The 72089-nt window shown below is 41.6% G+C and overlaps 2 protein-coding genes across 2 annotated transcripts; one reads left to right on the top strand and one right to left on the bottom strand.

Annotated features, from left to right (window-relative positions):
• Positions 1-62466: 62466 nt before the first annotated feature.
• On the bottom strand, positions 62467-66318 carry cmpk2 (cytidine monophosphate (UMP-CMP) kinase 2, mitochondrial). The gene is made up of 5 exons (XM_022197331.2): positions 65704-66318; positions 65344-65458; positions 64730-64931; positions 64304-64537; positions 62467-63129 (listed from the first exon to the last, which is right to left on the bottom strand). The coding sequence occupies exons 1-5, from the start codon at positions 66292-66294 to the stop codon at positions 63009-63011; spliced, it is 1263 nt and encodes a 420-aa protein (XP_022053023.1). The 5' UTR covers positions 66295-66318; the 3' UTR covers positions 62467-63008.
• A 418-nt stretch (positions 66319-66736) lies between these two features.
• On the top strand, positions 66737-70897 carry rsad2 (radical S-adenosyl methionine domain containing 2). The gene is made up of 6 exons (XM_022197344.2): positions 66737-67279; positions 67368-67529; positions 67665-67894; positions 67981-68130; positions 69104-69136; positions 69840-70897. Exons 1-6 carry the CDS (start codon positions 66808-66810, stop codon positions 70002-70004), a joined length of 1212 nt encoding a protein of 403 aa, XP_022053036.1. The 5' UTR covers positions 66737-66807; the 3' UTR covers positions 70005-70897.
• Positions 70898-72089: the final 1192 nt, after the last annotated feature.

Raw genomic sequence — 72089 nt, 5'->3', positions numbered from 1 at the left:
GGAACCTTAAAATCAATAGCAACATTAGTAAAACAACAGCGAACACTCAGCACCAGTGCCTCAATGCATGCTTGTGGAAAAACAGGTCTGTAATACAAAGTTGTGTACTTGTTCATTTCATTTTTATCAATCCAGTGTTGCTGTACACACTGCAATTATTGTAGAGCCACAGCTGTTCTGTGTGAGGAGATTTTCTCCAGACTGAGAGGCAAACTTGGTCCCCAAGCTGCAATTGTGGTTTCAGAGGTAATACTGCGCAGACTCCCAACCCAATAAAATTTGGTTTCAGAAATGTTTGGAGTGCAGAGTTCATATGTACTCACTGTTTATCACATGATTTATGCGGCTTGGTAGACTTCCCTATTCCTAACTTTTCTAGCTTGCCAGCATCGACTTCCTTATGCTAATGTTACAAATAGCTTTGGTTAAATGGTCATGCGAGGGATGTGAAAGAGTAACCAAGGAGACATGTAAAGGCTGATAAATACACTATGTGATCTTGAGGTCTTTTGCTCTGTTTTCAATTTTCCTTTCCCCATTCTCCCACATGAAACGGAATAACCTTCACTGCTTTATATAACCTTCTGGCATTTGATTACCATATTAACGTCCTTAACAGCATGAAGCTAATTTGTGAGCTATGGATGTCTTTGGAGAAGGTCACAGTAATGAAGTGTACACCCAAGAACATGATTTCAGCTCACTTATTAAACATTTGCTAATTGTTTGTATTTGCGTGATTAGAAATTTTAATAAGAAAAGAATGCTGTGGATGTAATGTGCCATACCTGTGGCTGTTGTTTCTTCTCTTCCACAGACCATCCCGCCCCTCTTTCCACCACCGGTGTTTCTAATTATCTCACACAAGATACTCTGGCAATTTCACCTTGTTACATTTAAGAGATGGTTGGATGGAGGGGCCATGTTTTCTCGGATGGGTCTCTGCTAATCGTCTGGCTAACAGGCTGCAGAGGAGACGTCTACGATGAGGTAATCTAGGACAGCAGAGGACAAAATGTTTTTATATTTGTGTTCATTTCAAGTGTTTGCAGTATATTCAGTGATTTTTAAGAAATATTTGCTAACTTGGAATGAGACCTGTTGCGCTACATGACCCTTTGAATATTCACTAGGAATCTACAGCCATCCCAGTATGATCAATGCTGATCAATGCCGACATGCTAAGCAAATATGATGCTTCACTATCTCAGCTGACCATTCTGGAAGTAGTTAGCTCAACAGACTACAAACAGAAGGAATGTCACCATTTTTGCTGGTATTTGGTCATAAACCAATGCATTGGGAAACTTTAAATTTTGATGACGGCTCTAGAGGAGAGAATATTACTAGACTTGTCAAGTGTTTACACATGTCTGCACAAAATTTACTGGTAATCCTTCCAGATATTGTTGAGATAAGTACATATGCGCCTAAGTAGCTGTGCAACTAACCAACCATCAAAACATGGCAAATCTCAAATACTAAACTCTGGTTAAATCTATTATTTTCTCTGTGTTATAGCAATCTGAAGAGTACAGTCTAATACAACTGACATGAAAAAATCCTATATTCTAATCATATAATTACATAAAAACATTTTTAAGTGATATCGATTTAACATTCTTAACATTTTATAAGCTGTAATTTGCAGGGCTGTTGTGCTGTTGTATTTTGTCACTGAGTAGTGTTTGGTGTCAAAAAAGAGCCACATAATCTTTGTACTGGATATGTGATATACACCAATCAGCCACAACATTAAAACCACTGACAGGTGAAGAGAATAACACTGATTATCTTGTTCCAATGGCACCTGTCAAATGGTGGGACATAGTCGGCAGCATGTGAACCGAAGCAGATACAAATGTACAAGGGTAAAGATCTGAGCCACTGTGACAAGAGCTAAATTATGACAGCTACATGACTGGGTCAGAGCCGTCTGACATACCAGATGAAGACTCCAGGTATAAAAGTGCTAAGGGCTGCTCATTTCACTGAGCTTTCTCCTCTACTTCTGTTCTTTGCGAGTTACAGTTTTCAAAATCCACTTTCCTACAGGAAACAACAACACAATCCCCAATCTCCAAGCAGCAACCCACCACACTGAAAACCTCCACTGTTTTGAGGCAACACCGAAACTGCATCCTTACTTCGTTTCTACCACAGCGATTGGGATTGGTTTAAAGAAATGCAATCCACCAAGATCATTTTTCCCCCTATAGCAGAATGGTAATGAGGTGCATACAGACCATTATGTTCTACAGAATTGCCTGGCTAAGCGAGACTTCTGTCAGGGCTTCTCCAAAACAACAGGTCTTGTGGGGTTTTCTGACTATTCAGTTGTTAACACCAGCAAGTGAAATGACGACAGGGTTCTAGCCAACCAATGCTCTATAATGCATTTGGAGACTGAAGGTTTCCCTGTGTAGTCTGACCATACAAAAGAGCTACAGAAAGGAAAAGTGCTGTATGCCTTGATACTGTATACAAAAGAGAGGTTTCAGAGCAGACAATGCATCACAGCTTGTTACATATGGTGATGTGTAGCCAGTCAGAGTGCCCATGCTGAACTCTGTTCACTGCCAAAAGAAGCAAAAATTAGCACGCAAGCATCAGAACTGGACCATTGAGCAATGGAAAAAGGTGGCCTGGTCTGACTATTCACATTTTATTTTACACCATGTGGATGGCTGCTTGTATGTGGTTTACCTGGGGAAGAGATGGCGCTACAATGAGCTATGGAAATAACGGTAGCTGATGAAGACAGTATTCACCAGGGGACATTCACGTGGATGTTACTTTAACACACATCACCTACCTGGACATTGTTGGAGACCACATATAAACCTTCATGGCTTCATTGCAAAGATTTTTTACCGATGTCAATGGCCAAGCCTGACTCACCATTGGGAGGTTTGATGTCATATCTAGCACTTGCTGTGAAATCATGTGTAGAAAGCAAAATAAATAAATTTAAAAAAATCCAGCAGGCAGTGCAGAGAAGGTGTGTCAAACAAAGATAAAAGCTTTGCTGGCTGATACTGCAAAGCGTGCTACGATATAGTGGATTTTGTTCAAGGAATCTGCAGGTGATGATGAGGATAGTGGTGGAGCGGAATAAACAAGAAACGGGTGAGCAGGGTGCAGGTGTATTGTCGTGCTTGTGTTGTATGTGTGGTGAAGTAGCAAAATGCACTAAAGAATGAGAGCAAAAATACTTTTATTGGTCTCTGGGTTTCAATGCTAGTTTCCCACTGCAGGTTTGACTATTTCCAGCATTTTGCTAATCACACTCAGTGCATCCAGAGAAGGCTACGCCAAGTTTTTGCTAAGTGTTTTGAAAAGTCAGCATTGATTTTAACTGTAAATGGGTATAATAAACATGCAAATGTAATAGTTTTGCTCTAGACTACTCATGAATCCTTTTCACATTATACTCTACAAGACATATATTATTTAATGGGCCAGCAATAAAAATGATCTGTTAAATACTTATGCCACAATCCAAACAAACAGGTGAACATGGCTCTGAACAAGAAAAGGGAGAGGATGGAGGAGGAGGGAGCAGAAACGAGCGCAGATCCAATTAGAAGGGAACTATTGAATTTATTGTGTGACTGTGAAGTAAAGCACAATACATCATTTACATGATCAGCCGGAATCACTTCATTCTTTTCATTTATTGCTGCATTATATATGATATTTTAAGTAATTACAATAGTAAAAGCAGGCTATTAAGTTTAAATTACTAGGTACCAGTGAAACATTGCATAAATTGCACTTTAAATTTTGCTTGCTATACGCACAACGCTTAATCATTTTACATTGTACCCTAATGCAAACAAAACGAATTAAGAGATTGTGCTTTTTTTCTTTAAATTGATCATTTGTTGAAACATGTTGTGATGTCAGTGTATGAGATTTGTGCCGCTTGAAAGCAAAGTCCAGGGCTGCTTTTTGCTGCCAGTTCACACCTGACAGTGGCCTCTTTCAGCAGGGTAATCCATCCTACCACACTACAAAAATTGTTCAGGAACATAAGGAGCAAGAGTTCAAGGTGCTGACTTGGCCTCCAAATTCCCCCAGATCTCTGCTGGATCGAGCATCTGTGGGATGTGGTGGAAATCTGATCCAGGCCTCACCTCGCAACTTTACAGGATTTAAAAGATCTGCTGGTTACTGACTTGGTGCCTGATGCCACCGGCCACTTCCAGAGGTCTTGTGGAGTCCATGCCTCAGTTGAATATCAGGGAAAAAATCAAATAAATTCTCTGTAAAATTTACAGAAGACTTAATAGGGCAAAATGGCATAACGAGGAAACAGCTCCTACATTAAAACAGTAGGACAAGCTAATTTAACAAGCCTAATAATAAACAGAGATGACGCAATCAAACATCAGTGAATTTTAACAGGAGGTTTGGAATACAGACTAATTATTAATGCAGACTAATTACTGAGTCTCCATTTAATGTTTTGGCAACAGTCAAAATGAAAAAAATCATGTCATAGGAGTTTGTGCGCGCTTATCAGGAAAGATAAATAACAGAGAGTGTCACAAAGTGAGACACGAGCCGCGTGTGAGCTGAGGAGTCAGATGGCACAAGAAAGAGGACGTCCGAAAAGAGAGCATTCTCTTTTTCAACTAAATACATCTTCAAAAGGAAAAACCCCAAATGTCTTGCTGAAGCCACCTGCACACAGAGGGCAGGCTGCCACTGTTTCAATGGGCGCTGCATGCACACCCCAGCGGGCTTCCAGATAGCGGCTAAAGAGCTTATTTCCCAAATCTCTTTATCCTTTCTAGAACTGTGAGACGTTGACAGAAAGTCAGTTAACTCTAGCCAGTGGCAGCTGCATGGGTTTTGCATAATTAATTATTTATACGGAGCCAGACATAGTAATTACCATCCAGATGAATATGATATTCTAATCAGGCAGGCTTTAATTTTAATTGCCCTCCAGCATCTAACTGTCAGTGCTGGCCTGGCTTGATAAAGTGGAGAGTCTCTAAACACCATTAGACATCTGCTCTGAGAGCATTGCCTCCACTACCCACCAGCCCCACCATCCACCATAAAAATCAATACAGGACCTGGGTGTGTGTGCGTGTGATCTCGCTCATTTTTCTATGGAAAGCCATTTTTCGTCAATGACAAAACCAGAGCAGGGCTTCAAGCTATGGAGTCCCCCCGCCTCCAATGATTGATGAGGCCTCTAGGATTTTGTGTTTCCTTTTCTTTCTTTTCTTTCTTTTTTTTAACAATTTGGAGTCTCATCTCAATATATTGTATGGAGGATCTTATCACGTTTCTTTTTTTTTTGGTCTCTTCTAAATCGACTGTTTTCTGACAGGTGCACTGGAAAGATGGAAGAAGGGATTTACTATATTTCAGATGGATCATCTCTGGTGTACATCAGCAGTAAAGACTAGAACATTCTGATTTAAAGTAATAATCACTTGAATTTTTCTTTTCATTTTTTCTGTGATTAAACATAACCTCCTAATGTATTTATGGTGAATTCAATTTTGAGATTTTCCAAAATGTGTGACACTTAAAAGTATGATTTACATAATTCTCAGATTTGGGAATTTCACATCTACTGCTGCCCACCACTCAGAGACCCCTTGACAGATCTCAGTGCAGCAGGATCCATAATCCCAACAGCTGTTACCATGGCAAGATTTTTGCTGTACAGTTTCCAACCACAATTTCAATAGAAAAATATTATCACACATTTCACACAGGTCTTGTACTAGAGCCAGGGCCAGCTGTAAAATTGGATTGCCTGCACTAATTTGATGCTACAGGATACAATAAAGTCTTAATTTAATATGAATACCTTCTATGACTGCACATGCTTCTCCCAATACCGAGACATAAATACTATATTTGTCACCCTTAAAAATAACAGTATTAACCTGCTTGCTTGCTTTTTTAATTCATCTGTGCTTACAGTAAAATCACTGGCTGACAGAGACGTTTACAGCTCATGTATGAGCCAGCTGACTGGAAAAACTGCACTAGTTAGTAATGTGATTTTTCTTACGTACTGGACACTGTGCTGCTCTCTGAACATACCTCGTATTGAGTTAAGGTTACATTGCTGCACGGAAGAGAACTGTGTGGAAATGAAAACACTTAAACTTCCCTGACACAACCTGAAAGGCGAGGAAGCGTATGGAATCCACAGTTATTATGGTTCTGTACCTCAAGTGAGAAGATGGATGGCTTGACAGATGTGCCTGACAGACTGATAAGACCAGTGGCCTCAGCCAGTTTGGTCCATTCCCAATAGTACTAAATGAAAATGAGAGATATTAACATATACCATGCACCGTGACCTATCATATTCCCTTTGGATCTTTTCTTTTTTTAACTTTTTCAGGATAACTTCATTGCTTACTGGTTGCCACAAGCAAAAGAGAGAGTGGAGCAATAACTGACAGCACTAGCCAGAATATTGTAGTCCTTCAAAAACCCTTGGTTCTCGCTTAAACCTCCCATTGTTTCTCATCATCATTGTGCCATTCACAGAGTGGAGCAACATTCCTCTATGCTGCATGGCTCAAGGTTTTTTGATCTCCACACATTGCGACTGAGTGAGGGGAAGTAAGGTCCTCAGATGTCTATGGCTCCTCATGCGCAAAGTTGAATTTCATTAAAGACCCTCTCTGCTTCCTCGGCTACCAGGAACAAAGCGTGAGCCGGACTCAATGGTAATCCTGCCTGCGAGGCGCTAGTGTCAAAGGTCACTCGTCGCCAGCAGATGAATCCTGTGTCGTGGTGGCAGAGGCTATGATGGAGAGGAGAGGAAGACAGAGGAGCTCTTTTTCTCAGGTTATCCAGGCAGAATCTAATGAGGAGGATTTGGAGGAAAGAGGAGCCACGCTGCTGCGAGGGTGGAGGCAAGAGGCGAGCTGCGGGAAAACTTCACTCCGGAAAGCAACAGAGAGGAGGATGGAGAAAGGAGAAAACTCTAATATGTAACATGAAAAGGAAAGGGAGAGTGAGACATAAGGCACAATCAGAGGTTGCATTCTGTGGTGTTGCGTGAGAGCCACTTAGTGCCTGAGGACAAGCCCAAGGCTAATAAAGCTGAAAGTTGGTAGACGCTCTGACCTTGCTTTGGAAAGCAAAGCCCTAATAAGGACACAGTCTAAAGAGAGAGAGAAGAGAAAAAACTTTGCTGTTTCTCTCCAGAGCAAACACTCTCTCCATCCCTATTTCATACGCTCTCCTTTCATTATAGCACAGAGAGCGAGAGGAACCTATAGGCACCCTAATGAAGGGGACTGTTGGATCGGATACATTAAAGGAGGGATTAGACAGTGTCTGACATGGAAACTGACTTTGAACATATTCGCAGTGCATGATTAGTAATAGACTGTGAAATTTCTAACTCAATTATAAGAGGCTTTCATAGTAATAGGATTTTAGAATGTGGGAGCATCAGTAATTTTAGTTTCATCTGTCAAACATTGCTTTGGAGCATGTTATACTTTAAACATGTAATGTTTAAGTAGCTTCATGACTTCTACTCTGACTTTAACACTGATAACTCCTTTTAAACAGTGACAGCACTACATAGAGGTTTTCCAGTTGGTTGTGTATGACTGATTTTACAAAACAGATCAGATGTAGCTCCTCTGCTTTTGGATTAACAACAATTGCCCTCCTCTTTTATTTTATATAAAGTGCTTATTGACTGCAGGGGTCTGTATGCTGATTCACATACATAGGTCGAGTAGAGTCCATCTGAAGTTACAGTTTCTTTCAATAGTCATTAAATGAGCAATCACCTCTCTATATGTTCATTTATTGAAACCTAAAATCCAGTTTTTACAGAAAATAAGAAACTTCATGTGAAAGAAACATTTCCACAAAATCTGGGAAAAGCTTTCCTTCCTCAACAATTTGGCTTAATAAAAAGTCGGGATTGTTTGATTTTATTTTGTGATGTGACTTCTCATCTTGTTTGAGCCTCTTCAGTCATCCGTGGAGAGGAAAGGGTTTTCTCCATGCCGTATTGGCTCTTCACAGCAGACACTTGATGATAAGGTAGAGGTGCTTGTATTTGAGCCCGGCCTCGAGCTGGCTGCACTAAGAAACTTTGACAAGAAGTCAATGTGAGTCCTCCCGGGGTGTGTGTTTTTCTACTCAGGCTCAGTCAGTCAGAGCACTTTTTGGACCCCTGGAGATAAAAAAGAACTTCCCCCATGCCTTAATACTGTAGATAATTTGTGCCATGATGTTTTATAACGAGGCGAGGGATTAAGGTTTCGTTCGGGCTTTCCTTCATGAATTCAAGATTAACAACAGACCCCGTCTGCACAACCAATTTGAAGGAGAAGAGATTTTGAACCTGCCAGATACATCTTAGGATGTGTAGGAGTTCAATATTGAAGTGTTATCAGAAGGACAGAGAGAGAGAGAGAGGGAGAGAGAAAGTATCAGTCAAGCTAGTGACCACTAGGCTGTTCGTGCAAGTGAATCCAGTTGTATAACCATTACATGCGTGTCAGAGTTTGTTTCTCCAAGACCTTTAACACAGCCTACTGAACATACCAGAGCAAATCCCTGTGAATTGGCCCAGCGCGCCAACATTAATCTGAAGCAGGGGTGACCATCCACAGTCTAAATTGAGCCCTCAGAGACCATTCACCCAGAGAGAAAGCGTTGTTAGAGAGCTGGAGGGACCAGGAAGGTACAGTGTGCCCCCCAGCCCAGCAGCTCGTGCTGCTGGAGATGAGATAAGGGCTATCAGCTGCCTGGCTCCACTGAGAGGAAGTGCTGCATTTTGATGCTAAGAGCAGCAGCAGCCACCGACAGGCACTGGGACCTAAATATGAGCTCAGGCAGGCATCAAAGGCTATACTGGAGCCAACATAAGTGGAATGCCAATAGAAAATGGTCCAGAGATGCATGGCACTGATGCAGTCATCTGTGCCAAAAAATACCCATTGTCTCAGTCCCCATTGTAGAGATAGTTTATCACTGTGTGGTTATTTCTGCTGGATTCACAGTAATTGAGTTTTTAAATTGTATTCAGCTTTATTCTGTTTTGTTCCGATTCACCTATCAAGTTATAACCCCGCCGAACTACTAACATGAGCATTTGATTGACTTTACTTCATAGTTAAAAAAACATTGCTAATTTCTTTGCAGTAGTTAACGTTATTGTTTCAACCTGAGTAACTTTTTTATTTGCCGCTGTTGCTTTCAGGGGAACCAGTGATTGCTAATCATTTTCATTTGCATATGAAGATAAGTCTAATATGGTTGCTGGCTAATCCCCTCCCTCTAAGTGCTGGATAACAGACCATTTTTAGCTTTTAATCCATTAATGAAATTTGTTTGCTCATTGACTTGAATCATCACCATAATTATAGGGACGAATTTATCATTTCAAGCTATTTGAAATTATGGGTATTGTATGTGGCATTTGCATATATGAATTAATGACAGTGATGTGTCATTAATTGATACGATTTTCATAGTCATTACAGTGTAAACCTCACACTCATTGGTGCCTTAATGAGATCTGAAGAGTTAAGGTGACAGTTTCCACAATAGAAAAGTCAACTAATGCAAGCAAGTTTTTATAATTTTAACACTCATTCAATGGAGAATTTTTTTTAGATGGCAAACACTTTAAAAAATACATGCGTGTGTACTGTACTTTCAGTGATTTGCATGTAATGTAAAAGGGAGAGCCACCTCATAATTATGCATACGGTGACCCATTACTCTGACATGAACGCATCTCATGCTCACGGAGGAGAGGCAAAGGTGCACGAGTGTAACTATTCAAAATTACAGTGCTGAGACCTTCATCTGACATCCTTAAATGCATGCAATTTTACTGGTCAGCACTTTGAAATCATTAACTATTGTGCAGCGTCTAATGCACATATTAATTATGCATGCCGGTTAAGATGTCCAAACCGTGATATAGCCCTTCAAATCTCTGAGAACATTTTCTTTTTTCCCCGCTATTATTGATAGCTCGCAGCTTTTCCACCACATCCACCGCTGACAATTTGCAGATGCAACATTTTGGAAGCTCGCATGTTTGTTTCTTGCAGTGCACGGTCCCCTGTGTGTTGATTTAGGCAAAGAAAGCACTCGCTCTGAGAAAGATCTTTTGGCTCAAGTTGTCAGTTGGTGGATGCTGGAGGGTTGTGAAGAAGGCTGCCCAGTAGCTGTGGATCACAAACACAGAAGTAGTCATTGCACACATACCACTGTCAGTTCTCATCACTCCCAGAGACCCTGAGGGTTGGAGTGTGCATGCGAGTGAGGTGCTTACTTTGTGTTCCTCAGTCCTGATAGCCACCCTAGAGGCACCTTTCATCCAGAGATGTGCTCTCTGCTATTTTCAGCCCCTCTATATGTGAGCACTGGAACTATCAAGAAACACTAGATTGGAAAACCTGAGAGTGGCATCGAATAAATCTAAGGTTCCACAAGCATTTCCCCCCGCCTATTACAAAGCTCCAACTGACCGGCCAACACAGCATCTAGTTAATAAATAGTTTCTGCTGTGATGACTCCTGGGAAGGAGGTAAGAAAAACAAAATATCTCATCATGTTTCACAGTCTGCATGTAGATTTTTGCATCGAAACCACAGAGGGAAAGGAAAATACTGTTTGTTGCATACTTGATGAAAATGCATTGTGTGATTTTTTTTTCTTGGTTTATAGTGGTGGTGGCTAAAAAAAAGGTTATTATTGTATTTTCTCACTATAATCAGTGCAGTAGCACAGGACATGTTTACTAAAAGCACTATCTCTTTATGCAGTGACTGCTGTTATGATTTTGTTTCTTCCCTTCTTTCTTCCATCATTCACCCACTGGGATGGTAATCCTGCTGGATGATTAACATTCTGAGCCCCTCCGTACGAGTGGGACGAGTTCAGAATCCTTGAACCTGAAATTCAAAGCTATCAGGTGTGCTAATGTGTTTCCAATTTCCTCCCATCCTCTTAATGTAACCCACTGAAAAACGGCATCAATATTACAGCGAGCAGCACTTTTCACCACAATGCTGCCTGTAAGCGTACAAGACAGCTTTCACATCTGATTATGACCCTTTATAAGCAGCGACTGGCGCATCTCTCTAACTCCTGCCCCTAAACATCGCTTAGGGCTACAGAGGCGTTCATACGGCCCCAATCTCTCCATGTCAGAGTGGCAGGAGGGTAATCACTGGTGACAGAACTGCCCATCTGAGGAGTTTTCTCAGCTGTGTGCGTGTGTATGAATTTTGTGTGTGTTGCACACAGCCTGTCTGAGTGGCCACTGTGGCAGATGTGGATATTTTTCCATCTTCACAACAGGCCTGGGATCTATTGCCTCTCCTCCAGCCCGTCGTCCTCATCACTGCATGGTCCTCTGCCATTTACCTGGGATTGCAAAGAGTGATGATGCTCCTTGTCCTAGGGCTGCCCGTGGGGATCCTGGGATGTGGTGGCGGTGTCACGCAACTCATGCGGGCATCTGGGAGATTCCTGCCGCTGACACGCAGACAAAGCAGTAGCCGGTCTCCTTGTTACATGGGGTGTGTGCCCGGACACTTGTGTGTCCCCGCGTGTGTTTGTAATCATGTCAAATATGAAACATGACTGACCGAGATGGCCAGGGTCACCGGGGAGCCTTTTCATTCTTCCAGCTTTGAAATCACACACAAACACAATGTCACACACGCACACTCCACCATATTGGCATTTATAAGCATGGTGGAGATAAGAATGCTTATCCATTCCCTCTTTTTTTCTATTTCATCCAATCTTACCACTGCACATGCTTTTCTGGATTCATTCTGGACGTCCCTTTATTTAGGACAAAATCTGTCTGTGTAGCTCTTTTGAATTCTGCTTTAGGATTTTTCAGTGATACTGCTTAATAACTGAACCCTGAACAAAGAGCCTGTCTACCAGTCAAAGTTTCATTTACACTTTCTTGACTCTCACAATAACAATAAATACTACAATTAGAGCTGGAATGCAAAACAATAAAATGCAGCCTGTTTTATGCTAGTTTAAAAACAAACGTCTTTGGTTATTTTTTCCTAGAACCAAGATTTCTTCCTTTAAAGTCATATTTGCAATGGAATCAAACAATTTCAATCTCTTTGCAGCGATGAAAATATCAGCAGCGTGTGTGTTAGCATTGGTGGTACTGTAACTAAAAGGATACAGTTGCTGCCTTCAGAATTCCTCCTGATCTACATAACAATAGCGCGACACAATGAGCAAATTTAAGACCATGTCTGGCAGTTTTTAGCCGTGAATTCAATACTACATGCAGAAGAGAAAAGGGGAAAGAGAAGGGGGTTGTCAAAACAGAGAGCGAGAGAAAAAACAGATGGACAGAAAGAGAGAGGGATGGAGAGTGTGTCAGAAGAAGGGGGTGGGGGAGGATGGGACGGTAGGATGTGCTTCATTATTTTGCTGCTCAGTTTATTCTCAGCTTGTACAACAACTGCCAGGTTTACGTAAAATCCAAATTTCAAACACTAAGCTACCACATAGCCTTGGGCAAACACGCTAAAATCCTCTCCTCATACTGTCTACCTCATAAATAGTTAACGTTCAAAACACTGAGACAGCCCTGCAAACTTTCTCCCAATATTCATATGCTGCCTGTCATGCTGTTGTCACACTCGTTAGACAGATGAATGTAATATTAATCCTCTCACCACCCCTCCTCCGGCTTGCCCATAACCTCCCCCTCGCACCGCTGCCATGACTCCTATATTTTCCTGCTTGGCCCTGGTCCAACCGAACTGTCAGACCGAGGCCTCGTCTTAGCCTCGTCCGTTGACGTCAAGCCGGTGTGAAGCATTTGTGTATGGCATCTGCCAAACAGCTATGGCCTGTCAGGCTCCTCTCTCTGTCTGTCAGTGAGTAATTGGCACGCATACAGTATGAGCAGACACATGCAGGTGGCTGTATCTGTGCTGCGGTGCCTTCCCTCCCCACCTCAGGACCCCCAAGGGGCCAGTTTAAGCAGCAATCCTGTGGTGGCAGCATGCTCGTGTATATATTATGGGCAATATCCTGCACTCCTTCACAAACTTTAAGTGCCAAAATAAAACATAATTGGCCGTCTGGAGTTGAGGCGTAATGGCGTGCATTCATTTCAGGGATTGAAAAGTTTTTTCCTCCTGCACGGAAAATGATGGTTGGATGTTTGTGTTTGTTTATTTAACAGATGGCATTTGTTCTCTGCTCTTACTAGCCCTGTACCTCCTGCAGTATGCCAGACTTAAAATTCAGCAGCATATGTGGTACAGCAGGGTGTTAGTCACGGTGCAATAGCCAAATCCCAAACAGGTTGTAAATGCAGGTCTGCTTTTCTAGTCCCTCTGTCTACATCCCCATTGCCCCGCTAAAACCTGAGTTCCCAGTGTTCAGAGATTTGCTGGGGGCTGCACTAAGGGCCGCTTACCTGTCAAACATGAGGCAGAGTTAGTCACTGTAACACAGGAATTGTCAAATAAAGTGTTCAAGAGTATTAGACAGCACTGGACTTAGAGCTCTCCCTTGGTTCTGGAGACATTGCTGTTGTCACTAAAACGGCTTTTTATTTTAAAAATATGTGTGACCTCAACAGCCACAGCATGGAACTGGTAACTGGGTTGTTATAGATTTTGTTTTCATACGTCACTCCCTTCACCACTGTACTTTCAACAAATCATGCACAATTAAGTGAAGTAAACACATATTTTAAGTGACGTGAGTTTCTTTCCCTCTACCCTGTGTATAAAGGCTGGTTGTCTGACTTCTGCTTAAGTTCAAGTACCATCCATGGAACTCGATCCCCCCATTCTAAGCCGCATGAGTCAGACCTTATCCAGTTGTACAAAACACAGACGTCTCTCAAGAATTTCTGGGAATGACTGACATATTAAAATGTCAGAGAATGACAGAAAGCTATATTGGCTTTGTTTTATTTCCCCGTTTCCACTGCAGATTGCTGCCACAGGTCAGTTTGTCAAACACTGTTGAGAAACGCATTCCTGACAGCAGAACAGCTTTCATTACGTTGCGGATAGTTTCACATTTTACAGTGTCTTGTCAAACCAAACACCAGACAAGGATGTTGATGTTGTCCAGTTCTGCAAAACAACAGATTTTTTTTACAATTGCATCATTTTCGAACCACGATACAGACATGTTTAGGAAAAGGTTGTGGTTATGGCAAGAAGACTGGTAAAGGGATTGTGGAGTTTAGGCAAATAAAACATTTGCTTCTGTTTATGGAAAAAAACATCATTACAAAAATAAAACCGCATATCTGATCTGACTGGATGCAAACTCTGCTTTTCTGCAAGGAAAGTCAGTGGTGAATGTACATCCACCACTTTAACCACTAAAGCCTTATCTTTCACCTTGTTGCACAAAGGGCCGTCAAGTAATGCTGAATATACATTTTAGGGATATTCTAGGGATATACTGTGTCAGAGTCAGAGAATCTGAATGAACTACAGGCCACTTTTACAGGAAAATTAGGATTTTTATCTTAATAACATGCCCATATATAGTGTCATTACGCTGGATTCAACCGTGTCTACACAAAATACACCTAACCTGCATCATCATTTATGTTTTGAAAGAAAATTTGCTCCGAAATAAAATTATTTTTGCACCTGATCTAGTTAAAAAATAGCTTCCATTTTAAAAAGAGACATGTTTTTTGTTTTTGAAGTTTAATTTTCATTCTTTTTCTTTTGGTTTTCACTTGATGTTTGGTGAGGTTTCTACCCAAAAAGTGCATGGTTAGCTGTAAGAAAATATCATGCTTTAGTTGACAGTTTTACAATGAGAACTACTTGTCAGAAGCCTGCTGAGTTCAGTCACCAAAAACCACATTGTTAGGTTTAGTTAAATAATCTTTTCACAACGTCTTTTAAGATTCTTCTCCATTTTTTGGGTTACCAGAGTGACAAGTACCATCCCATCTAACATAAGATTGGTTGGCTCAAAAGAGGCAATGAATATGTCAATTTCAAACTTATTTGGGATGTATCACAAAGAAATGCAATCTGGGAAGAACATTTTCAGAGACTGGATTGGCCAGAAGACATATCAGTCAACACCATGGCTGAGCATTGAAATTGCAATGTACTAATAAGGGTCTCCAAATCATGGATTCGACTTATCTGAATCAAACCTAAGGAACAAATCTTTTTGGGTTGCGAGAAGGAGCTTTCATTGTCATTTTTTTCTTTTTCAGAATAGGTTTACAATATTACTCCAGTGTTACAACTTGCCATTTAGTAGTTTTATAGTGTTTGAGCAGAGTAGTATAGGACAGCTAGTGAGCTTGAGTTGCTGCAAGTACTGAGGGATAAGTGAGGACAGAACAGGGACATCCGAGAGGAAGCAACAGTGTTGAGTCACTTCTACGCCAATTTAAGGTAAAAAGGGATTACTGTTAAATAAATATGCAACTTTGATACACAAACTATAGTCATCAGGGGTTAAATCCACAACTAGAGAGACAATTTAAGGAAATACGACAAGGAAAGGCACAGGTGCCGTACAGGTTTGTATTCCAGGTGTCAAACTGTGTGGAATTAAAGTTGCCATGGCAGTATACTGTATATATTTATCTTTCACCACGGCTAACCTCTGGGTGCTTTTGTGATCTGCTCTGTTTGAACATTTCCAACCTAATTAGCATCATTATAGAGTCTAATCATATTGTGAAGGCTTTTCCATTCAAAAGTCAAGGTGATCAAAAAACACATTAAAAAAAAGCACACTTGTTCACAAATAGGCAAGCCTCATACCTCAGGCAAGCATCTGACATTTCAATCACCCGGCCAAGAGCCAGCACCCCGCTAAATGATGCAAAAGTGTATTTAAGTTTTTATAGTGGTTTAAAATATCCATTAAAATTCCTAAGTTCTCAGATGTTGAATGAGCTGGCTGCATTGATTTTGGACATACTGTATAACAGTTCCTTCTAGCTCACCAGCTAAACTCCTAACAAGCAGCTAAAGCCTATTGATTTGCTTCAACTTTACCCTGTTGCATCCATAAACATGTTCCAGTGTTGATAATTTCAGATTCACGATATGCAGTCTATGTTCAAATTGCTCTGTTTTTATGGATTACTGTAAGTGCAGAGCCACTCCTGGGGAAGTGAACAGAAACGCTAATACTATTCAGTTCTTGTGCCATGTGAAGAGTCTCTCATTAGTATGTAAACAGGACTGTAGTGGGTCAAAACAACGAGACCCGATGGACTTCCACTCAGAATAATGTGGCCTCGAGTCTTTCCACTGACAGACATTCAGAGCCCAGAAGCGGTGAGAGCCAGACCACCAGCCTCCCTGCTGACTCCAGTCAGCAATCAACAGCATTGTGAGGCCACTGAGAGGTCAGTACATGATCCAGACACTTATCAACCGCCTCCCAGTAGCCTCCAGACCGTTAACATCTCCTTAAGTAAATTGTGCTCAAGTCACTAAGTGTTCTTCCACCCTGACACTTCAGTGACCTCAGTAGGCATTGCTGATTTTCCCTCATCCCCCTTCTTCAAATACATCACTCTCTTCCTCTTTCTGCCTCCCTCCTCGCCATCAGATGTTGGCTGATTGTACTTGCTGCTGATTTCATCTTGGTTTCTGTGTTACATCCATCTTATTGTGAAGGAGGGAAAAAAACATCCAAAAATTCCAGCCCCATCCACAATCCAGGATTTCTCTTTCTGTCTCCCTGTTTCTTCACTTACTCTCCAGCATTGTTGCTATTACAAATGACTGTTTCTCATCTTGTTTTTTTTTTTGTTGTTGGGGATATTTTTTAGTTTGAACAGGGAAGGTGAGATTGGCTGTGGTTATCTTTGGTTGCTATATTTTACATACACTTACAAATGTGCCCAGAAAGCAGAAAAATATCAGTGCTACTTGATGTGGAACACATTGGTGGACCGTTGGTAGTGGCGACAACGGCATCCCCCCCCCCCCCCCCCTCACCCAAGAAAGCTTATTTCCATCTCCTTCAACTAGGGAGATGGCTTTTGTACTGCTGTATGGCATCGTGCACCATAGTGGAACCAAAAGACTGAATCAAGTGGCCTGATCCAACTCTCCCTGGGGGTTCAGTGCTACAGAGACAAGAGATTATAGACACACAATTCCTGTCCTTCAGAGGACCCCACTGTGACATTCCACCATGCACAAACCATTCTCAAACACATTCCCACAATGCAAAACGGGACCAGAGCCATGAGATTTTTCTTTGCCATGGTGGGGAAAAGATACAGAACTCTATAAGGCGCGCTCCATACTAAAGCACGCCACATTGACTATTTATTGAAAAGGTTGTATACATGAGAAGAATGGGAAAAGGCAGATAACATTCTAGGGGGAAATATCCTATCATCCACAGGAGTGATTTTCACTATGTGACTGTCTGGCATTCAAAATTGATGCCAGTCCGTTTTTATTCAGCCTTCTGTGTGTGTGCAGGTGCTGATGCCACGGCGCCTTTAAATATTTCATGCCGCTCTGACTTTTATGCACCAGCCAATGATTTTGAGATATCGATTCATTTCACCAATCAAAACACCATGTCGTTGCCCCCACATGTCGAGGCCCCGGCTCCTGATATGCTCCCCTCGTTTTTCTGCTTGATTAATCAATAAATGCCCCTGCAATTTTGCCCAATTAGTTTCACACTCTTCCCATCGATTCAAATGGGGAGGAAAAACATATTCCATTTTGATGCACATCAGAGAGAACTCAGACACCTCATCAGGTGGTATTGATCACAGCCAGTCGCCCTTACCGAGCAGCGTGCCAATGACCTCCATCATTAGGCCCCACGGCTGCTGGCTTATGCACTCCAGACAAGTGCCGCTGTCATCAAACCCCCTCCCATCACCGCCATCTCCTACCACCCCCTCTCATCATCTTGCCGGCATTCTTTCCCCTTTCCTGTCCTCCCTTTCTCCTTTGCTTCATCACCTATGTCCACCCCCTAACCCCCCACCGCCACCTCACCCCACCGCCCACTCTCTTCCTCCTCTTTCCTTCACCTCCCCTCTTGTTTTCCCCCCTACATTTCCTTTCCTTATTCATCCCCTCCTGTAATCAGATCATGGTGACCCCCTGCTGGTGTTAATGGAGGTGAGAATCAGCCCGGGGTGTCACGATGCATCTCATCTCTCAGGTGCTCGCCTGCCAGTAATGAGGACGGGCACTGTCAAAACGCAGCCTCCCGCTGCGCCAGACACAGATGAGGGCATAATGAGCAGTGTGTAAAAGGAAAAACAAAAGAAAAATAGTTAAACTCTTGCCATGTTCCACCACCTGTTATGATACGAGCGGAGCTTTTTCTGCACGCGCCTGTGTTGTCTGATGCCTCACAGCACCATCCTATACACCTCAGAGCGTGACATGATTACCTTTGCATGCCAAAGTTTGGGCGAATTCCATTTTGTAATTTGTCGATTTCTCAAGTGAAAAGCAGTAAGCACAATCCCCTGCAGAAAATACGCATTGAACATGAGCCTTTCATCAAATGTTAATCCAATCTTATTCTTTATTTAAAGAACCTTAAAAAATAGCAGTCTGCTATGCGGAAAAAAACAGGATTCAATACAATCACTACTAAGTAACCTCCATTTGTAGGAATCATGGCTTGCAAATATTGTTTGGAGCCAGCTAAGAGTCTGTCTAATCTGGATTTAGGAGTTTTGCCCTGAGTGGCTAAAGTTTTATATACAACTTTAAGCGTAGAGTACATTTTCAGTGCAAAATATATTATCTCAAAGGACCAGTTGCACTTATTAATGGATGTTGAGAACAGTTAACATCAAAAGTTGTCACTTGAAATAACACTTATATAGAAACACAGCAGCCACACATGCAGGTAATGTGGTATTCTCTATTTATTTGGAGCCACTGCAGATTAATTGACATGTAAATGTACCACAGTTTGCCAAATGGGCACTTTTCATTTGCATTTAATTTGCATCAAACCTTACAAACTACAATCCACAGGCACAATGCACATAAAACACACACACAATTGATATATATCATTTAAAATTTACAAATGGAAAGATCCAGGTCAAAGTCCTGTTGTCTCTCTTGAAGGGAATTTTAATATTAGTATTTTTTGTATTATTAAAACTAATAGTCCATGACAAATTTTTCCACTCTTGGCAATTGCACTTGCTAAAATATCACCATGATGGTAACAGGTGGGTCTATGTTTAGGGTGTATGTTTGACTATTAATTTATGCATTAATGGTAGCTTTTGCAAATTTTTCAGTCGGCTAAATATTATGATAAAATCAATGAATTACGTGCTCTGTGGTCTATTAGCTTTCTGTGTTTATTTGTGAAAGGGAAGTTGGAAATCACAGAAAAACCCTAATGTCTATATCATCAGTTTATACAGCAAACAGCAGCCTTATTGCACAATTATTGACACAAAGCCCAAACAAAAGCGGATCCAAAATTGACTTCTCCAGTGCTGCGTCTCAGACTTGTTATTGTCCTTATTCCCCAATTCATGGATAGCAGTGAACAGTAAATTCTGTGGGAAAACTCCGTGGGTAGTGGACAGATTAATAGCCCTGGTTTAGACACAGATTAGTATTTTTTATGGGTCTTAGGAAATAGTGTCTTTTCTGCATTTGTCTTTGGAACCTTAGTCCTTAACAGAGCTGATAGTTATGTCAATGCGGGTAAATCAGTATTAACTGGTTCTGTTACAAAAACTATCAGTGAGCTCAGGGGTGAGTTTTATTGTAGCAACAAAATAATTATCAAAAGCTTCTGCTACTCTTCAGTGCACTCTCTTTTTAAATCTAATTAGCATTTTTCTCACAGATTTGTTTTCCTTCCTAAATCAGTTTTTATTATGTTCTTCTTTGCCCAAAATGCTAATGATGAAGTTTATTTCAGTCGTTGCGAATCACTTATCACTTAGCACGTTAAAAGTTTTGTCTGTAACGTTCCTCTCTAGATTTAAAGTATCATTTAAAAGCATGTTTATTTCAAAGAAGCCAAACATTGACATTCATTTTTGACTTAAGCGGTTCATAAAGCAAGCCAGAGTTGTAAGATTTACTGAAATATAGACACTGACATTAATTCTGCACAGTTCTGAAAGAGTCTGTTTGTCCAGTTTAGTCCATTTAAAGTACACACTCTTTTCTGCTGGATGAATTATTAAACATGTTTTTGTGATTATTGGATTTTTAATCAGTAAATGCTGTAACCATCTGAACAGATTTCAAGTTTTTGGAGCTGTGGAACTTTTGGTAACCTCTGTGGGACCTTAAATTAGCTGTGACAAATGGAACCTTATCATTTCCAGTTTTTCTCTCTTAATTGAAAGACTCGATCAATGTTAGAATCGCTTCAAATGGCCTCTTGCTTGAGGAAATTATGCAGTTCATCATAAAATTCATTCAATTCTGAATGTTTAAATGATAATTCGTAGCTTTTCTCATTTGTTGGAAACAGTTTACATATCGCCGAGGTATGCTGAGATGGCTTTTGAGGAGCAGATTGCAAAGAAGCAGCACCTACTACATAACCGACAGCCACTTACTTTTGCAACAAAAGACATCACTGACAATCCTGACGGATTTTATGATTCTAATATTCCTATAAGCGGCGCTCATTTTTCAGCGGTGTTCCATAATTACAAGTAAATGTGCCTCTCTGTCTAAATAAATGTCCCTACCATGTGGAAAAGCATAGCTAGGGGCAGCATTGGTCAATACAGACAGACAGATCAATATCTGAATGGTCCTTTCATTATTCAACTAGTGCATGTTGGTTTTACATGCAAGACGGAAAGCGGCGGAACACAAAAATAGTATAAAATGAAACACCAGTTGTGTGTTTGCGTGACTTGCACCGCCTTCATTATACATGTATGAGAAATTAAGCGCAAAAAGCAATAGGCCATGCATTTAAAATGTCCCATTAATAAGTTGGTAAGAATCTGCAGGTGGTGTTATTCCTCAGCATAAGTCGTATATAAAAGATAAATCATGGTGTGTGTTTCACGGCTACATCAAAAGCCTCTGCCAATACTGCCAAGTGCTGCTCCACTCAGTTGGTAAATTTTTATGGATTCTGACCTATTGCTGTAAAATCATACTGGGCTTTAAGCTTGTTGATGTGTGAAAACTTTCAACAAAAAGCTTCTTGAGACCTCTTTAGTTTGCATTGCTACTACCTTTTGATGGGAACTACATAAATTATGCATGGGCTGAGCATTAGGGCTGAATTTAAACCCCAGTGTTATACACCAGCGCCTCAAGATATCTGAACACACAATCAATAATTCTCCATCAGCCGGGGAGGCTTCCGAGAGGCCCACACAGTCTTCTTTGAAGCTGCCTTACAAGTTAAACCCGGTCCAGTTTCTTTTCTACTAATGGCCAGCCTCTTAGGAGAATGTGACATGTGCTGCTCTTATTTTTATGTGGCCCAGTTGTGTGATATGGGTGGTATTACCGGGGATCAGTTTTAGACTCAGTTTTAGTGGTAGAAAATGTGCTTGGTTCTGAAAAAAAAAAAAAGGAAAGCTAGGGAATCCTCTTTGAAAATAACACTAACTCTAAAATGAAGAATACCAAATCCATTTCAGTCCTGCGCTTAAACTGATTACAGTATGGGCTGGTGCACTTTACATCCTTTACATCCTTTAATGTTTCGATCTTTTCCCCTTCCTCTTATGTCTTTGTTGTTACTGGTTTGTTTTCACACACACACACCCCCCCCCCCCCCCTTTTTTTGTTTTAATTTTGCCCTTTGACAATATTCTCCCAAAATAGCTGGAGTTAGAGATTTAGAGGATGCGTGTTAATGAAGCAAGCCTCCTCTTTAATTCCTTGAACAAGTCATTGATCATTCAGCAGCACAGCTCTGCTCCCGTCCCTCTGTGTCTCATTTAGACCTCGCTTTGATTGATACACAGATTTCACCTACAACAAAAAGCCGTTCCAGTGAGAAGTGAGTCAAAGACTTGCAACACTAGCCGAGAAACATAAAAAGGGTTTTCCTTGATTTTTAACGCTCTCTCAGTGTCGGTCTATCAGGCTGTCTTGGTTGCTTTTCTTTCTAGACTTAAGGTAGTTGCCACGTCTGGATGGGGAGGGCTGTTCGCATGGTGCAACTTGTAGGCAATCTACTGAGAGACACAGAGTTAGGAACATGAAGATTTGTTTTTCTTTTTACCAAGTCCAACTTTTAAATGTGTGTGCGTGTCATAAATACTCTGTGCATTTACCATACAAAGTGTCTGCTCATATATTCCTTTTAGTTTTCCCATTCTGCGACACTGTTCTGAGTGTTTTGTGGGTTCTTTTCTCGGATCGTTTCTGAATGTGGCCGTGCCAATAAAACAGCTTTAATTGCGCTGAATTGAGGGAGACAGAGAGAGGGAGTGAGCGTACACAAACTGCTGTGAGGGAACTAAAGATAAGCATTGCTGTGTGATTGAAACCACAAAGGTGTGCTTTACAGAAAAACATGTTCCACACACACCACACCAAGGTCCAGACATGTTGGCACAAAAATCAATAAATTAATCCAAAGAAGCAGAGGGTCCAATGACAAACCTACAGGTAATACAAAGAAGACAATTTAGAGGAATTCTGGGATTGAAACACCAAGGTCTTGTCAAAAAGAAGCTTAGCTTCCCATCCATCAAATTGGCTTTTGACTCCAACATCTTCTAAAATGGCAAAAGAAAAGTTTCTTTTGTGTTGTAAGAAAAGCGGGCGCTTGTTTCTGTAAGCACACACTTTAAATTTTTTATTTATAGGTATACAAACTGAACAGTTCTCCGTCGGATTTGTTTATCGTCTCTTTGCAATCAGACATAGCTCCACCAAGGACAACATCCACGAGGGTGCCCAGACAATGTCATACCTGTATGATGCAAGAATTGGACAGAATTGTCCAGCCACATGACAAAAGTCCCCTTCAGATACCTTTCAGCACCTCTGCCACAACAGCTAAGGCATCAGGGAAAGCTTGCCTGAAAAAGCAATTGGTGCTCCCTGGATTGGAACCTCCTCTATGTCAGTTGCCGGGCAGAATGCTTTTTTCACTCTTCAAACAGTGACCATGTATGTGTGTAGTTTGTGTTTCAGTGATTAGCAGATCATTTCAGGTCTCAAAGTTTGCCCCTCTTGTCACTGTGAAAAAATATCCGTTCTGTCGGCTCATGCTCAAGTAGTTTATGTTTCACCGTATTTTGTTTTCTTCCCAAGAAACTGAGAAGATTGTTTGGATGATTTCTGGGAGTTAGGTTGAAATTCATGCCTTGTCTTGTCCTGTTGTGTCCTCACCTCTGGATTCACATTTCAGCAGTGCATCTAAACAGTATTGACCACAAGGGCACCCGCTGACAAACATACAATGAATTGCGGTCAAAAGGAATAGGTTGCGAGTCTGGATTTTCCCTCTTAACAACCATCGCCACGGAGACCATGAAGTGAAACAGTCAAGTAACTGTCAGCCGAGACAGCGGAGCGAGAAGAGAAGCAGAGGAGAGAGAGAGAGAGAGGGAGAAAAAGAGGGGAAATAGGAGTATATAAACAGACTCCCTCTAACAAGTTTGTTTTTTCAAGGTGTCAGGTTCCATGGCCAAGTTTACGGTTATCTGTGAGGTCTATCCTGTTTGGTTTGGCATGCGCCCGGGCTGTGGCAATAAATTTCACTGAATGCTATGAACCGTTAATTAGGCTGGCAAATGGAGCTTGTAATTTGGCAGAGGCAAAACCCACAGCACTTTGAATTGCAGATACACTGCTACAGAGGCTGAAAGAAACTGCAACTGCTTTGACGAGGCTCTGATTGAAGTTTCTGAGTGTGTGCGTACGCGAGCGTGATTATCTGATTGTGCGACTGAGCTTACACATGTATGTGTATGTCTGTGTAGGAATATGTGTGTGGATTTCATCTTGTATGTGGCGTGTTCATGAATGTGTGTGTTTTGTTTTGTTTTTTTCTTTCTTTTTGGGAGGGTCTGAAAGCTTCCTGGCAGCTGCTAATCTTTCACCAAAAGCACGGCTGAGGCTTTCACTTGGCACACCCCTCTTTTCTGTTTCTGTCTCAAACTGGATGGAAGTGAAATGGGCTCTTTTATGGTGAGTGAGTCGCTCAAAATGGCTACACAATCGAGCGTGGCGGAGCATTGAAACAACTTGGAGGAGCTGTGATTTACTTTCATCTACATAAAATCACAGGGCTATTTGATCACCAGGCGAGCTCGCACCACAGACCGAATGAAACCTGACGGACAGAAGAGAGGTTTCATCAGGCATCGCGTAAGTGCTGTGGACTGCATAGAAAGAATAAATGAGAGCAAAGTGAGGTGCAAAAAAAAAAAAAGAGAGAGAGGAGGAGGAGTGAAAATAGATGCATGTAAGTACAGGCTCAGTGTGCTGCCCATCACTATGGCCTTTGGATACATTCTGAATGCAATCGAGAGGTTAGCAAGGTGGGGCATGCTGCTAGGAGCCCTGTCAAAGGAAGCAGAAGACACACACACACTCACACATACATGTAGAGTCTGAGCGCCATGGGAATCCGCAACAGTACTACGGGATCAATTACTGGCTGGTTGCTGGAGGGGTCATGCTGCATCGAGTGTCCAGGGAGGGAGGTCGATCAATGCTGTGTGCAGAAGGGTCCAACATACCAAACACACACTATATACATGGTGGAAGCAGGACTTACCACCCATGTACCTACATACCACAAATATGTTATCTTTTATTTTGTAACAAGCCCCTGCATAGTGCAGATAACAAGAGTGGCCATCCATACGTGTAACAACACATAGCCTCGTGGTGATCTGTGTAAGCGGCACTTGTGTGAAAATGTAGGTCAAAAATTGGCCACACGGCCCACCCAGTGCAGTACTATATCTCCAGATGTTCATCCAACACAATAATGAATGTCTATAGGACCACAAAACACACCAACAAAGACAAATGGGAATTATATTCTATGTTCCACTGAAAAAATTCCACTGAGTAGGATAAGCCAGATTAGAAAGGAATGTTTTACTAAGATAGTTGCACCTCACCAACTGCAAAACATGACCGAAGCATAATGTTAAGATTTTGTGTTGGTTACTTTGCTAGTCTGTTTGGTCAAAATACAGTGCCTATCGTAAGTATTCACCCCCTTTGATGTTTTACCCTTTTATTGCTTTCATAAATCAATCATGGTCAATAAAATTTAGCTTTTTTAACAAAAAAATTTGTTGGAAAAAACTCTTTAATGTCAAAGTGAAAACAGATTTCTATAAAGTAATATTAATGAAAGAAAATTATATAAATGAAAATAATTGTTTGCATAATTATTCACCCCCTTTTTAATTTAATGGTCTAATTCAATAGAGGTCCATCAAATTGTTGCCAATAGTCACAATTAGTGAAATGAAGATCACCTGAGTGGTGTGGGTGTGTTTCAAGTGGTTGAGTTGTAAAATACCTGTGTCTGAAGGGTCCAGAGAGTGGTTGATCAGTATTCCTGGCTACCATTACACCATGGAGACAGAAGAACACTCTAAGCAACTCAGGGAAAGGGTTATTGAGAAGTACAATTCAGGGGATGCTTACAAAAAAATTTCCAAGGCACTGAACATCCCCCGGAGTTCAGTGAAATCAATTATCAAGAAATGGAAGGAATATGGCACTTGCGTGAATCTGCCTAGATCAGGCCGCCCTCGTAAACTGAGAGACCGTGCAAGTAGGAGACTAGTGAGAGAAGCTACCAAGACCCCTACAACTACTCTGAAGGAGTTACAAGCTTCAGCTACTGAGATGGGAGAGACTGTGCATGTAGCAACTGCTGCCCGGGTTCTTCACCGGTCAAAGCTTTATGGGAGAGTGGCAATGAGAAAGCCACTGTTGAAGAAAAGTCATATTAGATCTCGACTAGAGTTTGCCAAAAGCACGTGGAAGACTCCATGGTCAAGTGGAAGAAGATTCTTTGGTCTGATGAGACCAAAATTGAGCTTTTTGGCCATCAGACAAGATGTCATGTTTGGTGGAAACCAAACACTGCACATCACCAAAACACACCATCCCCACTGTGAAGCATGGTGGTGGCAGCATCATGCTGTGGGGATGTTTCTCAGCAACTGGACCTGGAAGGCTTGTAAAGATAGAGGGCAGAATGAATGCTGCAAAATACACTGAAATCCTGGGGGACAATCTTTTTCAGTTTGCAAGAGAACTACGTCTTGGGAGAAGATTTATTTTCCAGCAAGACAATGTTCCAAACATACTGCAAAAGCTACACAGGAATGGTTAAAAAAGAAGCAGGTAAATGTTCTGGAGTGGCCGAGTCAAAGCCCAGACCTCAATCCTATAGTATAGAGAATTTGTGGCTGGACTTGAAAAGGGCTGTTCATGCCCGATACCCGCGCAACCCGACAGAGCTTGAGCAGTTTTGCAAAGAATGGAGCAAAATTGCAGTGGGCAGATGTCCAAGACTGATTGAGACCTATCCACACAGACTCACTGCTGTGATTGCAGCCAAAGGTGCATCTACTAAATACTGACTTGAAGGGGTGTGAATAATTATGCAAACAATTATTTTCATTTATATAATTTTCTTTCATTAACATTACTTTATAGAAATCTGTTTTCACTTTGACATTAAAGAGTTTTTTCCAACAAATTTTTTTGTTAAAAAAGCTAATTTTATTGACCATGATTGATTTATGAAAGCAATAAAAGGGTAAAACACTAAAGGGGGTGAATACTTATGATAGGCACTGTATATATATTAGTGCACACTTTCGTGGTCTTACTGAACTTTGGCTATCACTTAACTTTTTTATCTAGCACATCAACAGGTCTAAATGTCGATATTTCTGATACTTTTCCCACACTTTGATCGCAGTGCGGCTGTGGTCTTGTTTTACTATAAAACAGCTGCAGGAAGTGTTTAGCGTTCACCGGCTTAACAAATCAAGAGCGGAATAAACTTCAGCGTTGTTTGACACTGCATAGTGACATAAAGCAGATGAAAATAGCGTGGTGTTGAGCTCAGAGGCTGATTTTGGAAACAGAAGTGCAGAGTGTAGCTAAATTTCAAACAACAGTGACAGACTCCTACGTTCCACAGAAGAAGCAGGAGTCTTTTAAATGTCACTCTTTCTTTCTTGATATTTTCCCGAACCGTAACATCATCACAGTTTGGTTGAAGGCAGCTAGACCGTTACGCTTTTGGATCTGCAGCACTTTTTTAAAAAAAATTTTAACGGTGGTTGTTTGTTGCAGAATTGTACGTGGAGCCCAGAAGACAAAAGCTGACAAATTGGAAAATGTGAACAGGAAAGTTACTGAGAAGGCTAAGAAAGTCAGTCCTTCAGCAGTAATTTGACAAAGAGCACACCTGCCGACTGATAGGAATGATTCTGGAAAGGGAGAATGGTGTTATCACACATTGGACCCAGCAGCTCCTCAAGGCCCATACACCTCTAATGACATGAAGCACAGAAAGGTTAGAGTCTGGCAGAACAGCAGCAGGTAAATACATCTGACAATAGCTGAAAGTTCAGCATCCTAGAGGTGCAGAGTATATGCATTTTTATAACCAGCAAGCCAGTTTAACAACAAGTTGAAGTCTAATAATTTCTGGATGGCGAAAACTTCCTATACTTTTAGCTCTGTTATTTATTATTTGAGGTTTCATCTTTGAATGTATGTGGACTGTACCAGCTGGCTCCTCCAACTCTTCAGCTCCTCCTCTTCCTCACATCACTCCCTACCATCACCTTCCCTTCAGGATATGCTTGTCATTTCTCATCCTTCCCAGTCCCTCTGTTTTAAATGGCCTCTATTCACTCGCTTTAATTGGAGAGTGTGAGTTTTGTCACCATCTCATTAATGTCTAAGTCTCGGCACGCTCAGCAGTTCTGCTCCAGTGGCACATCTGCCCATGCTCATCCATGCAGCCACAGAGGTGTCAGACGCAGAAAGACACACACACACACATTTACCCATATGCACATGCAAGGTATTGTCACTTGGGCTATTAAAAGTAAAGCTGGACCGATTATGATCCCATTCAGAGAGAGAATAGCTCTCTCGGCGTGAATGATGGCTCATCATATGGTGCGGAGTGGAGTGGGAGCTTCAGTGGAGATGGAGGGGAAAGAGAATTGACAAGAAGAGATGGAAAAGGGTATAGAAAGTACAGGTAATGAATGATGACAGCGCCTGTATGTCTGGGCTCACCAATCAGAAAAGTAAGCTTTCTAATAGAGGTGGTGTGGAAAATTCGGGAAAGATGCCTGAAAGCCAACAAATGCACACACACACACACACACACACAAAGTCCAGATTAGAATAACAATAAAAAATGTAGCATGAATAATTTAGTCCACTTCTTTTATGTTGTCGCTTTTAGACCTGAAGTTAATAAGCTGAGAATTAATATAGCGTGGTTATAATTGGAAATGGACTTCTGTGTGTCCATTTCTCACCTCTGCAGTATTTCAGGAAAAGAGCTCTTATTTCTTAGATTCTTAGCCATGTTCCATTTAGTAGTATGAACATTTATTTTAAATAGGCCAGAAAACATCAGTGGACCCAGTCGTCGGGGTGCAGTAAACACTCGACGCTTTTCAGTGATGATTCTAACATTGAAACCCAAAACTCTATACCGGCATATTTTTCTAAGAAAATTTTGGAAATGAGGAACTCTACATGTGTCCCAGCTTTTGTCAAAATGAATCAACACTGGCATCACAGAAACATGAAAAGCAGCACAAAAAAACAAAAAAACCCAAAGGAAATCTGTTGACTCCTTGTACCGTTTCCTGATTCTGACTCGCACGCGGAACACTTCGAGATCTGCATAAGCATTTCCTTAAATGTCTGAAGCTGCAAACGCGATTATACAAACACTATACACTGATGGAAAGCCGGTATAACCACTTTCAGATGTAATTACCACAGCGGGTAATATAAAACACATTTGTATGACAAACAACGAATATCCATCCATCCGTTCTCTGTACACGACTTCAACGTACACAGCGCGACTCACATTTCCGGGTTCATTATTACACACAGATGAAAATGTTCCACAAAAACGGCCATAATCCAACCTTAGACATCCAGACGAAACAGCCAGTAAAATATTTTGTCCAAAACATGTCTTGAAGTCGGTACACACGTGGACAAAATTGTTGGTACCCCTCAGTTAAAGAAGGAAAAACCCACAATTCTCACTGAAATCACTTGAAACTCACAAAAGTAACAATAAATAAAAATTTATTGAAAATTAAATAATCAAAAACAGCCATTACTTTTGAATTGTTGATTAACATAATTATTTAAAAAAAACAAACTAATGAAATAGGGCTGGACAAAAATGATGGTACCCATAACTTAATATTTTGTTGCACAACCTTTTGAGGCAATCACTGCAATTAAACGATTTCTGTATTTGTCAATGAGCGTCTGCAGCTGTCAACAGGTATTTTGGCCCACTCCTCATGAGCAAACAGCTCCAGTTGTCTCAGGTTTGATGGGTGTCTTCTCCAAATGGCATGTTTCAGCTCCTTCCACATATGTTCAATGGGATTCAGATCTGGGCTCATAGAAGGCCACTTTAGAATAGTCCAACGCTTTTCTCTCAGCCATTCTTGGGTGTTTTTGGCTGTGTGTTTTGGATCGTTGTCCTGTTGGAAGACCCATGACCTGCGACTGAGACCAAGCTTTCTGACACTAGGCAGCACATTTCTCTCCAGAATGCCTTGATAGTCTTCAGATTTCATCGTACCTTGCACACTTTCAAGACACCCTGTGCCAGATGCAGCAAAGCAGCCCCAAAACATTACTGAGCCTCCTCCATGTTTCACCGTAGGGACAGTGTTCTTTTCTTCGTATGCTTGGTTTTTGAGTCTATGAACATAGAGTTGATGTGCCTTACCAAAAAGCTCCAGTTTGGTCTCATCTGTCCAAAGGACATTCTCCCAGAAGCTTTGTGGCTTGTCAACATGCATTTTTGCAAATTCCAGTCTCGCTTTTTTATGAGTTTTTTTCAGCAGTGGTGTCCTCCTTGGTCGTCTCCCATGAAGTCCACTTTGGCTCAAACAACGACGAATGGTGCGATCTGACACTGATGTACCTTGGCCTTGGAGTTCACCTTTAATTTCTTTGGAGGTTGCTCTGGGCTCTTTGGATACAATTCCAACGATCCGTCTCTTCAATTTGTCATCAATTTTCCTCTTGCGGCCACGTCCAGGGAGGTTGGCTACTGTCCCGTGGGTCTTGAACTTCTGAATAATATGAGCCACTGTTGTCACAGGAACTTCAAGCTGTTTAGAGATGGTCTTATAGCCTTTACCTTTAAGATGTTTGTCTATCATTTTTTCTCGGATGTCCTGGGACAATTCTCTCCTTCGCTTTCTGTTGTCCATGTTCAGTGTGGTACACACCTTTTCACCAAACAGCAGGGTGACTACTTGTCTCCCTTTAAATAGGCAGACTGACTGATTATGAGTTTGGAAACACCTGTGATGTCAATTAAATGACACACCTGAGTTAATCATGTCACTCTGGTCAAATAGTTTTCAATCTTTTATAGAGGTACCATCATTTTTGTCCAGGCCTGTTTCATTAGTTTGTTTTTTAAATAATTATGTTAATCAACAATTCAAAAGTAATGGCTGTTTTTGATTATTTAATTTTCAATAAATTTTTATTTATTGTTACTTTTGTGAGTTTCAAGTGATTTCAGTGAGAATTGTGGGTTTTTCCTTCTTTAACTGAGGGGTACCAACAATTTTGTCCACGTGTGTATATAATCCACGAATAGGTCGTTTTCGAGGAAATGCACCTCGCGATGCGCGTCCAATATTCCCTGTATTTCTCATCATATTTTTATTTACAGATAAAATATTAACGAGTTTTTGTACTGAAAATGGCTGGAATTGACTGCACCTTATAGGGCTATAACCTAAAACTATTGTGCTGTTGTGACACAGGCGTTGTTATAAATTCCTGTAATGACCACTACATTCTAGACATGCACTGTCAGTCTTTTCTGCCTCATCAATAAATGTTAATATTGTGAAATCACAACACCCAGATGTATTTTTATTTCCATGATTCAATATGTCAAAACTGAATTGACTTTTGCACAGATTTAATTAATATATATGCCCACCAAGACTTCCAGAAACAGAAAATGTGACATCACTGAGGTAGGTGGTAGATATAATGTGGTGTGAACATATGCACCAATTAGCCATGACATCAAAACCTGTGACAGGTGATGTGAGTAACACTGATTATCTTGTTAAAATTACCTGTCAAGCGGTGAGATATATTAGGCAGCAAGCGAACATTCAGTTGTTGAAGCTGATGTAATGGAAGCTGGAAAAATGGGAAAGTGTAAGGATCTGCGCCACTTTGACATGGTTGAATTATGGTGTTTAGAAAAAAAGGTCAGAGTATTTCCCAAACAGCAGGGCTTCTGGGGTTCTCCCAGTATGCAGTGGTTAGTGCCTAACAAAAGTTGTCAAAGGAAGGTTAACCAGTAACCTAGAGACAAGGTCATGGGTGCCCAAGGCTTATTGATACACATGGAGAATGAAGGCTGGCTTATAATGAGCTACTGTGGCACAAACTGCTGAAGTTTATGGAGCTACAGACTGGTCAGAGTGCCCATGTTGACCCTGTTGCACCATCAAAAACATCAAAAACTAATGAATATGAGTGTCAGAAATGGACTGTAGAGCAATGAAAGAAGGTAGCCTGGTCTATAGAATCACATTTCCTTTTACATCATGTGAATGGATGTAGTTCATGTGTGTTGTTTACCCGGGAAAGAGATGGCAGCAGGATGCACTGAGGGAAGAAAACAAGCCGCTGGAAGCAATGTGATGCTCTGGACGATATTCTGCTGGGAAACCTTGGCTCCTGGCATTTATGTGGATGTTAGTTTGACACGTACCGCCAAGCTAAACACTGATGCAGACCACGTATATCCCTTCAAGGCAACACTATTCCCTGATGGCAGTGATCTCTTTCAGCAGGATAGTGCACCCTGCCACACTGCAAAAATTGTTCAGGAGCAGTTGGAGTTACATGACAAAGAGTTCAAAGTGTCGACTTGGTCTCTAAATGGTCTCTAAATTCCCCAGATTTCAAGCCGATCGATCATCTGCGGGATGTGCTGGAAAAACAAGTCCAATCCATGGAGGTCTCACCTTGCAACTTACTGGACTTCAAGGATCTGCTGCTTACATTTTGGTGCCTGATGTCACTGGACGCCTTCAGAGGAGCCGTGGAGTCCAGGCCTCAGAGCTGTTTTGGGGCAAGAGGTATGAGAAGGCAATATTAGCTAGATGGTTTTAATTTTGCATTGAAAAGTGTATGTGACAACTAATTGAATCAGTGGTTATTATTCAACTAATTCAGTTTTGTAATGTTCATTATAGGCGCCTTAGAAATAATGCAGTCTAGTACGTTTTTATATGATTCCCCATAAATTTCAACATTGCAGTAGGACCACAATTCAAGTGAAGCTATTTCATAGTCCAAAAGAAAATCACATCACAAGCCATGCAAGCATAAAATTGTAAAATATTCCTTCCTCACCACTATAACAGTAGCTTACCTCACCTATACTGATGCCATCCTGTATTGATCACTTAGCAACAAGTGGCCCAGTGAAATGCATATGTGCTCATAAATGTCAACATTTTTCAGTATGCCTCATACTTGTTTCACACTCTACAGAGCAGAGAATTCACATATTAAAACCGCCCTTCAAGACGTTGGGACAGCACATGTAATAAAGGATCCAAATAAAGCATTCCTGGTGGAAATCACAAGCATCCGGAGAGGGAGAGAAGGGCAGAGTGGAACTTTGAACATGTCAGCTGTTTTTTCGAAGCTGTCTCCGAGGAGAGGTTTATGTAAGTGGTTTATTGCGTGCCTGCATCATGAGGGGGGGGACAAAGGAGGGGAGACATAGGGGCATTTATGAGATTAGCACAAAGTAAACTTCTTCTTAGAGTGATTTCCCCTGCAGAGGACATCAGCAGTCAGCCGGACGGAGAGAATAGAAAGAACAGGGTGGGGCGCCGGGTTCACAATCAGTTCAGGAATTGGAAAAGATGGCAACGTCCAAAGCACCGTCTAAGAATATGGTCAGGAGGCATTAAATGTTCTCTGGGAAAATGAGGAGAAAGAGCAAGAGAGGGATGAATTGTCTCGTGCCTCCATTACCTTAAGTGCATGGTGACATTGGAGGCAGAGCAAGTGACAGCCATGTCACATGTATGACTGTATTCCATGATGTTGGCACCCGCTAATTTATTTTACAGTACAAGAGAAGGGTTATCCTGGAAATGTTTCTCAAGGTTATAGATGTGAATTGAAGTAAAAGACATAAGTCACTGACCATCCACTGTCTCTGTCTGGCTGATTTAATCCAGGCTCACTATCATTTGATACAACTAAAGAATATAAACTACTGAGCAAATGTTTTTGGCACCAAAAGTAAAGTCATGATGCTTTAAATAGTAGTAGTTTCCATTTTCAATTAATTTAAGACAAAATGCAATTACCAGAGAAATTCCTGAATGAAATCATCATTTGGTGTGACCATCCTTTGACTTTGAAATGGGTGTGCTTCAGGACAGGTTTTCCAGGTCGCCTTTCTGTAGATTTTAGCTGTCTCTCTTGTTTCTTTCTCTTTTTGTAATCCCAGACTAAATTCATAATATTGAGATCTGGGCTCTGAGTGGACCAAAACATTGTTTGAAATACCTTGTTTTTGATGTTGCTAAAGATAACTTTTTCTTTCTCTGTTCGGTTATATATTTAGGGGTATTGCCAGGCTATGGAATGAACTTGGCACCGATCAGAAGCCATCCTGAACTGTGCTAGTGTGTACAGTGTGTAGTAAAACCTGTTGCTTCCGGTTCTTTATCTTGCCAGCTCATTGTGGTTGTGATTCGCCGCACAATTTCTTGCAGTACTGAAATACCTACTGACAGGAAGTGCTGATATTTAGGGATGTCTGAATGTAATTGCAAAGATTAGGATCAGAGTCAATCAAGGCATTTTTTAACTGATCAGTATAGAAACAAACCTAAACCAATCTTTTTTTTTTTACTATCTGCTGTTACATAAGTCTTTAACGGAGAGCACAATTTGTAGCAGAAGGCTAGGGATGCTAATTTGAAATAGATTCCTTAAATGTAAGTAACTGATTAAATATTGCAACAAATTAAGCACCATTTGTCCTGTGTTTTCCTGCTCTCTTAGTCAGCAGTTATAGAATATGGACCACAACAGCCACACAACATTTCCTATTAGGATATAAGATTGTTGTTCTATTATGTTGTTCTAATCAGTTTTGAAACGTCTCAAACATGACATCTGGTCAGATGTCATTACACGTCACAGAAGACTTTGTCACGGTGGCCCGTTCGCTAGCTAAAACTACAACAATGCTCTTTGCTTCAAGTGACCACCTCCTCATGTTGCTACGGTATTAAACAGTAAGCGGTTCCACCTGGTATCACAACCAGGTACTGCAACTATCCTACAAAAATGGTATTGGTTGTCAACAGATAAAAGTATAGCTCAGATCAAACCGAGGGGGGCAAACAAACGTGAATCCCTGCTGAAAATGTTTGATGGAGTGACGTATTAAACCTGTTCTTTTCCAGGGTGCCATATACTGATGATTTATCAAAGCTACTCGGTTGCCCATGGTGTGGGCTCAGTTTGCATCAATATTTAACACTGATAGCTTAACTTCTGTTTAACGGAGTCTCATAAGGAGGTTGAAGGGGAGCAGACAATGTAAGTCTCAAGACATTTACCCAGGAGAAAAAGGTTTGTGCTCTGTGTTGGGCCATTATTATTTCAATAGTTTTGTTTGAATTTGTGACTTAAGTCTGGTTTTCACCTGCTGTTGAGTGAAGCGTATGGACAAAAAATACTTTTTATTTTAAATACATTGTTTTACAATATTAGCTACGTGTTGAAGCAACCTTTTGGTTACCTGAAAAGAACCACAGCGACACCAGTAGATCCAAGGGCGTCAGTTTGTTTTTAAAAGTGGGGGGGATGGAGACCACAGCACTTTGAGAAAATGTCGAAGAACGGCGGCAAAATGCCACAAGCTGGGCTCAAACTCACAACCAAAGCACCAGATGCAGAGGCTCAACCTGCTGAGGTATCAGTACATACAGGTAGAGGGGTCTGTGGGCCGCTATAGTACTAATTCTCCCGGGCTGAAATTTTGCCCCTGCACGCCTCTGGTCGGAGCTTCCACTTGGCACGGGCGCAAATTTAGCATCTGCACGTTTTTTTTTAAACCTCACGAAGGTGTGCTGCATGTCTGTGCAACTCTCAGCCGAGTGCGGATGGTGCGTTCAGGAGCGTCGGAATTTTCTATACTGCTGAAAATAACTGGGTTTACAACGGCTTACATGTGAAGAATTTGAATGTGTTGGAGACAAAATGACCCCTGACAAAAAGTGGGGGGGACACGTCCCCACCGTCCCCCCCTAAACTGACGCCTATGAGTAGATCTACAAAGTTATGTCCTGATAAAGTGGCAGTAAGAGAAGAGCTGGGAGTAGGATTTTGTTGTATAGTTCTGTTTTTAAATCCCAAACTGTAACCACTCTAACAGCTGTGTAATAGTTTTTACCTTCCCTGATGTGACACTTTTGGAGGATTCAGTCGAAGGCCATCCCCAGTTATAGAACAGGTTATTGATTCTTGTAATAACTACTAAATAATGATGGGCATGGACATATTTTAAGCTTGTATCGACATTGATCGGAGAGAAGTTGATTTACATTATAGAATTTTAAATAGGACATTTACTGTGCTTTGATTATTTTGATAATAATCAAAGTGTGGCACAAAATAATGTAGTCTAAATAACAGGCTCAATAGTGTGTACAGAAAATTCAATATTCTTACAGTGTGTGGCATGTAAGATTCTTCAAACCGTGTGTGTACTTTGGTTGCCGGAAGAAAAATGAGTCCCACCAATGGTCACAGAAGTCAGAATCCATTCTCTGAATTGTTTTGGGAGAAAGGGGAGAAGCGTATCGGTGTAACAAACATCTGACCTGGTGAAAAAGTATCAGGTGGGAAGTGGCACTACATCACTCAGAGGGAGACAAACCCAATCTGCCACTTCAGGTCTACTGCTCTGAGAGAAAGGGAGTGCAGACATTACACCCAGGGAAGGAGTCTCAGCCTCTCCCCGCTCTGCCGCCAGTTAGCCATGCACAGCAACAGCTGGGCACTTTGATTAATTTGTCCGAAGGCAGTGATTTATTCATTTGTAAGGGACCCGCATGAACTCCACTATGGCTTTACATGGTGTGAATACAAAGGCAACATGCATTCCCATTCGGTCTCACTTAATATTTATACAAGTTTTTTTCTCTCTCTTTCTTACCCTCTCGCTCCTCTTTCCTTGGCATTAATCAATTTTGACAGCTACCAAGAGGAGTATGTTTAATGTGAAGTTTTATCATGATTAATTTTGTTTGAAGGAGGTATTTCTGATACATTTTAATGTGGTATCTGCTTTGATTTCTCTGCTTTCATAGACTCCATAGCCAGTTAGTCTACCCCCAGCCTAAAAGAGAAACTGAATACTTTTCCCCCCCCAAACCCAGCCTAATATATTGAAGTAAGACCTGATAAATTCTGTATTTATTTTGTGATCCATTGCAAGGAAACCAATGCTCTTTTTTATTTGCACTTGCACAGATGTTGTATGTCTGTAATGCGATAATATCTTTGGTCCTGCTGGAAGATCGCGTGCTCTTTTAAGACGGAGAGAAGTTCCGACAGATTACTGTTCTGAATCTTACTCTCGGGTGATGCTGGAGTTGCCGAACATGTCGAGGAAAGAAGTCGGTTTACTTTACTCCAACTGTCGGAGGCAGCGTACAAAAGCATGTGAATGGCGTCCATTAACCCGAAAACTAATCCTGTTATGAATAAACCATCTCTGAAAGGATAAGCATCAAATCACAGAGTGCATGAACTGCAGTGAAGCTGACAGTGTTCTCTGCTGCAGCACCATCTATAGACAAAAACCCACCAGCAGATCTTAACTGTGCCATTTCTTCTTCCTGCAGTCTCTTTCTCTCACGCTCTTTTTCCTCGTCTCCATACACTCAGGAAACACACACTTTCTCTCTCTCACACACACACACACACACACACACTCACACAAAGTGCTGACACTAGGATTTCGTGCTCTGTGTTTTCACTCTCAGCTCTTATAATCTGTTTTATCTCAGGTGCTGCCAATAGCAGGCTTAATTAATGAGAGGATATTCTTAATGTAATTTAGCCCGCAAAGGATTATAAAATGACACATCACTCCGCAGCCTGCAAGGCAATGAGAGAAAGATTGAGGGAAGGAGGGATGGAGAAAGGAAGACAGCCGGACGTCCGTGTGACTTTTAGGTGTTATCAGCAGCGCATCGGAGCTCAAAGGGCATTGTAAACTGAAAATTGCCATAATTAAGGCGTGCACCTAGACTAAATCTGTGCCTGTGTGTGTGTTTCTCACTCTGTTTGTGCGTATCATGTCTTCATATTTGTGTTTGTACGTGTGTCAGCAGCTTTAATTTCATGGGGTTAGGATTTATCTTTCCGTACAGGGGGAGTCCCATACTAATTAAGTCCAGGCCTATTAGAAAAGCCCCTCAGCCTAAAGCATTACAACCTGTCACTCTCCCATTCGTCCTGAGACCCAGAGTAGAGGCAGGCAGGCCAGGGAGAGACACAGTGTTACAATTAAAATCCAGATTGCTGATGCCCTATATACAACTCAGTGGATGGATGTGTTTATGAATGGACTGATGTAGCTGGCTGGCTACTGGACCATCTGACTTACCAACATGGTCGCATTATCCTTTAGCTTTACAGTAATGCTCCTCCAAGGCCATCTTTTATGGAGTCACTTAAGATGGTACATTGCTATTAACTGTAAATAAAGACTTTAATCTACAGGTCAATCGTACTGGAGGGTGCATGATTGCTAATTCCATGTAATTTATGCATCAGATCCAATTTCAAACTTATATTTTATAGAGGTATTTGCATCATAAATTCACATAGGTGTGAAATTCAGATCTTTATTGGGTCCAGTTGTTGGAAATTTGCGTGTTTCACAGATTTATAAGCTTAAAGGAGAATAATGAAATCTATGTAATCGGAAAATAAGAGCTCTTTTTCTTTGTTTAAAATGTTTCAAATAGCAAATCTCATACTCACCCATTAAATCCCATTCTCGGAGCTTATATGAGGGCATGTCAAACATCCTTGCAATAAAATGCACAACTTCAGGTCTCTGCCTCGAACCCTCCAACCTAATGCAATGAAATTTCTATCAGCCTGGACACATTATTACTATAGAGCAGCATGTATTCCATTTATCACAATCTGTGACATTGTTGGAGAACAGAAAGGCTTACTGTAATATCAAAGTTGGCATAAATTTAATTAAGTGTCTGTACATGGACCTCGATTTGCATTTCATAAATTATATGTTCTGTCAAGCATTTGCAGGGAATAAAGGAGGCAAGATGAAAGATAATGCCAAACGGTATTCCATGTTTAAAATAGGGCAAAACAGATGGTTAAGCCATTAAATACCGAGAAATAATTGAAAGCAGAAAAAAGTGGATTACATTTGCTTGTTGTGCATTTTTTGTCCAGTGCGTTTAAACAAAATTCAATCACGTTAGCTGCTTTTGCAATTAATGATTTAGTTTTTTATTCGAGCATCTCACCTCTTGTTAGCATGGAAGGTAATGATTGCCACATGTGCTGATGATATAACCTGCTGTCAAGAATCAGGTGTGCAGGGAAATTTTTCTCTCAGTTTCTCTGAAAGCATCTTTCACTCCTTGATGACGGCAGGTTTATACATGCTCCGTGGGCCTGTCAGATGAGGCTGGGAGGGAGGGATGATGTGATGACCATCTGGTTGAAGCCTTCATCTCTCAACCCTGGAGGAGGTCCTCCTCGGTTTGAGTTATGCTCTCAGCGATGAGAGTGAATTTCAATCTGTTGTTGTTCATATTAGAGGGGAGCCCATTTGAATTAGCACTATGACAAAGTAATTTTATTAGCCCACCACACTACACAAATAAGTAATTAAATAACACTTATGGCCATCACTGTGGGATGTGTGTGACCTTCGGAAAGTGTTCTTTCCCACTCACCCAACTGTTTAAAATCAAACAAAGCCAGCAGTTACAGCTACAACTGAAACTTTTGCACCTGGTCCTGCAAAATGGCTTATCGCACATAAATTCTGCTCCTGTATAGGAACACTGTATCAGATGAACTAATACGGCTCCCTTTACTTTACCAGCTGTGTGACATGCTGGACAGTTTTAGACCCAAGAATGATCCTTGAAACACACTGGTCTCGCTGTTTTGAAAACCCATGAAAGCACTTTGGGGATAGGTGTTGGTCATAACTCCTAGATTCAGCCTAGATGGATGAAATTACATAGAAATAACTACTGTAATTAATGTTAGGGTATTACAATTTAAAGACCACCTTCAATAAACATCAGCTTTTTGCCTTGATGACATGTCCTTGTGGTGTATTTTTGATAATGAAAATAAGCAGTCATCATGATAGCTGAGTATTTTTTAAACTGCAATGTACCGATGATCATCCCAAAAACACAGGTTTAGACAGCCAGGGTTTCATTCATAACAACCCTAAAGAAACAATCCGCTTTCCATTGTGTAGTGTAGAGTAGTTTTACAGTGTTTGAACAGAGCTGTGAGTGAGCTGAAGTGCTCAAGCTGCAGCACAAGGCCGATTGATGGAGGAAGAAAGAGGCAGGGACTTCACAGGTCCTGGTAGTCTGGAGAAAGCAATGGTGCGTAGTTACATCTCAGCCAGCATTCTTCGCAAAACCTTTTAAATATGTGACTTTCATACCAAGAGATGAGTTTGTAGAGGTTTTATCAATGACAAGAGAGACTTAAGTAGTAAACAAAGCATGTTCTCCTGGTTGATTAACTTTAATTAAATGTGTCCCCTATTGCAGATTCTGAAAGAAACAAACAAGGTTAAAGCCAGCTAACATGGTATTTCCTCAGGTTATAAATTGGTATAATTAGCAAAATGCTAACTCTAGGTTAATGACAGATTACTGCAATGATATGTGAATCATACCCATATGTTTTATACAAACAATTTTTAAAAATAAAAACCTACACGTTTGCTCATTTTACAACAACACGGGCAAATTCATCAGCTTCACATCGCTTGGCAACATCGATCATGTCTCAGCATCAGCCATGATTTTTTTCAGTGTGCAGCTATTCTCTCTGTTTGGTTGTTTTTCCAGTAATTCCAGCTTTTTTTTTTCTTTGAATGCTGCACCTGGGTTTTCCAGATTGGTGAAGATGTTTTCTTAATTTGCTTGTGTTTTGTCTATTTGCGCGTGTTTTCTCAAGCTGCAGTGTGCTCAGCTCTCAGGACTGCCGTAGGGATCTTCTAATGGCCAGTGTGAATTAGAGGAATGAGTACAGCAAACAAAACTAGTTTCAGAATTGATGGGCAGCTGCTTGTTTTGAAGGATTGACTGTAAAAGCTGTGAATACACTCAACAAAAATATGAACGCAACACTTTTGTTTTTACTCCCATTTTTTATGAGATGAACGTAAAGATCTAAAACTTTTTCCACATACACAATATCACCATTTCTCTCAAATATTGTTCACAAATGTGTCTAAATCTGTGATAGTGAGCACTTCTCCTTTGCTGAGATAATCCATCCCACTTCACAGGTGTTCCATATCAAGATGCTGATTAGACGCCATGATTAGTGCACAGGTGTGCCTTAGACTGCCCACAATAAAAGGCCACTCTGAAAGGTGCAGTTCTATCACACAGCATAATGCCACAGATGTGGCAAGATTTGAGGGAGCCTGCAATTGACATGCTGACAGCAGGAATGTCAACCAGAGCTGTTGCTCGTGTATTGAATGTTCATTTCTCTACCATAAGCCGTCTCCAAAGGCGGTTCAGAGAATTTGGCAGTACATCCAACCAGCCTCACAACCGCAGACCACATGTAACCACACCAGCCCAGGACCTCCACATCCAGCATGTTCACCTCCAAGATGGTCTGAGACCAGCCACTCAGACAGCTGCTGAAACAATGGGTTTGCATAACCAAAGAATTTCTGCACAAACTGTCAGAAACCATCTCAGGGAAGCTCATCTGCATGCTCGTCGTCCTCATCGGGGTCTCCACCTGACTCCAGTTCGTCGTCGTAAACTAACTTGAGTGGGCAAATGCTCACATTGGATGGCGTCTGGCACGTTGGAGAGGTGTTCTCTTCACGGATGAATCCCGGTTTACACTGTTCAGGGCAGATGGCAGACAGCGTGTGTGGCGTCGTGTGGGTGAGCAGTTTTCTGATGTCAGTGTTGTGGATGGAGTGGCCCATGGTGGCGGTGGGGACGAAGAACACAGGTGCATTTTATTGATGACATTTTGAATGCACAGAGATACCGTGACGAGATCCTGAGGCCCATTGTTGTGCCATACATCCAAGAACATCACCTCATGTTGCAGCAGGATAATGCACGGCCCCATGTTGCAAGGATCTGTACACAATTCTTGGAAGCTGAAAACGTCACAGTTCTTGCATGGCCAGCATGCTCACCGGACATGTCACCCACTGACCATGTTTGGGATGCTCTGGATCAGCGTATACGACAGCGTGTACCAGTTCCCACCAATATCCAGCAACTTCACACAGCCATTGAAGAGGAGTGGACCACCCCCTCCCACCCCCACCCCAATAAAACAAAACTGCACCTTTCAGAGTGGCCTTTCATTGTGGGCAGTCTAAGGCACACCTGTGCACTAATCATGGTGTCTAATCAGCATCTTGATATGGAACACCTGTGAGGTGGGATGGATTATCTCAGCAAAGGAGAAGTGCTCACTGTCACAGATTTAGACAGATTTGTGAACAATATTTGAGAGAAATGGTGATATTGTGTATGTGGAAAAAGTTTTAGATCTCTGAGTTCATCTCATAAAAAAATGGGAGCAAAAACAAAAGTGTTGCGTTTATATTTTTTTTGAGTGTATATTCTTTAATTAAAGGTGACTTTTAAACAATGACACGTCTTACTGGTGAGTACCATTAAAATGAAGGGGATGTCCTTATGTTGCTGCCTTTATTATTATAGTTCAGTTTCTTGTAGTAGTTCAGTCATAAATTTGATTAAGAGTTTTGGGAAACCAAAATGTGACTAGATGATTACATTTGTGTGTGTGTGTGTGTGTAGCTGAGATCCCACTCTTTGTTGGCAGCAGGGGAAATAAATAGAAAGTTGCCTTTTTCCTAAGAAGATGCAGAAACAAGAGTAGAATCTGATTTCCATCAATAGGATTTACTGTAAGAAAACCAAAATATATGATTGACTATTTGACTTTCATGTGGATTGGCCTATCAACAGTATTGATGTTGAAATAAGTAATGTGTCTTTCATGTTACTTCCTTGATGGTACATTGTCTATACAAATGCCATTTCAAATCATATTTAATCAATAACAGTTAATGGTCAGAGGGCAGGAGTGTCTGATGGTGTGGTGTCTCCAGGCTCTGCATTTTTTCTTTTTATTCCTTGGGACACTGAAAATTATCGTTTTAAATTCCTATTTCTGTCTGAGCCACTAACATTTGGCAGTTTTGTGGTCTAACTATATCTTACACAGCGAAAAATCTCATTCGAGAGAACTTGATTTGTTTTCCAGATGATTTGTAAAAGCTGCAGCACATTCATTTCAAGCCACTTAAACATTAAAGGCTATAAAATGCCGCACACATTTGGAACATCATTTGAAGAATTTGGAGCAGCAGAGAATTTTGTAATTGGCAAGATTAATAATATTTACACCGCCGAGATGCAAATCTCCCTTCGCCGGGGCCCCATGAATAATTGAGTGCGAACAATCACTTTGAATAATTCATTTCTAAATATTCTTCAGTGTGTTTTTTTATGACCGGAGGGCAAGCTGGGTTTTGTGACAGCAGCTATGTGCGGCAGTAATTACGCTGAGTGTCTGCGGCCCCTCTTAATTGCAGGGAGAAGTTCCTTTGCGCCAGCAGTCTTCTTCAGAGAGAGGGAGAGATGTGTAGAAAAAGACGATAAGACAGTGACAGAGAATAGGGAGAGAGTAAACAATCCTTCTTTCTATCTGTCTTCCCACTCATATCCCCCCACTATGCTTTCCATCACTGAGATTTCCTGTACCAGCTCTCTCCGCCCGTGTTTGCCGCTCATGAGCGGAATATTGATGCTAATGGAATTAATTACTTGTGGTGCTTTTTCTTTCAACGTGTGCATCCTAACAGCGAGGTCTGTCGGGGGAAGAGACGGGGGGTGGAAGGAGGGGAGCAGTGGGAGAGCAGAATTTGACTGAGGTGGGAAATTAAAAAGGGGAGCTTTAAGAAGGAGATAAAGTGATGTGTGCAGTGAGGCCCTCAGACCTCCAGGACCTACTAGGAATACCGCGCTCCTGATTAAAATCACAGCTATCATTAAAGCAGCGCCCGACTCGCCGTTTTTAATTGAGGGGTTTTAAGCAGACACTGTGACTTGATAACTAAACAGAGAAAGCAGAGGCTGAACCTACAGGCGTTTTCTCTGTGCTTTCAGCAGCTCGGGCCACCGGTGTTAACGATGGACCCTCCTGCTGTTAAGACCACCGGTACTAATGATAAACCAATTAATTTTTTAGGAAGACAATGCATGACAAAAACGAGTTCTGTGCAAAAACATGTCATCAAAGTTGCTTTATTTACTTTGTGGTGCTTGTTTTTCTGCAGGTGTTGCTCCCAAACTGCAAAGGGTCTGGTTGATCTTCTTCGCTACTTGTTTTGCATCACATAAAAAAAAAAAAAAAACATCTTGCACGACCAAAATCCTCCGTATCAACTCAAGCCTGTTTTTCTTCACTCACATCCCCTGAGATTTTGCCAGTGAGACATACGAGATGGTCTCTTTCATTGGTCGTGGCATAAACTGAAACAGGATGTCAGGAGTATTGCAGACAAGAAAGCACTTTGTAAAATTTTATTATGCCTTGATAGATGATGTGCACCTGTTCTGATTACAACCATAAAACGCGGTTCCAAGCTTCATCATCCATCTCTTGAAGCAGAATATGCTTGGCGCTTAACTCAAATCCCCTATTGTGAGATAATAACACAACAAAAGATTTTGTGCTTTGGAGCGTTGGCAAGATTTAAAGTTGTTTTTTTTTTTTTTTTTTGGCGTGCTAGATTACCTGTTTTCTGCTGTCTTTTCTTGTTAATTACCTCCAACAACAGTGCAGTTATACTTTGTCAGACACCTAAAGCCATGCTGGCTTCGCTCATCATCCTGTCCTGTCTCTGTTCTCTGTTACACTCCTCTTCCATACTTTTGCAGTGTAGCCAGAAACTTAACCAGAGGCCTCGCTGCCCGCTATCGATCTGCGTGTCGTAATGATGGCTGAGAGATTGCCTGCACCGGGGAGTGATCTGGGAGCTAGTGCAGGATTAAGGAAGGCATGGATTGCTATCGATTTCTATCTGATACAATCATTTCATTTGGGCTCAGATCTCCTTCCTGGTGCATCGTGAGCCAATCCACAGCTGAGATCTTTTAATCCCCCCCACCCCCCTCATCCCAACAGAGGAGCCTAATGCTATAACATGCCACTCTGCTAACAGGGTTAACACCTCCTGTTGTTCTCGCCATTACTACAAAACTTATTAATTAAGGCCAAACTGAGAACTCAGACCTTAAGGGCCCCAACCCCAGGAGACACCCGAGATGGAATGAGGTCTCGGGGAAGATCTCAACTTTGCAGATAGGTCTGATGGTTAATACAGCAATGCTCCGCTGTGACAGATTTGTGAATAGCAGGGTCATTTACTTTGATTGATTGTTTTGTGTGGAGAATGCCCCGTTTTCCCCCCTGAAAATAAGGCCAATTTATTGAACGGCAGTGTCTCATGGGCGGGTGTTTTTAATTTGTTGTCTCTGCTGATGAGATGTATCGCTGTCATCAGATTTATGTCGTAAGCTCAGCATGCAAGGGGCCCTTTTAACACTCACTTGCATTGCGCAGTCTGAAAACATAGATCATTGATGCTATCCCGAGGTAGATAAATGAAGGGGAGCGAGCTTGATACAGTACATAGAGCCATGAAACATATTCCTTTATACCACTTAGAAAATAACATGTGAGCTCTAATTCTGTAATCCAAACCAAGTGGCTGAGGCTGCAGCACACCCGCGCTTATCACCTAAATGAATGTGGATGGATACTATCAGCTCAAATGCAACTAATATTGCGTTTATCCCTTCTACTTTTCTTTCCGGGCTTATGGCAGCTTATTATCTCAGCCTCTGCACTTCTGGGTTGATGAATTTCACATACAAGTATCATGCTGACACAGACATGCTTTGTAAGGGGCTTGTTTCCTAGCATGCTCTTCAATTAGTCCAATTTATGTAGCAAGGCCCGGATTCACCTTCAAAGCAGGGGAGCAAACAGCCAGGCTTCTATTGATTGGGCCCTGCTTTTCCTCTCGGCCATTGATTAAATCTCCGGCATTATTTGCTATACAGGCCAGGGGGATGGCATTATTGCTCTGCTCTGCCGTTACCTGTCAGTTTTCCAGCCGTACCAGACAGAGAAATAAGGCCACCAGAGGCAGAGGAGAGAGAGATGTGATGAAAAACAAGCGATTCCACCACTTTTCCCCTCCTCCACCCCCACTTTTTTTTTTTCTCCTTTAACTCCGGGAACAGATTTGTCCCTTAATGAAGGTCTCACCGCGGGAACAAGAGTGGTCGAGGAGGTCACAGGGGTTTCAGGAAACGCCCTCTTATCCTGGGCCAGCGTACCCCCACAGCTACTGGAGATGACAGTGCCCCAGTCCAAGTGTTTGACCCCTCAGATTGATTTATCGTAATCAACTGTGGACCAGGAAGAATCTGGAGGATGCCTGTGTAGTGGGGAAAGGCACCTTGGGACCATACAGACAATCACTAGACCCTCCATCAATTTACACATGACAGGAAAGACAGAGAGACACAGAACTGGCGAGGGTGAGAGAGGATGCGGCTGAGAGGGTGAGCAAGGTGGGGATGGATAGATGAGCGTATATGTGTGTGGGTGGGTGGGTGTGGATGAGTGGTGATAGTGGAATATAGAATGGTGGGTCCCTGGGGCCAAGACAGTTAATTAGCTTTGTGAGAAAACAATCACACTAACAAGCCAAACAAACTTATTAGACTACTCCCATTATCCTTCCTGTTCTCTCAGGGCCACCACCAAAGTGGCAGTTTGAGAGACAGCTTTTCTTCAACAGCAATTGTACATTTACACCTTTGCGAGTCCATTTTTTGATCCGACATGGAAATGTGCATAAAACAGGCAGCGACAACAAACAGAAGACTGCCCTCGTTTGGAATAATACTCACTCACCGGAGCATTGTCGCGCCCTCGCAGAACATTTTTAATCGCCTTTGAAATGTAGCCTCAGTATTGGTTTTTGCAGGAAATGAGACCAGTTCAATTACATGCGAGATACAAAGGGAAATGATTCCACGAGCAGCCCTTCTCACTTTCTTCAGGCATGACTGCACCGCTAGCTTTATGTCAGTGGTGTATAGTACAAGCCGGTGATAAAAATTAGCTTGGCACATAAAGCAGCATCTGCCTACGCAATCTGCACCACACCAAGTGGCGAGTCGCAAGCAGCCACTGGAAGCACAAACACACTCCCTCCTCCGACAAACGCTCCAACAGATTAAATAATACCCAACATAAATTCCAACAGAAGGAAGTGGGAGATCACCAATTTGGAGCCAAACCTCTACAGACAGAGTGATCTGATCATTTATATGTTGTCCCATAAATTGAGAAAACGTGGCCTCTGCAGGTATAAACACACACCGCCTCATGTTCATCTACATCAAACACGTAAACATTCATAAAATACTGATGCGTATAATCAGAGATGCATTCATCTAAGTTTATTACCCCTTTGGAGCAGCATGGTCCTGTGTTAAAGTACATGTAGCCGGGTATGACTGGCATATGGGTGCATGGGACGATATGTCATGCTGAACATAAAGGGGCCACGGTGTAGAGTGAGAGCAGATGCAGTCCTCCAGGGGTGTGGCTGGCACCGGGCTGCTTTCCTTGGCCACTGTCCATGCTCTCCCACTGCTGCAGGACTATAGGAGATGCCTTTAATATGGCTTTAAGTCCCACTGAACAGTGGGGAACCCAGGGATCCAATTTAATGCCGGCCAGCTGCCCAACTAGTCTGCTCACAGTCTGCCATATGTAGGTCTTACTGTGAGTGAGTGTGAGCAAGTTGTGTGACTGTGTGCTTGTGAGTTTCCATGCTTTAATGGTGCGTGCATGAGTCCTGTATGAGCACACAAGTGTCTGGCTGTCTTCCTGTTTTTTACCTATTTACTTGGACTCGCAATGCAAAACTTTCACAAAAAAGAAAAATACTGTAGTGAAATCAAATGTTTGAATATCAGTCACCTTGAGGAAAGTTTAATTATCAAATGCAAATTATGCTTGGCAAATTATTCAAATTGAGTAAGAAAATCAATAATTCCCAAGTAAGACATAATGACTTTCATGAATTGCCACTTTTGCAGTGGGGAAGATAACAAAGAGCCCAGCAACAGGCACCAACCATGGTAAAAAGGATGAAATCACATTCAAGCTATGCTTGTTTAATCAAACACAATTAGATTTCTCTCTTCTGGTGGGTGTACAGCGAAAATGTGGTATTCCAAGAACAGAAGGGCCCCAAAGTGCTTTCACTCCTGTGGGTGAAAAGCCAAACCCCGCTACCCAGCTCCGCCTCCCAGAGCAGACAGCGGCTGTGAGAGGTGAGGTTTGACACTTGGCCACTGGAGACCAGCAGCCCTAACCTCAACTATGACCCCCAAACCACTGCTGGACTCCTGAGGCCACCCTCGCTCCAAACACGTGGATGACATTCATTGTGTGGTGGAATTCACAGCTCCATCAGTGATCTCATAAGCTATATATGTGTGTGGACACGTGTGTGTGTGTGTAGTTTCAGGTCACTGTCTTTTACAGAGGGGAGCTAGCTCCTGCTACATGCTTCATTACTGAAAGGAGAAGTCAGGCTTACAAAAAGCCCTTTGAGCAGAGCTGTGCCAATGTTAAAGCTTGTTAACTTTCACTAGTTCCAGTCTGTGCGGCTGCTTCTCCCTGATTGATACAACTACACGGTGTGTGGAGAGGTGATGAAAGAAAGGAACAATTGCAGATAAAGTGTTTTTGGGTGAGTATGCCTGTGCGTGTGTGTGTGCCTATGGTGTGCGCAGAGTAATGATGCGCTGTGTCTGATGGGAAAGTCACATCTTAATGATGAATGGTCGATTATAGAGAGATCTTTCTGCTCGTCCCAGGCCCAGTGCGCTCCGTTATTAGCATGCATATAAATGGATCATACCCAGCAGCCTCTTCACTCTCACTTGCTACAGCCATTAGATATGCAGCCCTGTCTCTCCATCAATAAGGCATAGTCATACTGGGAATTAGTGCGTGAGTGTGCATGCATGAAGTATGTGTGTGGATGTATGACAGACAACAGCTCTCAGCTCACATTAACTCTTTAAGACTTGACCAAGTGTCACTAACATCTCTCTCCCCTATCAGGTGTCATAATGGTTTCTTTCCCAGGGTTGTGTGCATGCGTGTGTGTGGGTGTGTGCGTGGCTAAGTGAGGAATGAGTGTTTTTCCAGACTGTGATTCTAAGCCCCCTTTTAGTGACGTCAGGAGTCCTTAAAATAAAAAAGGGTGAAACCTTGCATTGTTAAAAGACTGAAATCTCATTTCACAAGAGGGAGAGAGGCAGAGCGAGAATCTGGTTTTCTTTAACATTTGTTTTTACTGTATGTCACAGGATGTGATCTGATATGTATCTTGTGTGTATCCATGTGAATATGCCAGTACACATGGGTGATATTGCTGCTCAAGCCTTGACTGAACATAGTAATAAGCATGCATTACAGAGAGTGTGTATGTGTATGTGTGTGTGAGGGGATAGAGGGTAGACTTTTTGCCAAAAGGCATTCCCTAATTTACTACCTGGCAATCCTCAGCATGGAGGAAGCATGCCATCCAGGGATACATAAATCTTTGTAACATACAGGTTATTGCACTTTTTATGTTGAAATTCTGCTTGCCTCTGAATGTTACAAACAATGTTTCCTTTAACAGCACAATCTGTTCTACACAACTGCCATTTGTTTTATGGACTATATACGTTGAGAGTTACACTCGCAAGCAACAGACAGACACCGAGAGATATAGCTGAGCATAATGAACTGTCTCCCTCCCCAATAATCTACAAAGTAAGAAGGGGGAAAAAAGTGAATTATGTAAAATGTCTGGCAGTATTTCCCACCTCATATTGCTGTGGTAAATCATTAGAGAGCATCATTGAGATTGCTGCTACAAACAAGAATGTTTCATAAATCTGTGTGTCTGTGATTGTGTGTACACATGTGCACATGCCAGTGTGTGTTTATATGTGCTTGCATCATTAAGCTATACTCTGTTCTCAGAAACCTTCCTTAACGATGCTGTTGCGTCTTCCTTTTGGGCCGCTGTCTGCCAATTTGGGACACATAATTTCACCGCGTTTAAGAAGTCATTAGCCGTTTTCTGTGACCTTTTGTTTGCCTCACAAGAGCAACCAATAACGTCTTCCTGAAAGCTGTGATGGAAACATTTCACAATAACTTTTTTCGTTCTTCCTGCCGCATGAAAGAATGCTTCACTGAATGCTTTCGAGGAATAACTGGAGACAAATAAACAGGGCAACAAATGCTGCACAAACTACTTGACAGCGTTTGAACTCTTCTTCACCCTCATTATCTTCACCATTAGTGCTGACTACAGTATCTGCAGGCCTATCCACACACTCCCTGACATGTGAGTGAAATGTCAGGGGCACGTGGCAGGAACTTTGATAGCATTCTGAGCTGGACAAGTATGTGAAATGAGAACATTGCAAAGGGGACATTATTTGAGGTCCTTTTTTGCCCCTTTGGAATTAATTTTGGGAAATACTATATGCTTGAAGCCTCTTTGGTTTTGCAATCCCCGGCAGCAGAGAAGGGCTTCTGTTTGGTATGCATGTCAAGTTATATGTGTGTTCTGCCTCCCAACACTTCAGCCCAAAAGTTCACATGTGTGTGCACTCATGTGGCGAGGCAACTGCTGTTAGGGCAGCTTTTTGAGTGTGTGTGGGGGGGACAGAAGAAAAGGACGCAAAGAGAGGAGGCTGGACAACATAGGGATAAGGAGTGGAGGGGAGGGTGAAGTGAAGGGCAGTAATGGGGTCAGCCTCAAAGGTGAGGGCTATAATCCATCAGTAACCTTTCCTCCCACATACGCACCGCGCCGCCGTGTGCAGAGTATGCATCTGCACACGTAAGCACATATAAACACACTCACACTGACATGTAACCCCGGCATCAAACTCCATCCCCGCGTCTGTTGTTTGATGAAAACCAGAATGCCCCACCAGATCACACAAATCCGCCTTTAACTTTCCAACAACTTTAGCATTACAGGCCAAACTGTGCCTGTGTTGACAATATTTAATGCCCGGGGATTATCCTTGGGGTTCAACAAAGATTTTAGACCGCTGCTGTCTCACCGTGGGTTTACACAAGCTTTTGATGGATATCCCTGATTCTATTAAGCAGCTGTGTATTGTAGGTGTAGTTGTACCCTCTGGAGTGCTGCATCACTTTTTAGTGCACTGTAGTTTCATGTTAATTATACCCAGCTTCATCTAGGTGCCAGCTGGAAAGGATGGAATATCCCAAGCTGTCATCAGCAGCTTGTTCTTAAGTCCCAAAACCCAGAGTGTTCATATTCAGTCATCTGCCCTTTATTGCTAAGCTGAAGATGCAAAAATGTTTGCCTCTTTTCTTCAGTCACCAAATGAGATGCTCAACAACTACACCCCACTGAGATCTGTAAAGTAGAAAGAAAACCACAAGCTCACGGTTTAATTTTTAACGCAGAAGCGATCCTTTTTCTTCTTTTTTTTAATCAGCGCATTAAGGAGAATAACCCAAGACTGCATGATGCTGTTGGAATTATTCATTTTTTGTTGTTGCCACATTGCTTAAAGGGTGTATAGGCATCGAAACTTGGCCGGCCTTACAAGTGAGAGGAATGAGAGCTTTCAACCTCCGGCCAGGTTTTGCCTGGAACAAGGCAATCTCCTTCGCTCACAGAGCCTGCATTTTTAATGAGAACATCTGCTCCGGTGGCCCTCTGGTGGAACCAAGGCTTGCTTAATCACACAGTTGAGCCCCTCAAGTCCCTCGCAGTGGGATCTGCTCAGCCCAGTGATCAGACAGAACTCGCCACTTTGCACTAGAGCAAAGTATTCGTTGGTAGAGAGAACGGAGGGAGAGGTAGAGGGGGCATGGAGGAGACCTCTCGAAGGTGCAGTCTGGTTGCTACAGGTGGGCATCTGAATCAGAGGCCAGACTCAGAATAAGAGGAAAAAATGTGGAAAATATCTTTTCCTCTCATTTGATTTTATGTCCTCGCTAAGATGGTGTCTGTCTCTAAAAATGAAGCTTTTAAAAGCACTCAAAAGGGTGGATCGATTTGAAAAAGTTGATGTAATCTTATTTTGCAGACTTGGAAAATGCACCTCATTGAAAATGCTGTCACATGACTGTTGCATAACCTTTTCTCACATACCATAATTAATAGCAACAGTTTTTTTTACTATACATTCAGCTAAACTAATGATGGTCATAAAGTGGAGTTTTATTATGTGAGAACCAAAAGGGAAGAGAATCAGCTAAACCACTCTGCTATTGTTTACTGCCTACTGTTTTTAGTGTTTTATTAGAGACAAACAGCTGTTAAAATGAGTGGAAAATGCTTGCGTTGACTGAAACTTGTGGAGTATGTAAACAATGTTTCCACATTTGTCTGCGATAGTGTGAGAATGATGTATGGGTCCAAAGTTCCTATGTAAACTTGAACTGAAAGAGAACAATGTCTTAGTCTTCATGGATCTGCAGAAAGCTGTGACAACGTAAGATCTGTTACATGAAGAAGGGCCATATGGATTCATATTTGTGAAATCATATCAGTCAGTGTTGTTCAAAAAGCATAATCCTAAACATGGAATGTGTTCACTGAAGTCACTGAAATCCCATTTTAAAATTACGTCTCTCGTATAGCATGGGGCTTTGCCATGGATCTCTATTTTAAGACTTTTTTTCAGCTATTAAATGATCAATTATCCAAGCTACAGAGCCAGCTAACAAGAGAGTCCTGTAAATGTTTCGAACAGACAAGTTCAATAAAGTAGCTATTTTTGACAGTATTATAAATATGGCATAAAACATAATTACAATAGATTACATTGTGGAACATAACGGGGATTTTAGGATACATTTTTAAAAATATATTACCAAATCAATGTATTAATGTTTCAGTTTGATCAATAGGTTCTGTCATGCTTATAATGAGGCTGGGACTTTAAACTATATAGTAAATAAAACTGATTAAAGTAGCATAATGAAAAAGAAAGATCACTGAAGTGATTACAGTGGAAGGAATTTAGGAGGTTGTGTGTGTGTGTGTGTGTTCACATGTGTATCTTGGCACATGCACAGTACATCTGTAAGAGTGTGAATCAGTTTGCTAATGCGTGTAACCGCGGTGCTCGGTCTATATGTACACACATATGCATTATAAAGCAAAACTTCTGTTTGCAAATCTGCACGTGTACACGCTTTTGAGAGCGTGTGTGAGGATATGTGTGTGACCCTCTTAAGACATTGAGCGCAGTGAAACACGAGCTGCTGAGATGCTATGAGACTTCTAGCCTCTGGTTGAACCTCCAATGAGGCCCACCTCTGCCGCCACCAGCACCAATTAGGATAGCACCTATAATGCGGCCTGAAAGATGCACTGAGCCTGGCAGCTTTATAAACATCCTCCCTGTCTGCGAGTTGTGCTCACAGCCCCGTCTCTTCAGCTCAACTTTGTGTGTGGGTGTGGGTCTAAGTGTGCGCATCAGGCGTGACTGTGTACGTGAGTGCTGAGAGTGATAGATCCTCCCTCCCAGGGATGCACTCCCATCCTGACAGTGAGCGTTATAGTTATTGCTCTTTCTTTCTCCCTCTCTCTCTCTCTCTCTCTCTCTCTCTCTCTTTCTCTCTGTCTCTCTCTCTCCTGACTACATTATCTTATCTGATTACTCTCTCAGCCGGGATGCGCAGACATACTGGAGACTGCAGTGTAATATAACATGCCTCTATATGACTTGTGGTTGCTACATGAGATATGCCACCACACACATCATACCACCGGTAACATCAGACATGTCTGCTTGCCTCTGAGACCTGACAGCTTCATTGTTATTAACCATACACAAGAACCGAAAGCACAGACAGCCTGGCATATCAATGCTGCAGCAAAACTCTGTAATTACGCCATAAATCAAAGCAATCTCCGGCCAAGCTTCGTCTGCAAACGTAGATTTAATGTGCGCAGGGAGGTTGTCTTGCCCCTTGACTTGTGTACACCTCGGAACGGAATAAGAAACTTGCTACGGCAATGAAAGATGCCGCTTCCTCATGCGTTCCCCATATTTTCAGCTGAAAGATAGCTTTCCCAGCTTTGGATCATAAAATGGCAGTGAAACTGTAGCCTACCATCAGTATACAGCACTATTAAATAATCCACAGTGTTTTCAATGGCCTGTGGGGACGCTCAGCGGATGGTATAAACATTAGTGTCAGGAACAACCCTCCAGTAAGCCATGTGAACAGGTGTGATCTCTGGCTCTCTGCTTTCAAACAATTGTTGGAAGCAATAAGAAACATCAAGCTTAGTATTCTGCTACAGGCTGCCACAACACATTCTCCTTGAAGTATATCCAAATGATGATCTTCTTTAAGCTGTATAATAACAGCCTATGAGTACTGTCTGAATTTTAAATAAACTCAACAGGCTTTGAGTCTTGTTGTACGCACGGGGCTGACACACTTGCATACTGCAAGACATGGCACTTCATTGCATCAGACGTACTGTAAAGTGGAGGAGTTAACTTTAAATAGGCCACCGTGTTGCACCAATCCATCATTTTCCGAGTAGTCTGACTAGCTTGAGGTCAGAGGAAAAGATCAGTCGTTTAGGGGGGCAGAAAATCGAGGTCAGAGGAAAAGAGGGAAGGGAGTGTGGGATGATAGGAGTGAAAGTGATAGAAAGATGCGTATGTTGCACTCACAGAGCTGTGGTGTCTTGCTGGTGGGAGGTGAATACACCTACGACTCCGATTTTTGTAGGTGCCTGCGATCAAATAGTCAGAATTTTAGAAACTTGGTATTGATAGCATACAGTGAATAATTTCAACTGAGGCTGCTGAAATCAGGTTTTAAAATGCCACCCAATTTTTATTTCTTTTAACAGTAAGTGACACCTACAAAGAAGCATCTTTAGGTACTCTTTGATGTTGTTCCATTTTATTTATTACCATTTTATTTTCTATCATTTCATACTCACTACGCATGTTTCTGTCGTCTCTCTGTCTATTTGTGTCAAACAAAGCCATGAATATCTCTTTTTGGCTGCTCCTTCCTTTTGATTCTTTTATAAGGTCTTGTACAACAACAAAGAAAGATGATATTGGATTTTTTTTCTAAAGTCAGCAAGGGTTTATAAACAGCTAGAGATTAAAGAAAAATATGTGAGTGTTTTTTGGCCAAATAACATGGTGTCAAACACTCCTGGAGAGCAGCGTGGGTGTTTCTGAGCTGACACGGCCATAACAGAAAAATCCAATGGACCAGTGACTTTTTAAATTAAAACGCTGCACTGTGCATATTAATCATGCCAAGGTAGAAGAATATTACACCTTATGTGTGTTTCAGGTTGCTTCCTGATTGCCGTATATTGCATTAGCTGCCTCAGTGTAGGAGTGTTGATGTAGGATTGGCTTTGCTTACATTTATGCCTTACAGTAGATTAGCAATCCTTTAATTTATACTGTTCCATTTCCACTGGTCTGCTTCAGAATGGGGATGGTTGTCACAGATTCGTCCTCTCCTAATACGAGTGTGAGCCTGCATTAATGTTGATGTGTCTGTGAGCACGTGGAGCTTAGTGCATTCTGGAAAGTACACCTAACCTTGCAATGGTATCTCTGCCTTTTGTTGCTAGACTTCCTTCAGGGTAACCCAGAGGTCAGTCTTTGTCAGGTGGGTTGGAGATTTACCAGTTGCATTTGCTTTTAACTCCTTTGCGGTGACTCAATTGCTTTTAATCTAATACCTTTTTCCAAGAGCTCTCAAGGAACGCTGGTCCTTTGTGATTCTGTACAGCAATTTAGTTTGATTTACTCTACAAGTAAACTTCAAAACTGACAACTTATAAGGAGAAACTATTACAACTCCTTTCATACCGCAGATGTTGACTGCATATACAGTTCTAGACCAAACGGAGGTAACTTTCTTGCTAAACAGCAAAACCAAGAGCGCAGTAATTACAGAACAAATGCCTGTGAGACACTGGAATTTGGAGAAGAAATCCCAGCTCACTTGCCTAAATATTTTACTCCTGCAAGCGCCTCTATATGTGCATTTGGAGTGAAGAATGCTGGGAAAAACACTGCGTAGAGCATGCAAATACATAAGACTTTTGACTTCAGGCGAGATCTGCATTATTTTAAATTAGCTGACTCCTCCAGAGTTCCCCCGAAAACATTTCAGGAAATGATTTTTAAAGACAACAACAAGTCATTAAAATGAAAGATCATTTTAAATTCACAGTTTATTCTTCTCCATTGCTGCGCTGTGAGAACACTTTAAATTAGGTGAAGAAGTGAATACCTTCAGGGGCAGCACTGTGTCTGCATGTGTGTGTGTGTGTGTGTGGGTTTATAAGAGTGTCTGTCTGTCCATCCCTTTCTCAAATGAATGTTAATGATGCATCAGTCAAAACTCCTACAGAGCTTAACAGCGTAGTGAATTTTTAATAAGTGTATACTGTTGTCTCTATATGTCGCCATTAATGCTAATGACTCTATATAGTATGGATGAAGGGTAAATTAGATGGAAAGTTAATAGTATACCTGAAAGCTGTTGTTCTTGCTCAGTGTTGTGAATTGTTGAAAAAAGTCTGTGCCATCTATCACTGGCGAAGGAATGTTTTTTACATTACTTTTTTCTTCAAATGATAAAACATTGGTATAAAATTTTTTTTAACAGTTTAATCAAAGTGAACTCTGCCAGTTTTACTTCCTTTGTCTTGGATGATTGGAAGATCACAGTAATACCACAAACAATCCCAAAAAAAAAGATTGTCTCTACAAGCTGTAAGTAAAAATCATACAGTGTCTCTAACAGCACAACTTCTTAGAGGAGCACAGTACCCATCTCAGCCAGATAAAAACAGGCTGTTCTAACTCAAACATGATGCTGCATCCAATGGGCAGGATTAATCATCTCCCTGCAACAGAGCTATAGTGGGCTGCTCCATCTTGGCCCGGAGGAGACATCAAACGTACTCTCCATGCCCGCCTGCCTACTGTTTCCCCTGGAGAGACAGAGATGGGTTAGAGAGTGGAGACTGGCCTCTGGTAGTGCAACTCTCTGTGGAGTCCATATTGATTACACCTGCCACCGGCGGCTAGCTCGAGCTGTGTACTCTGACAGCTGGCAGCACAGGGCGAGATGGATAACTGCTCCAGCCAGGCTTTAGCCAGCTACATCATCACTTGGCTCTGCAGAGGGTGTAAGGAAGGCAAGAGTTGTTTTTTTGTTGTTTTTATTTTTCCCCTCTCACAAATCTTGTTTTCTGAAATTTAGGTTTGTTGGCTTTTCTGTCATGGCACACTTTTCATCTCAAGCATAAAGAACTTACTTTGTATTGTATCACTTCATGGTTACAAACTAAGATGTAGAGCAAATTAAAACGTAGATGCTGAAAATGCACCTTTTTACAATAATGTCCATTATTCATATCATATTCTGCACATGGTTGACCACAGGCTTGACTATTAAAGTTTGCTTATCAGAGATGGACAGCTTTGAAAGTGCTTCAAAGTGAGTAAGTCTGAGATTTATGAAATCATTTCCACTCTTGTAACAGCCCCCGAGGACTGTTCACTAAACTCTGTTTAGAAGGCAGGAGGAGTGACTTGTGGGAAGAGTTGGGAGGTGAAGCCAGTGTGAATCCTTTTCCCCCGTGAGCTCACAGTCCCTTCTGTAGGCTGCTAGGTATATGGTGTTGATTATGGAGATGAGAAGCTATAAACTCAATATTTTCCATGGTGCAGTGAGATGACTGTAAAGCAGGCAAACGCCTTAGCTCTCACACAGGAGAGCCATAGAGTGAGCAAGCTAAATGGGTGTAGAGGGATTCAGATGGCTTAGTTAGGATAAGGAACTGGGATCTAGTGGTATGTTTCTCTTATTTGTGTCTTCGCCGCTCTCTCTCTTTCTATCACTATGTGTTTTCAGACCCCAAAGGCCTTATTTACAATCCTTTACTTCTCACGCTGCAGGCTGTGACAACGGTAGCGGGTAACAAAACTTGAAATGTAAACCTTGCTGATTCCCCGGTCATCTGGTTTTAGAAAATGCACTCAAGAATTCATAATACACACTCAACTTAAGCAAGCATTTGGTGTCTTGCCTTAACAGCAGTAAAATTAAAAAAGTAAATTGTTGTACTGCATGCCGCGATATGGTGCACTTTTACAGAGTTGTCCCACTCAAGTTGAGCAAACATTTGTTCTGCTTAATGATTCATATTCCTCAGTATTATTCTCACTTTCTTTGTCAGTCTGTGCATTGTAATTTCTTCATTCCTGCAAGCGCAGTTTCCCCCAACCGCCATGCATCTGTCTTTGGTAGTGTTCATCAAAGACCAGTGGCTCCCCTGACGCCGTTACAAGAATCCGGGATCAAGTTGCTCCACTTTTATTTATGTGTAGTGCTGGGTGTTTAAATATCTTCTTGAGATGTGAGAGCTTAGTCTGTTTTGACCCAGCCATTATTTCTGTGGTAGAGACCACAAAAAAAAACAGACCTGTGTGTCCCATGAGAGATTAAATCAAAAAGTAAGACCAGAGACAGTGAGAGAGGGAAAGAGAGAGTCAGTCAGTTTGGGTATTTTGAGAGTCAGTCATCCACTTGCCTGTCAAGCAAGCAGCTCCTCAGCTGTCTGCTGATGCCTGATGAAGTAGGAGACATGCCTAAGTATTAATGGAACTGAAACAAAAATAAACCATTTTCAAGTATAAAAAGAGATGCACATACACAGCTGTGTAGAACTTGGCAGTGTTGCCTTTGATTTATTCCTCTGGGGGAAGAAGGACGGTATTTGTGTGTTTGGAAGGGGAAAAACATGGCACACAAGGAACATTCCAAGTTTGCCACAGGAAATCAATTTATTTGAGAGGGCAGCCGGGCTAAAAATAGGGAAGCCCCAAACAATAGCGTTGGAATTAATTGCCCAGATTTTGTGAGAAGGCAAGAAGACTCCAGAGAGCCAAAGTTTGTTCTCTCTCTTGTTTTCATATGTGTGTTATGGAAATATTAGTCTGGTCTGGTTGTCATGTTATTTTGTTTTTGGCATATTTCTGCTTGTCTGCAGCTGTCAAACAGAAGTGAGTCTCAATCATTCTCTTCCCCAGTCTGACGACTTACCACTCGTCAACACAACTGCCAGCTGCCTTATTTGACAGGATATGATGATTTATCACAAGTTCTCCACAGTAAATAGACAATAACTGTTTTGTCACACTCCACCGAGTTCTAACTGGGTTTTTGGGAGTGTGTGAGGGAGTGCTGTAGGGGCCTTATGGGGGCTGATGTGCCGTTTTTAATGAGATCTCACAGCAGTGTTTAAATATTTAACCGTTCCTGGTGAAGCCTCCCCAACAGCCGCCAGGCAAAACTGGTGAGGTTTCATGCAATCATCACACACTATACAGAGTCTAACCCCAGAAAACATCAGAAAATAAGCACAACCTGAATATATAATGGCTTTATGAATACACAGCCTGCTGCGCCTAATACCTGCACCGATCGACAGAGATGCTGTCTTTGCCCCTGCAAATCAACATTCAGACAGCATGACAAAGGGTGAGCACGGTGATGAAAAGCTGCTGAATTATACATCTGGGTTTTTTTTTTTGAAGGGATATTTTCAAAAACTTTTTAGCCCCACCAACAAAGCGATTCCCCCGTCTCTTCCCTTTTCTTCCTCATTTTGAGCTCCGCTGTATGTTTTTAAGAAACATTTCACCCACGATCAGTTCAACTCCTACACCCTTCATGCTTTTGCATCCCACCAGCCGTCATTCACAGAGGGTGATGCTGGGGAGTCTGCGAACGCTTGCTGTGTTCAGAGAGAAGCGCTAGTTGTGTGCATGTGTGTGCGTGGTGTGTTTATTTGCGCAATTATGGAAGTGCATGAAAAAGGTCAAAGAGAAAGTCAGAAAATGTGTGTTTGTATTGTATGCCTTTGATTTAGTCTGACAGCTCAAACAGTGATATAATCTGACTATTTCACCTTTTTTCCTGTTTAAATGTATTTAATATAAGAGGTTACTTGTGATCTTAGATTTTAAATGCCCTTGTAAAGATGCTTTGGAATTATGTCTTTGCATTAAGTCTAATCATTTTTTAATCCAATTTGGTGTAATGCCTTCACATACCAAGCCTGGCAGTTGTTAAGGAAGTTGGTGAATATTTAGGAAAAGACCTTGGCTGGTGTTTGAAGCTGCTCGGGGAATGCTCCACACTGTATTTGTGGGCTGAGGGTTGTATAAAGGAAACACGCTGTACCTGCCAGCTGGAGGAATCTGCAGGGACTTGAGCCCACAGATGACAACATCCACACAGCATCTCCCGTCACTCTTGCCACCCCCCTTACCCCCCTTTTTCCACCATCCTCTCCTCCTTATATTTCAGGCTTCCCCTCGGCTCCTCTTCACTCTTTTTATCCCCTCTCCCCCTCCCACCTCCCGTCCCATCGCAGACATCCCATCCCTGCCTAATTCAGCTCTCCCAAACATCCGCCACCGCATCCAGTCGCCGCACTGAGGTCGCACTGGCTGAAAGGAACGTTATTAGCCCCTGCTAACCTGGCCGTTTGCTGTATAAAATGTTGTTTATTTGACAGGGGATGTATATAGACATTGCTGTAGGGTCTTTAGAGTTTGGCAGACACTTGGTGCCAAATCATATGCATGACTCCTCTCGCCATGCCGCTTCATGTGGCTGCCAAGTGAGGTTCTCTGGGGTTTTTGCCAGGGGACTCAGACTACTATTCAAACCCCCTCCCTCCTCACCCGACCACACTACTAACTCACACACACACACACACACACACACACACACACACACACACACACACACACACACACACACACACACACACACACACACATATAAAAACACCTTGTGCTGCCTCAGTGCCCTTCTCTTCCTCCCCCAACCTGTACCAGCCCAATGCCCTCCCATTCCCCTCCCACCTCTACCCCTTCAGTCTCCATACCACACTCATTATTAATGATCTGAGGGACAGCTTTCATTTGATCTATTACTTAGGATGGGACGGCGGCTGCTGTGCTGCTGCATCCCTGCTGGATCTTTAATTATTTCATGGAGGGCTTTCCTCCTCTCCCCTGCTCCTTCTCTGTTGTGCAGATGAAATATTGAAGTTGAGGAGTGTAGTGCAAAGTGGCCCCATACCGAGCGAGGTGTGTGTGTGTGTGTGTGTGTATGCGTACGCGCACGTCTGCTCCTTTGCTCCTCTGTTTTTGCAAGTGTACGGTATATTTGTGTGTATGGACTCTGTGTCTTAAGCTGAGCTTTTCCTGCAGTTTTCACGTGGAGGTTTTCATTACACGCGGCTCGGACTTTTATCTCGCAACTTCAGTAGTTGAGTCACAGATTGGAAGCAGATTGCATTAACTTTTTCCACAAACCACAGTTCAACTTTGAAATATTTTTAGCAGACATGCGACGTGTGAATGTGCGAGTTTGTTGTTATTGTTAAGAGCCCAGAGTGTATCCTGGCCATCTGACAAAAACAACTGATAAAATCCCTAATGTTTCCAAAAGGAAAAAAAAAACAACAACACTATGACAAATGTGCAGAGAATTATTTCACTGCATGTGTAATGCACCGTGATTATGGGCCATTAATGTCATATTACAGTCGTGTTGAGGGGCAGTAATGGCATGATATCACTGCTCACTTTTTGTTGCCAAGAACATCAGTGCTTAACAACATCTGACAGTTAAATATGGCTGACACCACAGGCGACACACAACTTTGCATTCAGGTATGAAATATGACGTAATTCCGAATCACTTTGCTTTCCCACTTGGTACATTTTCAACTCTCCGTGTTAATGGCAATCGAAACTCCACACAGGTCTGTGCTACATTCATTTTGTGTCGCACAGCAGTCACCGTGCAGCTGAGGGCTTATGAGTCCTGGAAACTGTACTCAAATACCTCATGTAGGAATCCATACTCCATAAACATAATGACACCTTATTCTAATTTATATGACTACATGTGATGGTGAGATTTGCATCCACAGCACCTCTCCACTCAGTAAAACATTGAATGGCTGTAACTGGTAGGAGGGGTAATCCATGCGCTTATGTGGGGGAGCACTGGAATGACATTGATATACAGTGCTCCATTAATTGCCATATGAATAGGGTCTGCATTGGTTGGCGCTCTGCTGATGCATCACAGTAAAGGAGATGGGTCACTCTGTCTTCTCCAGCCCGCAGCTTTGCCAAGCTCATAATTACTAAAACCCCCAATTAATCTTCCCATCACATAGGCCAAATATACACTTCCTCCCTGTATAAATGAGTTACAGTATATGCTCTTAGTAAATGTGCATGCTTGTCTGTATATGTGTGTGTGTGTGTGTGTGTGTGTGTGTGTGTGTGTGTGTGTGTGTGTGTGTGTGTGTGTGTGTGTGTGTGTGTGTGTGTGTGTGTTTACACAAGTAGGTGTGCATGTGTTCATGAGAACATTAAGCACAAACAGCTTTATATGATCTCAGTGTTTTCTGTAGTTGTGCTGTGAGTCACACAGGTTATTAGTACAAGTAGCATCAGCTATGTCAGTGTCAAGATGGAATCAGTACAGTGAGCCATAAAAAGTGCTTGTTTTTATAAGTTCCTATGTGATTATGTAAGCAAGCTGGTATATACGCTGAACAAACTTATATGGTAGATTTTAAAAGAGAACTCCCCAAAGTAGAGACCACAAACAGATGTTTAGTGTGATTTTCTTTTAATCAGAAACATATTTTTTTTATATACAAATTAAACAGATTTTATCGGAAGACAGATTGGTTCCTGTGGCTTCTTTATTTTTACATCTTTCCGGATTATAATGCTCTAGTCTGCGCACTTAAATGAAATCTAATGCACTTGTGGTTATATAAATGTTCCATCCACTTGTTCAGTGTCAGACCAAATAAAAGTGCAGCTATATTGTGTCTGAAGGCTGAGCAGTGTCTGATTTCTGAGAGGTCACAACAGCAGTTAAATGCACACTTCTTCTTGACAATACTTTAGTGTGAGTGCATGAGTGTGTATGTGTCTACATGAATATGTATTTCTGATTGTAGCATGCGGTTCTGGCCCCTGGCCATTCAACCTTTACTCATTGTGAACAGAATCTCCTCTCCACACTCTAATCCAGCCACCGTCCCTCCTACTATCACATTCACAACACCTTACTGGCACCCAGTGGTGAAAGGACATACTGCATCCACTTGATGCTTGGCTGCCAGCAGGGGAGATGGAGAACTGTTTACAAGTGGCATTTGCCCCTAATTAAAAGCAGCACTTGTTGGAGCACTTGGTCTGCAGAAGGACTAGCATCCACACTGACGCAAGCTGGGCCGCTGATCCTCCGATAAGCCTCCTCCACTCTGCATAGACAAGATACACATGCACACAAACACATTGGCCAACAAGTGAGGAAAATAAGCATATAAACACAGGACAACTTTAAGCATTTTGATTGCTCACAGCTTTGGTGCACAGTAAGGTGTAAAACACACTACATCTATGAGAAACAACACAGATGGCTCCGAGTACAGTTATTTCCTGAGACCAATGAATCATTGTCCTCATGATAGTGATTGACTCAGTCTGTTGAATCTTTCACTCTTTCAGGGGAGAACCGTCAACTCCCTCTGTTTTCTAATTCTGCTGGCCCAACATCTGGCTGTCCCGTGTGGAAAGGCCATTATGTCAGGATGGAGGATGAATGAAAGTAGCCATCGACCTGTCTGAGGAGCGACTAACTGGGCCAGCGATGCTTGCGAGTTTTGACCAGCTTAATGGAGCACAGCAGCTCAGCAACTAATCACCTGCTCTTTCTCATCAGCTGCTCCCCCCATGGGACAGTAATTGATTGCTAAGTGTTTGATGGACCAGACTTAGACGGGGCTGACCTCACTGTGAACATGCAGTACAGTTTCTACCCGTCTGTGGTTTTGCACTCAAAGAGAACTTTTTGCATCAGCAAGTGCACAACATTTGTCAGCATGTCACGTGGCGAAGGTGTTCTTTTTTTTCCCCTATCTTTTCTCTTTCATTACCAAGTCTGGTTGCCATACAGTGTCATCATACTGGACCTTAATCAGAATATTAGAATGTACGCATTTGTCATTGTCTTTGGTATTCCAAACTATCATCTATCCTGTTTCATATACAATTTCACTTGCTTGAGTAAGAGGGAGATGTGCTGGTCCAAAGAACATGACAATTCAATTCAAAGAACATCTTAAACTAGAATATATGCATTGAAAACAATTAAACTAAACTCAACCACTTTATTACTTGTTTCAGGAAGAGTAATGTCTGTTTTATTGCCGAAAACATGCAGATTGATGGATTAGACGATCACCAGAAAATGAAACGCCAGGAAATGAATCAATTCGTTGTTTAAGTAAAATCTGTTTTTAATTTTAAAGATTAATTGTATACGTCAATAAGTAATTGACGGATTTAATTATTATGTAAATAATCACGAGGTGCAGTCCAAACTAAAGTATATGTATTCAGCAACAGAATCATTATGCACTGCAACTACCTCACCTGAGTCTGAAAAGCTGGTTGTGATCCAGCTCTTGCTCCTCGTTAGTCTCTCCTTGACCTCTGCTCCTCAGTCTCCTCTTCCTCTCCTCAGGGTCCAGGGTGAGTAGGACCACCAGGCTGGGCTGAAGCAGGTCACTGGGCCAACAGTACACCTCTGAACCCTCTCCTGGAAGATTACACACTGGTCCGCTTACTGCTGTGGCGATGGCATAAGCTGCTGTGCTGTGCCAGAACCTGGGACACATAATGGATGGCAGATTGAGGTGAATGATGGATGGGCGGATGTATTATCAGATGACTAGTTGGGCATTAAATATTGAGTTGTATAGGTCTTGATCCCTGTGGCTTCCACAACTTCTTACAAGAAGATAAAGGTCACAAAACAAGCAGACTTCACTCCATCCTTAACATCTTAGCTGTCTTTACCTGTCAACAATGACAGGTGTCTTCTTGCCCTCTTGGCCTATTTGTTCTGCTGTGATGTAGTTCCCCAGAGCATAGAAGGCCCTGCGGATGAGTGGTGGCTCCTGATCAAAGCGAGCTCTCCAGGGGGACAGGCACTGAGGAGGGGACCGCAGAAGAGAAGCCCCCAAAGTTTCCCTCAGAGACTCCGTCAGAGTGGTTTTACCTGTGATGCCAAGTGGAAGTAGGAGAAAGAGTCACTTCACAGACAAAGACAGAAAAAAAAAAAGACAAAAGACTGGGCACATTTTCAAAGCACTAGAGGCAGAATCCATCCTTTTCTTTTTATTAAATGCAACAAGGGACTGAAGTGACACTTGAAAAGTTGGCCTAAAACTCCAATTCAGCCTACACAGGCGAATTTTCACGAGGTTTGCAAAGAGTATTAGATAAGCGAGCCATTCAATAAACCATTTTCAAAGTGATGTAACTTTTCTGAGGTCATGATACATGATATTCCATTAGGCAAAGCTCGCTGGCAGATAATGGTTTTAGCAGAGACCAAGCGGCCATCACTTTAGCGAGGCATCTATACATCAAAACGATCACATATTTATTTATGAGGTAATGGCATTAACCTGTGGCATCCAGGCCCTCTATGACAATAACAGGGAAGTCTGGTTTATTTCTGGCCTCCACTCTGCTGGGCAGCAGTTCCAGCACAGACATCGCCTCTGGGATGATGTCACCACACTGCAGAACAGACAAAATCAGCTTAGAGGAGCCAGGAGGGAGTCAAACACTGCGGTGCACATGAACACACATGCTGCTGTTGGCCACCTGACCATTGTACATAAATGGAGGGAACAAGAGCTTCGGGCCTCTCGGTGGAGATTGCTATACCGTGTTCCTCCACATGAGTGTGACAATTTGCCAAATCTTCATATAATGTCATGCTGTATTCCTACACCAAGGTCTGTACATATTATTTTACCCACCTTTTTTAAAACCTCACATGCCTCATCCAAGCTGTAGAATACATCAGAGTTGATCATGTTGAGGGTAGACGGGTGATATTCAGGCGTTTCTGATGGTACCACATAATACTTCTTTGCCGTTTCCATCACTTGGCTCTCTCCATGTGACCAGAGATGCTGAGTCCACTGCTGACCATCGTCATTTTTACTGTATGAACACACAAACACTGGCTCATGCTGCGTTAAATCACTCAACAGTCGCTCTACAGGAGAGGAACCCTCAGAAGCGTCTTTTAAAAAATAGCCCTTGATGAGAGAATCCCTGACGTTTGGCAGAAATGAGGACATAGGAGACAAACCGCACTCTGGAGGCAACTCTCTTAAGAGTTTGTCTTTGAGCTCCCCGTAGAATCTGGCTGTTTTGATTCTGTCTCTGCTGCAGACGAGGAGAGTGTAACACCTATCATGAGTTTGGAGCTTTCTGAATACCCGTGGCGCCTCTTCTCCTCGGTGTTTCTCCTGAATTGCAAAGTAGAAAGGCGCTCCATCCAGCTCCACGGAAAAAACACGAGAGGACCACCGAGGAAGGAGAGACTTCATGCGTCCTGCCATGTTTTACGCACCAGATGCTTCCTTTCTACTGAACTTAGAGGCGTTACATAAGCTGCAGCTGGGAAAACGAAACTTACTGTGGCATGCAGACAAAACGAAACTTCAACTATGACGTTCAAGAATAAGCCTTTCAGCTGCTGCAGATGAATGATTCACTTGGAATTTACAGGAAAATGCAACTCAGAGTCACCAAAAGTTATTGAAAAAGCTGCAGTAATTAGCATTTGACAACATAAACTCCTGAAACAAAGTAAGAATACGCTCAAAAATGATAGATAACTGTTCATCAGCTGTTTTTACAGATGCTTTTCTATGCTTTTAAAACTACAAGATTCAGAAATCTACTAAGCATCATTGCATTTCATATCACCATTTTTCAAATAAAACTTCATATTCCTTAAAACTATTTGTTTTTATCACTGTTGCATCAGTGCAATGGCATAATTTGTGTTTAGGTTTCGCCTTGAGAGACACATTTCATCAGTAACCAGTAAACTCTTGGTTTCGTTTTCGATGTTTGCAAACAGAGACCGCTCAGCTGATCCACTCCCCAGATCTGTATTTAAGGTGTGCCCCTGCAGATATCTATTTAAAATGCGACAACACCCACAGTGCAAAGGCAGTAGAAGGTGTTATACGTGTGGTTTTAAGATGCATTTATCTTCAGTCTCTCCGAAACTGCTCCTGCAGCTCTGCATCAGCGCCATCCACAGCATTTTTGCGAGCGTCTTTTCCAAAGTTTGTTATTGGACAACGGGAGCCAGCAAAGGAAGCACCTCGGTCCTCTCAGCTGCTGCTGCTGCTGCTGCTGGCAGTGAATTGAACCAGAGTAAAGATCAAGATGCAACGACTCCAACAAGTGTCAACTACCACTTTACGCGCAAATGCAATTACAAATGTGGATTTTGTTTCCACACTGCAAAAACATCCTTCGTGCTGCCTCTGGAGGAAGCCAAACGGGGGCTGAAGCTTCTAAAGGAGTCAGGTAATGTTATGGAATTAGTAGAGATTGATTTTTGTTTTGTTTTTGAGTGTGTGAATCCGCCTGCTAAATAGGTTTGTCTGCTTTTTAGGCATGGAAAAGGTCAATTTCTCTGGAGGCGAGCCCTTCCTGCACGAAAAGGGAGACTTTCTGGGGAAGATGGTTCAGTTTTGCAAACAAGACCTGCAGCTGCCAAGTGTCAGCATTGTGAGCAATGGAAGCATGATTAAAGAAACGTGGTTCCAGAAATATGGTAAGGTCCCAAACTGGTGTTGTATTTTTTTGGACAAATTCATATCGAGCTTCATTAATTCACTCCTTTTACCATTTCATGTACTAGTTGCCACAGATTCATGATTCATGCTCTCTCTCATTTTCCATCTTCTAGGTGATTTTCTGGACATCCTGGCCATCTCTTGTGACAGCTTTGACGAGGCAACCAACCAGCTCATTGGCAGAGCTCAGGGCAGGAAGAGCCACCTTGACAACCTCTACAAGATCCGCAACTGGTGCCAGCAGTACAAAGTGGCGTTCAAGATCAACTCGGTCATCAACACCTTCAACATCGATGAGGACATGACGGAGCAAATCATGGAGCTCAACCCTGTCCGCTGGAAGGTAAAGATGGAAGTGGGAAGTGTGTAGTTTTGTGTGCGCATGCATAGGTATGAATGTGCTCATCCTCTCTTCATTGTTGCTTTCAGGTGTTCCAGTGTCTGTTGATTGATGGGGAGAATGCAGGAGAGGCGGCCCTGAGAGAGGCAGAGAGGTTCGTCATCAGCGACCAACAGTTTCAGGAGTTTCTGGATAGACACAGCAGCGTCTCTTGCCTTGTTCCTGAGTCTAATGAGAAGGTAAGAGATGGAAAAGAGAGGCTGCAGATATGTTTCAATACACAGCGTAACTAAGTCAGTCTTTATGATACCTCTTTTAGCTTTTCACAAACATTTGAGTCTTTGATTTAAACCAGGGCATACATTTAGGCCTAGGAACAATAATAGGAGAATTTCTCTCTATATATAGTATGAACAAACCAAAAAGCTTGAATTTTCTCTAATTTATCAGCACCATAGTTTGACAGTCTGTACTAACAGTTTCCTCAGTCACTATGGAAACAACAGGCATATCCCAGTCACTTTTGTGATTCCCATGGAAACTTTGTATTGTGACTGCACTGTGTGTTTCTGCATTTTATGGTATTTCTGTATTTGCTTGTTTTAGTTAACTTCACAAGCCTCACGGCCACTGTAGAAAAGGGAAAATCTGAGTTTGTATAGATATTAATGGTAAAATACATCCATGATATCCATCTTTCCCGTGGTAACCATGGCTACACAGTATTCTCAATAACTTGGGGTGTCCCTAAGAAACATTCTGCCATCATTTACTGTATACCAGTATAACCGGGAAATAAGTATGCATCCAGTTTATGCAGTTTTTCAGATACAAAACAACATAATAAAGGGTTGAACATCAATGTAAGCATGCAATTAAGAAATCAAATAAGATATTTTATAATTGCAGGACACATTTTCTCAAGTTGTGAGACCCTCATCAAATTCCCCTAAAGCACTTGAAATAAGACTGGAATTGCTATTTTTATTCATTGGACTTTCTGTCAAGACCCAATCAGAATGTACAGTGGCAGAGATCGTTTCTTCCTCCACCTTGTCAGTACTTATAGTTGAGGTTATAGAACATTTTCTGCTAGGAGTAGAACAACATCTGCAGGATTGTTTTCATGTAAACATTGTGAGGATGTTGGAAATTCAAAGTCAGGCTTTGGACAACCGACATTTCAATCTGCAATCTTTGCTGTTTTCACAGATGAGGAACTCCTACCTGATCCTGGATGAATATGTAAGTATTTTTTTAAATCTGTAAATAAAACATTAAGTTTCCTAAAAGTTAGTGATCGAAGTGTTTGTGGGGTAAAGTTGTTGAAAAATGCAGCTCACAGAGACACCAGACATGAGGGCAAACAGACTGAAAACTGCAGTAACTAACAGGTGACAGGATATAGATTTTAAATAAAATAAGAAAGCACATACAAAATAATAACTATTGTCAGCTGTTTATAAAGATGTGTTTAGCTGCTTATCTGTGCTGTTTAAGCATTTAAAACTAAACATTTATAAACTGAACTAAGCATTGCTGCATTTAGTGGCATCTCATATCACCATTTCATATATTCTATGTTCCATAAAAATTCTCATTATATCGATATAATGGCATGATTTGAATTTAGGTTTTGCAGTCTCATTTTATCCGTAATCCATCATCACATTCGGTTTCCTTTGCTAAGTTTCACTTTTTGAACAGACACTACGGACTCACCAGATCTGTATTTAAGGTGTGTCCTGCAGTCATACCATTAAGATGCATCAGCATTCACAGTCCAAACCCAGCAGGTGTAATAGATAGGATTAGAAGATTGTCTTCAGTAAATTAGCAACTTGTTAGGTATTTGGCAGGTAAATAATCTTTTTTTTTCTTTTAAGTATTCAATGCAAAATGAACTCACCTCTGACTGTGTACCTCTCAAACTTTCCTCACTTGTCAGATGCGTTTCCTGGACTGCCGAGAGGGAAGGAAGGACCCGTCCAAATCCATCCTTGATGTGGGTGTGAAGGAGGCCATTTGCTTCAGTGGCTTTGACGAAAAGATGTTTCTCAAAAGAGGAGGGAAATATGTGTGGAGCAAAGCTGATATGAAGCTGGAGTGGTGAAAATCTGCAGCTAGTTTTGAAATGTTTGCACTGACAATTTGTACAGTTTGAAAGATGAAGTTTTTTATTTTAAGCACTTTTATAATTTACCAGACTTCTTATGCTTGGTGGAAAGTGTTACAACATGTTGTATTGAAGGAATAGTAGAAGTGTTTGTATATTTGAAGTATTGAAATTGCTATTTTATTACTTTATGTTTTGTTATTTCATAGCAACCTCAAAACACAATGAAGTCAGCTTGTTGCATGTCAGCCATTTACAGTCTGATCTTAAGGTCACAGTTTCATTTTATGTTTTCTTGTTAGGGTAGATGTAGAACTAGTCACACTGGTTTTAGCTTTAGTAATATTGTGAGCTGATTTACAGTAAGTTGAACAGCTGCCTATGAATTTTGATGACCGAAGGGAACCTTGCAATTCACAAATTGAGCAAGAACTAGTCTTTAGACATTGAATCTTATTAAACTAAGTGTTTTTTCCTGTTATCTCAACTTTGGAGACTCTACTTGCTGCCATTGTTATAGCAACATTGTAGATAACAGGTTCAAATACAAATGCAATGATATTGTTTTATTGTGTCATTCGTTGGTAAACAGGAATTTTATATGCAAATAAACTTGAGAGTAGCAACAATATTTTAGTGATTGTCTCAGCATGTGAAGGACTGTAAATAATGCAGTTCCCCTCAGAGACAGTATGTATGTCAACAGGATTTATGTTTTGAATTTACTTTTAATTCACTTTTAAGTCACTTCTTAAAATCAGTTCTACACAGAGGCATTCCCTTGTATTTTTCGTTTATTATTTCCTTTTAATTTTCATAATTCTTTCATATTTCATAATTATTAAACTCCTTCTCATATGTACCTTTTTTTCAGTGCCGAATAGCTTTGAAACTAGTTTTAAAGTGGTTTATCATTGTTTTTCGAACATTTTTTGTTATAAAGCAGTAGATTTGTTTTTTTTTTTTAAATGCAATAAAAACACATTTTATTGTAAATATGCCTGTAATGTCTTTTCTATAAATATATTACTGTGGAATTTTAGTAACAACTTAAACTACACAAAAATCATGTTCACATGTGGCTATATTATGCCCACACATTTGATAAACATTTTACCTCAGACTCTTATGAAATGTATGTGCAGCTATTAGAGACTTTATTTTACTGGGGACTGTCTGTACTTCACTGGAGTTCAATAGAAGTAATGACTATCCTGTTCTATTTTAATAGCAGAGTTATCAGAAGAGTAGATTCACCGGAACTGAAGAAAAAGCTAATAATTTCACTTGCTTAGGTGTTGAGATATTGATCTCTAAGATTTCTGCCTCCTTTTCAAAGCAGCAGGGGTAATGAAAGACAGTCTCTGTTGCTTGTTGAAGAATTCCTTTTAAAAATGTATTTTAAATAGTGGCAGCATTCTTTTGGTTCAAAGTAGTTCTGATTAAAAATGTTGACAGCAAGGTGTATATCCCAAAGTAGTAAGGTCAGTTATTCAGGAGAAAAAATGAAACTTTAATTAAATTAGATTTTTCAGTACAGAGATCATTTGAAACGTGCAGACCCAAAGGGTGGCCCAGGGTGCCCATTGCCCCAACAGACTAAACTGTGGCCATCTCAGGCCCCATCCACACGAAGACAAACCGAGGTCTAAACGCATAAGTTTCTTGCCGAATCTGCGTATCATCCACACGAAGACGGCGTTTTGGGGGTCTGTAAACGATCCTTTTTGAAACTAGGTTCCAGAGTGGAAAGATTTTTAAACACCGTATACGCAGCTCCTTGTTTACTGGCTCTCCGCTACTTTTCAGATACGCTTGCGTCATAGTTTTGTATCTTCATTGACACGCATGCGCAGTTTCATAACTTCATTGACACGCATGCGCCACACGCGGCAACGACAACAACAATGGCGGTGTACAGTGTAGCAAATGTGCTGATGAAGCTATAGTGACCCTACTATCCCTGTTGCAGCAAAATCTCCTTCTTCTCAATCACCACCGAGTTGAACAAACAATTATCGAGGACACACTTTATGGATACACCCCGGAAAAGGATCCACTGTATTTTCTTCTGTTTGCACG

This window comes from Acanthochromis polyacanthus, chromosome 1, assembly GCF_021347895.1.
Source record: "Acanthochromis polyacanthus isolate Apoly-LR-REF ecotype Palm Island chromosome 1, KAUST_Apoly_ChrSc, whole genome shotgun sequence".
NCBI lineage: Eukaryota > Metazoa > Chordata > Actinopteri > Pomacentridae > Acanthochromis > Acanthochromis polyacanthus.
This window is presented reverse-complemented; position numbering and strand designations above follow the sequence as displayed.

Coding starts and splice junctions, on each gene's coding strand:
- rsad2 (XM_022197344.2), top strand. CDS start 66,808: ATGTTTGCAAACAGAGACCGCTCAGCTGATCCACTCCCCAGATCTGTA. Junction 67,895..67,980: donor TCAACCCTGTCCGCTGGAAG/GTAAAGATGGAA, acceptor TGTTGCTTTCAG/GTGTTCCAGTGTCTGTTGAT. Junction 68,131..69,103: donor TTCCTGAGTCTAATGAGAAG/GTAAGAGATGGA, acceptor CTGTTTTCACAG/ATGAGGAACTCCTACCTGAT.
- cmpk2 (XM_022197331.2), bottom strand. CDS start 66,294: ATGGCAGGACGCATGAAGTCTCTCCTTCCTCGGTGGTCCTCTCGTGTT. Junction 65,459..65,703: donor CATGTGAGGTTTTAAAAAAG/GTGGGTAAAATA, acceptor TCTGTTCTGCAG/TGTGGTGACATCATCCCAGA. Junction 63,130..64,303: donor AACCAGCTTTTCAGACTCAG/GTGAGGTAGTTG, acceptor TTGTCTATGCAG/AGTGGAGGAGGCTTATCGGA.